The sequence below is a fragment of the Miscanthus floridulus genome, chromosome 1 (assembly GCF_019320115.1).
Source record: "Miscanthus floridulus cultivar M001 chromosome 1, ASM1932011v1, whole genome shotgun sequence".
Classification (NCBI taxonomy): domain Eukaryota; kingdom Viridiplantae; phylum Streptophyta; class Magnoliopsida; order Poales; family Poaceae; genus Miscanthus; species Miscanthus floridulus.
The window spans coordinates 19,853,787-19,924,833 of NC_089580.1; the positions used below are offsets into that span (position 1 = coordinate 19,853,787).

The 71,047-nt window shown below is 49.2% G+C and overlaps 4 protein-coding genes across 5 annotated transcripts; 2 read left to right on the plus strand and 2 right to left on the minus strand.

The window, feature by feature from the left end:
• Positions 1-2,977: 2,977 nt before the first annotated feature.
• Positions 2,978-10,655, minus strand: LOC136451441 (uncharacterized). Its single transcript, XM_066452176.1, has 14 exons — positions 10,144-10,655; positions 9,429-9,519; positions 9,236-9,320; positions 9,018-9,102; positions 6,755-6,824; positions 5,822-5,891; positions 5,528-5,573; positions 5,203-5,452; positions 4,651-4,856; positions 4,438-4,512; positions 4,079-4,148; positions 3,896-3,976; positions 3,559-3,638; positions 2,978-3,452 (listed from the first exon to the last, which is right to left on the minus strand). The coding sequence occupies exons 1-14, from the start codon at positions 10,275-10,277 to the stop codon at positions 3,374-3,376; spliced, it is 1,422 nt and encodes a 473-aa protein (XP_066308273.1). The 5' UTR covers positions 10,278-10,655; the 3' UTR covers positions 2,978-3,373.
• Positions 10,656-30,679: 20,024 nt separating this feature from the next.
• LOC136452947 (uncharacterized) lies at positions 30,680-31,384 on the minus strand. The gene has a single exon (XM_066453521.1). The coding sequence runs from the start codon at positions 31,382-31,384 to the stop codon at positions 30,680-30,682; it is 705 nt and encodes a 234-aa protein (XP_066309618.1).
• Positions 31,385-38,639: 7,255 nt separating this feature from the next.
• LOC136475109 (uncharacterized) lies at positions 38,640-41,785 on the plus strand. Of its 2 annotated transcripts, none has more exons than XM_066472667.1 (8): positions 38,640-39,180; positions 39,441-39,568; positions 39,714-39,836; positions 40,130-40,246; positions 40,344-40,526; positions 40,613-40,784; positions 40,953-41,118; positions 41,258-41,785. In XM_066472667.1, the coding sequence occupies exons 1-8, from the start codon at positions 38,856-38,858 to the stop codon at positions 41,310-41,312; spliced, it is 1,269 nt and encodes a 422-aa protein (XP_066328764.1). In that variant the 5' UTR covers positions 38,640-38,855; the 3' UTR covers positions 41,313-41,785. The 2 variants fall into 2 exon arrangements, with proteins under 2 accessions (XP_066328764.1, XP_066328769.1); XM_066472672.1 differs by having other exon boundaries at positions 39,441-39,502.
• Positions 41,786-53,453: 11,668 nt separating this feature from the next.
• On the plus strand, positions 53,454-53,894 carry LOC136452962 (uncharacterized). Its single transcript, XM_066453542.1, has one exon. The coding sequence runs from the start codon at positions 53,454-53,456 to the stop codon at positions 53,892-53,894; it is 441 nt and encodes a 146-aa protein (XP_066309639.1).
• Positions 53,895-71,047: the final 17,153 nt, after the last annotated feature.

Below are 71,047 nucleotides of genomic sequence, written 5' to 3' on the forward strand. Positions count from 1 at the left end.
ACATCCCCCTCTGCTTGAGAAGGGCCCAAGCCATCCCCACAATCGTCTGGTTGCGCCGCTCGACGACGCCGTTCTGCTACGGGCTGTACGGTGTGGAGTAGTGGCGCTGAATGCCCTTATTAGCGCAGTACGACGCGAATTCAGCCGTTGTGAATTCGCCGCCATTGTCGGTGTGCAGCACGCGCAGCTTGCGGCCGCACTCCGCCTCCGCAGCAGCCTACGCACGCCTGATGATGTCCGCGGCCTCTCTCTTGCTGCCGAGGACCATCACCCACATGTAGCGGGAGAGGTCGTCGACGAGCAACAGGAAGTAGCGCCGTCCTCCCGGTGTGGTCGGTGTCACTGGGCCACACAAGTCCCCGTGCACAAGCTCGAGCCTCTCCTTGGCTCAAAAGCTCGCCCGCTGGGGAAAGGGGAGTCGCCTCTGCTTCGTCAACACGTAGACGTCGCAGAGCTGCTCCACATGGTCGAGGCACGGCAGGCCTCGCACCATCTCCGTGGCACTGAGCCGCTTCAGAGCCTCAAAGTGAAGGTGCCCGAAGCGCTCGTGCCACTGCCATGCCTCGTCATCCCGACGAGCAGTGAGACAGAAGGGTTGTGCCACCTGCACGTTAAGGACGTAGAGTCAATTTGTGCTTCTGGTTACCTTGGCAAGAAGGCAACGACGGCGATCCCAAATCCTCATGACTCCATCCTCAACCACCACGCGCGAACCGTTCTCATCCAGCTGTCCCAAGCTGATGATAGAGTTCCTCAACGCGGAGATATAGTAGACTCCGGTGAGCAGCCTATGCTCACTAGACACGGCGATGAAGATGACGGAGCCGACGCCCTTGATCTCCACGCCGGAGGCATCCCCAAACTTGATGGACCCTCGAACGCTGGAGTCAAGCTTGGTGATGAACTCCCGTCGACCGGTCATGTGATGGGTGGCGCCGGTGTCGAGGCACCACCCGTCAGTCTTGTTGTTGCCAGAGCCGTCGCCGAGGAGAGCGTGTGCTTTTGGCTCGTCAAGGTGGAGGAGAGCCGCTGCGGCCGGTGCCGCTGGAGGTAGCTCGATGCATGCATGTGCCATGAACAGAGCCGGCTCCTTCTCCTCCGCCTGTGCGACATGGGCCTAGGCACGTCGTGGCTGTCGACAGTCCTTGGCCCAATGGCCAAGCTGGCCACAGTTGTGGCAGGTGTCGTCTCGTGCCGGCTTGTGCTTGCCGGCGGCGTCGCCCTGGGCGCCTCCACGGGCATCACCCTCGGCACGTCCTCACGCCCCGGCCTGGGCGTCTCTGCGCACCTTGCGCGGCTTGCCACGCTTGCGGTCGCCTGTCGCGGAAGAAGGCTCCCCCTTCTTCTGGTTACCTTGGCAGGCAGTCCACTGCTCCCGAGTGAGAAGAAGCTTTCCGTCAGTGGTGATAGGCCCCGAGAGAGACTGTGGCTCATCGCTATCGACGACCTTGAGGCGACCTATCGCCTCCTCGATCGACATCGTAGAGAGATCTAGTAGAGACTCGATCGAGCGAGCCATCTGCTTGTACTTCTCGGGGACGCTGCGGAAGAGCTTTTCGACAGCTCTCTCCTCGCCGTAGGTGTCATCGCCGAACTGCACCATCTTCTACAACAGAGTGTTGAGACAGAAAGCAAAGTCATCAACATCCTCACCTGGCTTGAAGGTCAGGTTCTCCCACTCCTTGCGAAGTGCCTGCAGTGTGGACTTGCGGGTGCAGCCGCTGCCGATGCGTGCTGCAGCAATGGCGTCCCAAGCCTCCTTGGCAGTCTGCTTGTTGGTAAGCGAGAACTGCATCTCAGACGGGACTACAGCGATGAGGGCATCTAGCGCTCGTCGAACCTGGTTGTAGTCGACGTCGTCGTACCGGACTGCCTCCCACATGTGCCGCACCTAGAGCTTTACCCTCATCACCGCAGCCCACTCGACGTATTTGGTCTTAGTGAGGGTAGGCCACCCACCGCCGGGGCCGACGTCCCTGACAACAGCCTAGAGCCCATGGTAACCACAGTACCGATCCGGGGAGAGAGAGCCACGCTGCCTGTGAAGGCCGCGCTCTCCATCGACCCGTCCGCCACTGTTGCCGTGCGCGCCTCCTCCAGGAGCGCCACCGCCGTGCGCGCCTCCTCCAGGAGCATCGGCGGCGCCAACGCCTGTCTGGGTTGCCGTCGCGCTCGTGGCCGTGCGCGGCTGCCCACCGCGCCGCTCACGCTCGCGCTGTCTCCCTCCCCAGCAGTTCGAGGTCCGCGTCGGCGCTGTCGTCAGCAGAAATAGAGCTGCTGATGCTGCCGCGCAGAACCTCGACCTCTGCAGCCACCGCACACGCTGCATCCGTCGCCGCCGCCGCTCTGGCTGCTACCAGCTCTGCCGCCGCCAGCTTCGACGCCCTTGCCGCCGCCGTAGCGGTCTCTACCGTCGCTCGCTCGCGTTCCTCTGCCACGGCAAGTTCAGCCTCCTGTCGACACCGTGTGCTCAAGGCGACCGAGCGCTGAGGCTATCCTATGGACATAACGCGCTACCGAAGGACTGCTGCGTGAAGAGACAGCTGCTTCAGACGAGCTACGTAGAGAAAGAGTAGTGAACAGGAGCAGCCGGAGCTACTGCTGCTCCCAGCTGAGGCTGTTGCGAGGCTAGAAAGGGAGATGGGCAGAAGATGCTCAGACTAAGGATAGTACGGCTCTGATACCACTTGTTAATCACTGAATTCTTACTTTCAATAGTAACAGAATTCTTACTCTCATCAAAAGAGAATGACGCTAGGAGTTGAAACAATTTTCTAATTTATTTATGGTCATTGTTGTCCTAGATGCTGTCCTAAAAGAGATGTTCTAGATGCTAAGATGCTGTTCTAAAACAGATGTTGTCCTAGATGCTAAGATGCTGTCCTAGCCAGTCAAAGATACTGTCCTTGATGGGCAGCAAGACGCAGCCATAATAACCATATGCTGCAGCCCCCACAAAGACCAGCCAACACAGACTTATCCCATCACCACTTTCTTCTCAAACAAGGACTACATTCAAACAAGGCAATGTTTTTTTTACAGTATGTTTCACTTTCTTCTCAACAACTGCATATCCCTGAGAAAATGCTGCTACCCAAACAAGGCTATCTGACTCATCTACCAATCACAAGAGGGAAGGGAAATACACTGACCACATACTTACAGTAGATAACTGGACCGAAATGACAAAATACTCATCAGCCACCTTTCCATGCTTTTGGTTAGACATGATATACTTGTATTTCCCCCATACATTGTAGACCTTTTCTGAAGTGCAAACCTCAATCAGCTTAAAGTTGTGATCGAGACTAAATGCACAGCATGACAGAACCCACATGTACAAATTTGTAATGTTAAGCTGAGTTAGTGAGGTTTAAACATCATATACAGGCATGCGCTCTTCAATTGGCACACGGCAGATCGGACACTTCTTGCATTTCTCCGCACAAGACCTAATACAGAAAATACATCAGAACCAATATGTAGCAATGATTTCAAGCATTGCCTAGATAACTAGGAAGGGCATATATGAAAAGAACAAGAGAGACTGAAACATACTTGCATAAAGTTCTGTGCCGGCAGGGAAGCAGCACCATGCATATCTCTCCCTCGTAGCAAATCCTACAAAGAACCTTCTCCTAAAAAACGAGAAAAAGATGACTGTCAACAGAAATGATGATGAATTAAACAAGCTACTATCTATGACCCATATAAAAGGTAATAACTATTAGTAAGTAATGTCAGTAACTCATTCCGTAACAAAATCAGGGTTACACTGCCTAAGGTCCTTATCGTTGACAGCTTGGACCTAAATGATTCCTTTTGTGTAAGGGCATATGAAGTGAATATGCTTCAGATGGAAAAATAAGAATGCAGTCACAGCAAGGGGCAATACATTTTGAAGCCTTTCGTATTCCTGTTTGGTACAATTCGTAATTTCAGATTGTTCACCCAACGCTGCCTGTAGCCTCCAAACCTGAAAGTGGGCAAGTGGGAAGCTAATGCATGTGATGATGTGAACTGAAACATATGTCTAGAGATAATAATTCTGGAATAAAAATTGATTATATCATGTAACCTCTTCTGCAAGGTCCTTTTTAGGCATTTTCCTAACCACCTCTGGTGGATAGCCACAAAATGTATTGTACCTTCCACCAAAGAGTAAATAATCAGCACAGTATGTAAGCATGCAGCAAAACAAGAGTAGCAACGGATTGAGAAAAAAAAAAGGCGTACCCAGTGCAGAGAGCTCCCGCTCTGTGCGGGGGTTTGGGGAAGGGGTGTCAGTGGCAAGCCTTACCCTCGCTTGTGCAATGTGAGGAGACCGCGACTCGAACCCGGGACCTTCCGGTCACAGGCGGTAAGACTCTACCGCTTGCACCAGGCCCGCCCCCTTCATTGAGAAAATTAACAGAATTTAAATGAACAGTAACATACCCAGTAGATTCAGTATAAAACAACCGGGCCTGTTCTTCCTTGCTCCCTTCATCAATAGACCACCAACCAAGAAGCCTGCATAACACATGGACAAAGAAGCTGCATAGTTAAAAGCCTGCATCAGGGCAAAATGCTACTCTGCTTCAAGCAGGCCAAAAACACATGCAAGAAAAACAGATACAAATTTTGCTCATATCAGATATTAGATGGTACCTTGAACCATGATGAAGAAAAGCAAAGCAATCACGAACATTTGATGAGGCTGTAAGGTAATTAGGACTAACTGGTCCATTACGCAATAGCAGAACTACCTTCTCCACTAATCTTGCTAGAGAGAAAAGGACACCAGCACCTTGCAGAATAAATAGTGGCGAGAAAAGAGCAAATATTGGGATGTGGCGAGCGCTTGCTGGTGTGCCCTGAAACAAAATAATACATGTAATGAGAGTTTGAAGCTCATCATTGATCAGTTAACAGAGAACAGCCAGTAACACTTATCAGCTAGTTGCTGTTTCCAGGGTTGGGACAGTTTGCCACAGAAAAACTAATTAAACTCGGCCAGAATTTATGACTTGTTTTCAGCTTTTCCAGCTGTTTGAATAAAACTGTATATCACAATGATTGTCAAGTTGTTTTTTGATCTATTCAAATAATGTCATGAGATGGTTTTTTAAAAAAAGAAACAAAACGTTTATTGCAATTCCATCCTTCTACAATTCATCAAACCAATGTTCCCTATTTCCACAAGACTGGGATGGAACATACCTCCAACCGCATACAAAGCAATACTTGGAAAGCCACAAGAGGTATTTTCATTACATGACCCCCAATATCAGGGAGACCACAAAGCCTCTCTTGTTCGTGATCTTCTAGTGATGGGAGGACAAGACCACTTTCCCAATCACGGTATCTAATTGCCGCCGATGATGAGCTAGCCTCCCCATGAGTGGGAGACTTATGAATCATGGGATTAAACCATCTTGTACAGACAAGAAATGCAAAGCATTCCGCAATCCTGGATAAGCAAGGTGCCGAATTAGACTAACTGAAATCTCATAACAAGGAATAATGCCACTGCAACAAATCTCACCCATAATTTATAAACAAATCCCACCATCCCAAAGCACCAACATCACCTGCCATGTGCAACAATGCGTTATTACAAAAGCATTGAAATTGTGAAAAACTTAAACCAGTTACTAGTTCAACTGATTTCACAAGCACTAAAAGAAAAGTCCCTTCTATTTTCAAATACTATAATAAAGAAGAAACAAGTTGTGTCAAGAAGAAATAATATGACAAATTCTAAGGATTCAAATTAAGGAACCTTGGGGAGGAGATCAGTTTTGTATGTAATGATTGGAAAGAAACCAAGGAAACTTACCAGACAGCTTGAGAAGGGTGAATGTTGTAGCAGCTATAAGAAACACCATTGAAATTGCAACCCAAAAATGCTGGTTACAAAAAGGTTAAACATGATAAGATAAATGTCTAATATTCTATTCTAGTTGGTTAAAAATGATGCATTCTCTAGAATCTGGATCGTCCCAGCTAATAGTAGGATCTAATACAAAAGATCAAAAGGGTGGAAACATTTAATGCTTCTAATTATGAGGGGTAGAGGTGATGTTTTATATTGATTATTCATTAAGCATTCGTATGAAATGCAAAAAAGAAAACTGTAACTGGCAAAGAAAATATCAGAGCAATACTGTTACAAACATGTCTGGAAAAAATACAAGCCCTAGACTCCTGGCAAAAGCTTGTTCTTTCAATTAGACAAAACTCAATATGTTATAACAATGAATTTATATATCTGTTCATTGTATCAGTTTGCAATAGTGCATCAGAACTAGCTCAACACAGCTTACACCTGCCCAAAAGTGCTTAAATGATACTACAGCAAGGCCATGGAAGACATCATTGTATCAGTTTGCAATAGTGCATCCAAACTAGCTCAACACAGCTTACACTGGCCAAGTGCTTAGATGATACTTTAGCAAAGTGATGGAAGACATCTGAACAGTTAGTCCAATATTCTTGTTTTATCCTAATAATCTTTCCAATAATGTCAATATATAGCATCATATATTAGTCCTCTGTATTCAACTTTGCAGTTGATTTGTGGCATATGCAATGCTCCATTCCATTACCAAAGAGTCAAATGAATTGCCAATATATTGCATAACTTAAATTTTCCTGGTTAAGTGATACTCATAGCCTAAAGTTCTTTTTTTTTTACTGAACAATGGGCTGCAATTCAAATCAACGGAGAAATTGTGCCAAAAGCAGTCAGATCCACTAGTACGAGACTTACAGGAAGTGTCTCCCAAATAGCTTCATCAGTCATGCTTTCTTCATCTCCAGGCATTAAAGCTCTACACATTCTGAACAATAAAAAAACCCATGCCAAGAAATACATACACATCAATGTCCATAGTGAATATAGTACAGTAACCCTCCAAAAGTAAAAAATAATAGTTTATTTTTCTTTGGACAATGAGATTCACAATTTGGACAGAAAAAGATAAAGAGGATTCAAACAATGATCAATATCCTGAATGTGTGCAAACACGGAGGTGTGAAGTTATACCACAATATTATGGCACAAGCAGAACAGTTTAACATACAGAAGGATATTGTGAATTGATTATTTTTGTAATGCTGTCAAAAGAACAATGGAAGACAAGCCATAAATGTAGATCCTGTGTCATAAGTTTTCCAAGCCTTACACATGTAGTTTTGCAGGCAATGGGAAGCGACAAAGGCTTCGCAGTAGAAGAAAGTGGTAGCTTAAAGATTTGCTTGGGCGTACCCAGTGCAGAGAGCTCCCGCTCTGTGCGGGGTCTGGGTCTGGGGAATGGATATAAAAATATAATTTTATACTTTAGACTGGTTAGGATATACATAAATGCTTCCACTGAAACACAAGTTATGATATAGTACTTTTAAAGATAGTTTTTACCCTGCATAGATAATTGAGAGCCTTATAATTGGTTCCAGGCTAAAACACCATGATGAAGGAACAATAAAAATAGACAATTCACTTTTTTATACCATGCTACACTGCCTGTAAACTTGCATTGGTACATGAGGGATTTGACCATTTACCAAGATAGTTTTAAGGCCAACATACACCTTTCTTTCTTAGACATAAGGGCAGTCCCAACCCAGAAACTACTTGCTAGTTTCCATAGTTACCACGTCATCAAGAAACCATCCGTGGAAACTAAACCATCCAATACTGAAACCGCTACCGTGGGCCATCTTCTATCCATCCCTAATCCGCGTCTGTCTTCCCACTCCCGTAGTCCTGTCCTTATCCAAAAGAGTACGGCAAGGGCGCGACTCGAGAGACGCGAGCCGGGCACGGGTGGCATAGGCGTCGCCAGCAGGTGGCAGCCTGGCGCGTGCAGCGACGTGGTCGGCGCTTGGAGGTGTGGGCGGGCGCAGTAGTGGGTCTCTGCGTGCTCGTGCAATCCTGCTTGCTTCTTGGTGCTCTATGCTATGATTCCTTAATCTGATATGATTGCATTGCATTGTTTGTTCCTTCGTGTCTGCTGCTTCCTCTTATGCTACATCTTGTATTTTTTGTGTTCGATGAAATGCTTCAACTGGACTGCTATCACGAGATGTGATGTGCTTCCTGCATGGTGGTTTAATTAGGGGCACGGCAACAGACGCCTCGAGCAGGTGGCGCGGACGGGCTGCACGCCGGCGAGCACGAGCGGCGTGAGTAGGTTCCTGTCCGCGAGCATGGCTGCGCGTCGGCGGCGCACATGTCCGCGGGCTGGCGAGCGGGGCAAGGAGAGCACACGCGGCAGCGGGCAAGGCGCGACGCGCAGGAGTCCGACGATGGACCGATGGAAACGATGAGGATTCCCCAACACGAAATCAGTCGTTTCCTTCCGCCTAAGCACGCGAGTCGACTCCGTTTCTCAGATGAGAAATGATTTCTACCGATTTTCATCTCCTTACCTCATTAACTCTTCTTCCACCTCAGCATTTTTTCCTACATGGCAGCATCTTTAATGCTATGGAAACTATCCCAGTTTCAGGGTTGGGACTGCCTTAATGTGGCAAATGAAAAAGCTAGCACAGCAAGCAACTGTTGGAATTATGGATGTTGGACTGCTTCTATGGGTCCATTAGATACTTATAAGACCAGGCAGGTCAATTGTCTACAGCGATTACAAGAATAGGCAAAGTGAAGTACTCCCTCCATTCCAAATTATAGGACATTTTAGATTTTCTAGATGCGTAGCTTTTGCTATGTACTTAGATATACACATACACACTAAAAACAATATTTCTAGAAAAGCCTAAACGTCTTATAATTTAGGATGGAGGGAGTACATAACAAGGTATATCATAACAGTTGAAATCATACAAAATTGAACTAAAATTTAAAAACTATTTCAACAAAAAGTGTGGCAGAAGATGTAAGAAGCCAAACTGTTCAGACAATAGTAACTCCTGGTTATGTGCAATGCATTCTCATCGTTGGGAAAAAAAAGAACTTACAGTGACACAATCTAACAATCCACAGGAAAGAAAAGGTAATCGCTCAAATTGGTTACCTAAAATTGTCAATAAGGATAATTGCTTCAAAGGCCAACAGAGGAAGGAACACAATCTTCAGATCAACAGATGGATGATTTCTAACTGGGCAAACACAAAGGAAAAGAAGTGTGAAGATTACAGAGCTAACAGAACAGAGAAACTCAACATAAACAATTCTAGGAATCTCAATGACCACTGGACAAGGTTTTGTTTACCCAATGGATTCTGACCCTACCTCTTATGCTTTCAAGATATATGCAAAGAAGCAGCTCAAACGCAATTAGTAAAGGCGCGGCAACAATCGAATGACAGGGTGCCCACTGCAAGCAAAAAGAAACATATCAGGCTAATTGGATGCAAAATGAGCAATGGTAACGCAAACAGTGAGAAGGTCAGTTTTAATAGACGAGCCAGTATGTAAATCTCACATGACGGCCATGAGGCAACGAAGGGGCAGGCATTGAAAACCTTCCACGCGCAATGATTCCATGAAAGAGCCATAGTGGAACGAATATTATCCTACATGACCAAAGTAAGCATCATCAGCAATTCATATCGGCTTCACCATCGTCGATTTATAGTAGTTGTCATAGAGTAATCTATAATTCGGTATTACCTAATTCTAGCTAGAAGATTTTATCGTTTCCTTTGGCATATCAGAACAAAGCCTAAAGGGGCAAATTTGGCATGAAATCTACTGCCTATTATCCTAGACTCCTAGTACAGTACCGAATGAGGAAATACTGGCCGGCATCAGCTCGATTATAACTGGGGTTAGTGTTAAGCATCAATTGCATACTACCAACAACTCTCAACATCCATCGGGGCCCCAGACAGGTAGCTGAACTACACGCCAGCCGAGCAGATTAATCCAGCACCAGCTACCAGCAGCCAACCCTGAATCGCACGCACCACGCAAAAAAGCGAGCATAGGAATCGGCCGATTCCAAAACTACATCCGCATCGCAGGGGGACGCTCTCCGCCCCAAATCACAACGCAACCCAACAACTCGAAGCCCCTTCCAGCTCGCTGAAACAAAACCAATTAGATCGAATCGAAGCGGAGGCGGAGGGGGAGGGACGAGAGCCGCCGGGTGGGAGGGGACCGGGAGGCGAGGCGAGGCTAGGGTTTAGAGCGCGTACCACCAGGAGTACGTGGTGCGGCCGTCGACCCTGAGCGCGAGGAAGAGAGTGAAGCAGAAGAGCGCGGCGTGCGCCGCCGCCGCCTGCGCCGTCTTCCCCGCCCCCGCCCACGTGTGGGCCCGCCGCCGCTGCATCTCTCCTGGCTCCTGCTCCCTAGGCCCCCGACGGGAAAGCCAGCCAAGTCTCCCCCTTCTCCGCCGGCACCGCCGCTTCCTTGGACTCGACGCTCGACGCTCGGCGATGGGTCGGAGGGGACTCGGAGGAATGGGGGGATAAAAGTAAGGAACAAAGGGTACAAGGGTTTCTCTCTCTAGTGTAGGAGTATTGATGGAGTCATGAAGTATGATAAGAGGGACGATTCCATTCTGTGCGCTCTCTCTCTCTCTCTGCGCTTTTCCGTAATGGAGTAGTAGTACTATAATCTAGCAGTAATCTATTGCTGAGCCGCTGTCCATGGAGATTGGAGAGCCTGCCGGAGGGGATGGATTGGATTGGGTCGGGTCAGAGGAAGGATTGGGAAGGGTCGGGTCGGGTCGGTTCGGGTCAGAGGAAGGAGAGGGACCGAGGGGGAACGGCGCGCAGGCGCACCGTACCTGGTGTTGGGAGAAGCCGACGAGCTGTTTTTTTTTCCTCCTCCGTTCCACCAACGGTAGGAGTAATTTTTTTTTAGCGCGACTTGGTGGCTCCACCCGCGGCCCCGCCTCCGTCCGCCCCCGTTTTGGCGTCGCTTGCACGGCACACCCTCCCGCCACATTCGTCCGCCCGCCCCGCGCCCCACCGTCGTCCGCCGCGCACGCCTACACCGATTCGCCGAGACGGGTCGCTCGCGGAGAATATGCAAATAATAATAGGCAAACATGAGTATGCCTCTGTCCCTAAATATAGGTTGTATTTGCTTTTCGAAAACAATTTTGACTAAATATAGATTAAAAATATTAATATTTATGGTACATAATTAGTATTATTAAAAAGATCTTTGAATTTAGTTTTTAATAAAAAAATTTAGATACAAATATTGCACATGTTTCTAAAAAAATCAAGTTAAACTTATAACACGCACACCAATAGCTACGGTTATTTAGGGACGAAGAAACTAAGTACGTTATGCAAATAATAATAAGTACGTCATTCGTAAACGCATGTTTCGCTGGTCGCTATCCTTCCGGGTGTAGTAGGCACAGCCGCGCAAGAGATAGCTAGTTGATGGTTGGTGGCCTCGTGGGTTCGACGGCTTCGGCACATCCTGGGACGACGGCAACCGGCCTTTGGAGTTTGGACATCATCGCAGGGCGATTAGCAGTGGTACGTACTGCTGTCTAGTCTACCGTGTCTGATGTCTCCCTTTCAGTTTCCATTTATGGATCGGAGAGGCGCGAGTGCAAGATCCGGAACAGTCTGGTTTCGAAGAATTTCAGCCCTTGTTTAGTTTCACCCTAACTTCTAAAAAGTTGCTACAGTACCTGTCACATTGAATGTTTGTGGTCCGTGCATAGAGCATTAAATGTAGACGAAAAGAAAAACTAATTGCACAGTTTGGTGGAAAATTGCGAGACGAACGTTTTGAGCCTAATTAGTCCATGTTTGAACACTATTTGCCAAATAAAAACGAACGTGCTACAGTAGCCCAAAATCCAAATTCCTGGAACTAAACACAGCCTCAGCAAGCTTATCCTGATGCATGTCATCCTTGAAAATTATGACACAGCCTCAGCAAGCTTATCCTGATGCATGTCATCCTTGAAAATTATGCTCTCTGGCACCAAATAGTTAGTGCTACGCGCATGTTGGCTCTTGGCTATGTCGTCGCCTCGTCACGGATTTGCTATTGCCTATTTGGTTTTTTGCAACAAAAAATTACCGTAGTTTGATTAAGGTCAAAGGTTGACTAATCTGGATAGTTGTTTGGTTGCAGCAACCCGTGGCAACATTTCTTTCCAGCAAGCTAGATCTCACACCATAACACGCTAATGATATCTAATAAACAACCTGTTTGGATTCATAATTTAATTGTCATCCAAACGTGCTAGAGTATGAGGTGGACTAATATAATCAAAACTTTGGATTACAAACATTCTATAGTCTACCTCGGACCTGTTTTTTGGTGATTGTGAGTATTTTTCACTTGAAATAAGAATAATCCACCACACTAATTCAAGAATCCAAACATTCTAATTATTATAGTTCACATAATAATAATCATATGTATAATTCAGATTGTAATAATCTAGCTATGATTCAAACAGACTCAAAGTATGGCAAGATCCATTCAAACTTGTCAACTTGTAGAAAAGATTTTGAGCGCATAATCCAGACAAGTATGGCAATTTTTTGTACAAATAGTGACAACCTTAGACCATAAACTAATAAACGGGACCTAAGTTTGTATAATATACATGCCTCAAACCAATTTTTCGGTGCCTTGACGCCTAGGGCTGTAAAAAACTCAAGGTGCTTGAGGTGTTCTCTCTCTCTCTCGACTCATCTTAGACTTGCTTTAAGATCTGCTCGTATTCTAAAACGAGCCAAGCCCAAGCTTGAACCAAGCCTCATAAGCCTTGTGGTTGTGATACTATAAGCTCAAGTACATACGCGTGTTACTGCCAATTGTCCAATTATATATTGCCGGCTACATTCTCTAAGTTATATGGCCCACAAAATGGACATAACTAAAGGCCAATTACTAGAACTTGAGGCGTCGAGCTTGTTCGAGTTCATCCCATTAGTTCGGGTAGGGTGGTGTTTGGTGGAGAACAAGTTGGGATTTAATTATTATAATCTTGTTTTCCAAGTATGCGATATTTATATCTATGTTTTTAAGGATGGAATTGTTTATTTCATTATAGGACTTGGGGCCACACATCACATATCAGATGGGATGGCTGCATCAATTTTCTTTTCTAAACTCATCCAACATTCAAGAAAATCTTTCTCTGAGAGCCGCATCATTGCTCTTTGTCGACGAAATATGGTCGGTAGTCTACCTAGGGGTATACCCAAGGTAGTAAATTATCGGCAGATAGATGCGCAAGCTACAAACAAGATGGTGACGTAAGACAGACACGAGATTTTATCCAGGTTCGGCCACTGTAAAGGCGTAATACCTACGTCATGCGTCTGATTGTATTGATGTATGTCAATGAGATATGATTTTTAGAAAGGTCCCCTGCCCGCCTTATATAATCCGGGGGGCAAGGTTACAGATCTGTAAACTATTCCTAACCAGTTACAATTGACATAGGTGGCCGGATAAGGATTCCTATTCTAACCGACCAGGATCTTGTTTGATCTCCAAATCTGCCTTGATTCCTTGCGCGGGACTCCAAACAGATTGGCTGGGCCGCGCGTCGTCTTCTAACGGGCCAGGCCCTCTGGTTTGAGCCGGCCCATGCCTAGCCGTAAGGGTATAGGGGTTAATACCCCACAGCTAGTCCCCGAGCGCCATGTATTATGCTGCGACACACCGTTCGATCTCCTTCGGCTAATGCAATCCGTCTTCATGTCATCTCCAACTGGTTGAAACATTGACCAATCGAATGTGCCAGAACTCTGGTCAGAACAGAGAGTAGTAGACCACGATTATAGCCGAAGATTCCGGTTGTCCGAAGAATGCATGGTGCTCTAAAGAAAAGAAAAAAGAAAAAGATTTCTTTCCTTATCAAGTGTGCTCACTTGTATTTCTGAAAAGAAATATAAGTAACCCTTGGACAATAGTAGTTCTAGCCAACAGTCAGAGCGTAGGGGTCGATAAAATAAACACATTCATTGCAAGGTGAAGTGTGCCCACTTAGTCTCCGAGCCTAGTAATAGGTGACGTAGGCACGTGGTGCCAGGGTCTAAAAAGAATTCCCGGTTAAATTGAGAATCCAATCATCGTACAGGCGATACGAGATGCACCGGCAGGTGCATCGTACCGATGTAGTCCCCGAGCTTGCTAGAAGGCGAGGTATGAGCCTTATAACAAGGTCTAAATAAATGCCTCTCAACTGTATGTGAGTATAAATCACATGTAGCCGAGGAGAGCGGTCTCCAAGCAATGTTCAGAGAGTGGTCGGGGCAGTCCCCGAGCACGATAGTGGTCTGGGCAGTCCCCGAGCGTGAGAGTAGTCGGAACAGTCTCCGAGCACGATGGTGGTCTGGACAGTCCCCGAGCACGATGGTGGTCTGGGCAGTCCCCGAGTACGATGGTGGTCTGGACAGTCCCCGAGCATGATGTGGTCTGGACAGTCCCCGAGCATGATGTGGTCTGGACAGTCCCCAAGCACGAGAAGTGCGGCGAAAAACCATATGCCACTTGTGCTATTATCTTTTGTATTTATGTAATTACTTGCCCTGTCAAGTCCAATCTGACATGTCTGGTCAAAAAAGTAGACGGGTATAGCACGTCATACTGCCTTCTTATCTTTTCAAGCAAACAGTTGCGTGGCACCTGTAAGTAGGTGCGTCAGCGTGGGCCCTCTCACACTGGTAACGAAGAGGCGCATACACTGATAACGAAGAGGCACATATATTGGCGTAGATCTCGAGGCTGTGAAAACAACCGTCTACGGCGCGTGCGCACGTCTCCCAAGAATTTCGGGCAGATGAAACGGCGAGGTCTCTTGGTTAAATACAATATAGAATTGGAAGTTACTTTTTACTGAACCCCATTACCATTCGTAGCTGCAGCCTTCTTTTTCCTCTTGCCAACCCTAAACCTCCGAAATCACCACCAATCAATCCTCCATAGTTTCCTCGTTCATCAGTAAGGCCAGATTCATGGCAAAAAGTAACACACAGAAGAAAGCAGGAGTCATGGCGAAGGAGTGGTGGAAATCGAGAAGCAACGAGCAGACCATTGAAGACCTCATCGCCATAGGAGTACTCCACAACAAGGAGCTCGTAGGATGGCGTACGCTGAAGGGCGAAGGGTACCCTGATCCACAACCAGGTGAGATCGTGGTGTTCGAAGACTTCTTTAAGCGGGGTTTTGGGGTTCCAGTACATCCTTTCCTTCAGGGTCTCTGTCTGTACTATGAGATTGGGATTTGCAATCTGCATCCCAACTCGATTCTCCTTGTCTCCACCTTTATTCATCTTTGCGAAGCATATGGCGGCTTCCAGCCCCATTTCGACTTCTTTTGCCATCTTTTCTGTCTGTGGAAGAAAGGAAGTGGCGGCTCGAAGATAGCCAGAGGTGTGTACCTCAACCTCCATGATGGGATGAAGGCCTAGTACCTGCACTGCCCTTGGAACACGTCGCTTGACGACTGGTATAAGAAATGGTTCTACATCCATGAAGAGCCAAACACGATCACACTATGCGACATGGGGTTCGTTCTAGAGAAGAGGACAAGCTGGTCAGAGAAGCCCGAGCACCTAGAACAGATTTCAGAAATACTTGGGATGATCCCGTGAAAGAAACTGGATGGTCCGAGCATGGTCGGGAGCTTCATCAGCCGACGGATCCAGCCCTGCTAGAGGAGGGTACATCCTGGCTACGAGTACCAAGGTAGCGCAGACCCGACGAGGACGAGAAAGGAGGTGCTTGACAAGATCGAAGTCAGGGCCAGAATTGGAGATCTATTTAACTCAGCTGATCCAAATTATGTTAGATTGAGCGACATCGAGCACGCTTTCAAGCTCGCCTGACCTCCCCCAAAGGTAACTCATCTTGCCTTATACCCGTAGTCTTATATTGTAATAGGAACTTACTGTGTTATCTCCTATTTGTTTCTCAGATTATTGGTCGGGATAGAGCAACAGTGTTTGTGTCACCACCCCTGGTGTAGATTGGTCGCAAGTTATCGACCCAACCGCCCAGACCAGCGCCGGGGTCAAAGACATCGACTGGGCCGTGCTCGGAGTTGGAGAGGAGGCAGCGGCCAAAGCTGTCGGTAAGCGGCCGGCGGCCAGCAAGCGTCGTCAGGCGATCTTTACTCTGTCGGACGATGACACAGAGGAGGGAGGGGATGCAGACATCTTTCGACTCATCCCTCGAAAGAGGAGGAGGCAACTGGAGTCGATGGAGCAAGGTGGCTCCTCCGTGCCGGTGGGACCCACATCGCCGACCACTGCAGCACGAGGGACAAGCGGCGGAGGGGTCGAGCACCAAGCTCCAGCGTCGGTGCTGGATGTAGAGGGAGACCAGGTGTCACCCGCACAGCACATGGAGCAAGCACAGCCGAAGAGACGTGCCTTCGCCACATCATTCCGCGCTTCCAACATGTAAGTATTTGTGATCTTGATGTAAGCTAGCAATTTGTATTGAATATGGTTGCCTTCTGAACTTATCTCGGATGTACTAGTTCGGCGTCCATCGAAAATCTAGACCAACTAGTCGGGAGCGGCGTGGCTCCGCCATCAATTTCAGAGAAGACTGCCCAGCAACCGGCCACCGAGGAACATGTCGGGTACCTTAGAACAGGGTACCCCGAGCGAACATCAAAGGGGTCGCTTAAGTCCCATCAAAAAACAAAGCTAGAAGGTAAGCCGTGGGCCCCTCACCTACCACGACCGAGCCCACCAGGCCCTCCGCCTTGCCTCGAGCCTCGCGCAGGAGGTCTCAGCATCCTGACGCAATCTCTGCCTCGCGCGAGGCTCTCCACGGAAGGCCTCAGCAAGGAACGCGCTCTCCACCTCGCGCGAGGCTCTCCACGGAAGGCCTCGGCAGGGGGTGCATTCTCCGTATCGTGCGTGGCCTCTCGCGGAAGGCCTCGGCAAGGAGTCCGATCTCCGTCTCGCACGAGGCCTCATTCTCCGTGTCGCCCGAGGCCGGTTCGTCCGCGGCCTGTCGCCCCCCGCCTCGGCCGACCCTCCCAACAGCGCGTCATGTCTCATTAATACTTCAACCACTCCCGTAATCTTAGCCGGACGATGGCTCGACGCCACAGAATGGCCGACGGGACCTGAGGTCGCATCAGCGCCATACCGGCTGGGACAGGGCACGGCGGGGATTACCGGCCACTATGTTCTAACGCTGTGCCCACGATCAGCGCCATACCAGCTGGGACAGGGCACGGCGGGGATTACCGGCCACTATGTTCTGACGCTATGCCCACGATCAGCGCCCATACTACACTGTGTCCCGCGATCTCCGCCTCGAAAACAACATCGCATGGACAACTTGGCCCGGGTCATCACCGCCTCTAAGCCGACGCACCAGATCAGCCGCTCACTCAGGGCCTCGGCACTGTGCACCAAGGTCTCGGCTATCTTGGGGTTCGTGCCCACCGAGACCCCCACTACAGTGCAGCCTCGGCACCGACCAAGCCTCGGCCTCGCGCACAGTCCGTCCACAGTGGCTTGCACGTCCACCGCCGTACCCACTCCGAGGCAGTCCCGGGGCTCCCACGACGCACAGGATTGGATGGGACTAGAACGCCGCCCCAGTGCTCCAAGGATGGACCACTCCGACGACCACGCCGCCATAGGAACAGGCCACAGGGCTCGGACATGCCGCCCCTATTAGCACGACGCCGCATAGTTAACACATGTACTGTCCTTGTCCTCCCTTCAACTATAAAAGGAGAGGACTTGGGCCATTTAGAAGAGGAGGAGAACACCTGGTAGCTCACACACATACACATCCCAGCCACCTAAGAGCAACGTCTCAAGCAGCCCACACGACACCTCGTCGAGACTTGGGATTAGCTCCCTCTCTCACTATGCTTGTAACCCCCTACTACTAGCACTTCGGTGCAAGGAATACAAGATCGATCTCTCAGACTGGACGTAGGGCATTGATTGCCTGAACCAGTATAAACCTTGTGTCTCTTTGCATCACCATCCGAGATTAGGGGCACACAGTTCAAATTCACTAGTTGGTAGAAGACCCCCGGTCCGAAACACTGACAGAACCCATAGCATAAGGTCCGTCGGGGCCCCAGCAAACAAGCAGTCAGACAACTGTCCCCGAGCAGGGGGTCAAGGGAATAGCCGAGCCAAGCACAAGTGCTCCGAGCACTAACCCTGCTGAGGGCAACACCTTAGCACCAAGGATAACGGAATAGACCGAGGAGCAGCGGCCGGAGGCGAGAGTACAGAGCACGTTTGTCGATGCTACAATCCGTGGGAAGGCCATAGTGATCGTAGAAGCTACTAACTCCAGACCAGCACTGATACCCAAAGAAGAGCCCAAAGAGGATGAAGTAGAGGAGGTCCTGGGCCATCCACAGGACAAGCGACAATGTGTGTATGTGTCGCGTTGGTGGAACGACCAATGGGTTGTTCATGAGAAAATCCTAGAGGTCGAAGAGACCAAGAAAGTTGAACGAGCGGTGAAACGACTGGTGATGGAGGTCCAGGTATGCTTTGCTTCACCACCTGATTTTGCTGTCTAGTCAAAGTTTCTTACTTATCTTTTTGCACACAGGACTTAATGAAGACCGCAAGGTACCGTAAGAAATGCTTCAACCAGATCGAGGGGATCACTGCAAGCAATAAAGAGCTGACGGTGGAAGTGGAACGCTTGCGCCACCAACTTGAAGCCGCCAATCATGAGAGGATGGAGCAAGAATCCCAGAACCAAAACCTAGTCATCCAGCTCAGTAACAAAGAGCAGGAAAGAACAAGTAAGTAGTCACTTTATCACAACGAGTGCATGACAAGTGTTGTTGCGTTGTTGGTAGTAACAGTTATAGTGCAGGCTTAGAAACCAAAGTGGTCCATCTCCGAGAGGAGAATAGTTGTGCAGTCGTGGAGTGTGATCGCCTAAAGGAGGACAATAGAAAACTGGCGCACGACCAGTCACAACTCCGGGACCACACGACCAAGATGAAAGAGGAACTGAAAAGTAAGTTTTCCAAACCTCTTTGCTCACTTTTGTTGCCCGCCTTACCTTGTCGTGGTATGACGTTTTAATAGCTTGTGCGGTTTCCAGTTTTAAAAATCAATGCCAAGAAGCATCTGGAGGTCGTGATAAAAGACCGTGATGGCTGGAAGGCATAGTGCCAAGAGATCACCAAGGATCGGGACACATAGAAAAACCGGTGCCAGGAGGTGGCAATGGGGCATTTTGCCGGTCCTCAACCTCATCGATCCAGCGCTTACAGAGGACATGGCAAGGACGCCACAGCTTGGACTGGTCGATAGATGTCGAAAGGCATGGGGATGGTTCCAGGAGTTTGTGAAGGAGGCGGGTGAGTACACAGGCGCACATGTGCTAAGCATGGTGCGTGCTCACTACCCCTTGATAGATCTCAAGCGCCTGGAGGCTGGATACCCGAAGGAGGTAGATCCAGACAAGGTTGAGGAGCTTCGGATGACCCAGCTGGACTTGTCGGCAAAAATAATTGGCGACATTAACCTGTGTGGAGGTGGGACAGCACCTGTACAGGGTACGACATCAACAAGTCAGCTGGAAGCATCGTCAGTTTTAAGCCAGCCGGCGAAGCCTGCGGTCTCGACCAGCCAGGCATCGGCGGGGCCATCTTCTTCAGCTCGACCAGTACAAGAGTCCCCGAGACTCGAGCATAATGTCAGGCCCAGCGAGCAGTAGGTGCCGCTTGCCCCGACCAGCCAATAGGATAGGCTATAGCTGTAGAAGAAGATGTAGTTGTGTTATTGTAAACTTAGACCTTTTCAGGCAAGCTTGTAATAACATAACTGTATATCAGCATAAGCTTGTTTGTTTTGTAGAAAACGTATTTAAGATTGGATCTCGTGTTGGTGTAACTAAGTGAGAACATGTTAGTGTTCTATTTAGTTGTACCAGTTTAGTCAACACATCATCCTGACAGGTTTGTATGGCCCTAGTTTGTCCTATGGTCGAAGTGTGAGGTGCGTAGCCTGTGCACACGTAGACATAGACAAGTCAGACCAGAGGGGACCTACCGATCACCCGTAGCGTAGAGAGCAGATCCCATGCACGCGTTGGGAGGAACCGGAGACAGGGCCTGCTCCGAAAACCCAGGAAGGAATGGTGGTCGGTTTTGACTGGTTGAGTTAGAATAACAATAGACTTTGAAGTGACACATTAGAGTGGTCGGAGAAATCATAATGGCTTTATTGAATTAAATCGAAAGTACAAGAGGAGTACATATCTTAGTAGTTAAGCATAGAAATGCCTAAGCTTGTCGATGTGCCATGAATTGGGTACGTCTGTACCGTCCAGATGAGCTAACCTGTAAGACGTTGGTCGTGTAACCTCCTTGATCATGAAGGGCCCTTCCCATGGACTTGCGAGTTTGTGGACACCAGCCTAATTTGTCTTCCACTTCAGGACTAGGTCCCCAACCATAAAGAACCACTCCTTAACATTCTTGTTGTAGTACCTACGCAAAACAGCAAGGTATTTGGCTGTACGTATGCAAGAATCGAGCCGCTTCTCTTCTACACTATTCACTTCTAGCTCTCGCACTTCATTGGCCTTGTCTTTGTCGAAGTTCTCTACCCGTACTGATCTGAAGGCTATATCTGCTAGGAGCACTGCCTCAGCGTCGTAAACCATAAAGTATGGTGATACGCCGGTATTGCGACTGGGCTGGGTTCTGAGGCCCCAGACCACGGCTGGTAACTCTTTGAGCCATCTTCCGGGAGCTTTGTCATTTTCTCTATACATCCTCTTCTTAAGTGCATCCAAGATCATACCATTTGCCCGCTCGACCTATCCATTAGCTCTAGGGTGCGCCACCGAGACGTATTTTACTACTATGCTCCTTTCATCGTAGAAGTCCCAAAAAGCGTTCCCGGTGAACTGAGTACCCAGATCAGTGATGATGCTGTTGGGTATGCCGAAGCGGTGGATGACCTGGTCGATGAACGTGACAGCCTTTTCTGAAGATGCCTATACCAGAGGCATGTACTCTATCCACTTAGAAAATTTGTCGATCAGCACAAAGACACATGTAAATTTCCTACGAGCCGGCTTGAAGGGCCCAATCATATCCAGTCCCTAGCATGCGAAGGACCAAGAGGCTGGTATTGTCTGAATCTCGTGTGCTGGTACGTGGATTCTCTTGGCGAAGAACTTACAGCCCTCACAATGGCGGACTAGCTTCTCTGCATTAGCTACGGCTGACAGCCAATAGAACCCTGCTCAGAAAGCCTTGCCAACCAGCGTTCTTGAGGCCGCGTGGTTGCCGCATGAGCTGGAGTGGATTTGGTCCAGGAGATGTTTGCCATCCTCCTAGGTTATACACTTCATCAATATTTCCTCCTTTGCGTTCTTGTGCCATAATTTGCCATCGACGAGCAGATACTGCTTACGGCGACGCATCAGGCATTCGTTTTCTGTCCGATCGGTGTAACCGCTACCATCTGTCAGGTACTTGATGAAAGATACTCTCCAGTCAGGCTTCTTAGTGGTTGGAGGTGGTTCATTGGTGTTTGACGCCAAAACCATAGCCACCAAAAGCTGGTCTTGAGGCTTGTCGACCGTGGGATCTTCCTCTTCGATGGAGGGCATGAGCAGGTCTTGGACAAATACGCCATGTGGGACTTTAGCTCAGGATGATCCTAACTTTGACAGTGCATCTGCTGCTTGATTTTTGTCCCGGACCACATGTGTGTACTCGATGCCATAGAACTTGCCTTCCAGCTTTCTGATCGATTTGCAGTATGCGTCCATCTTTTCGCTAGTCGTATCCTAGTCCTTGTTAAGTTGGTTGATGACCAGAGCCGAGTCTCCATAGACATAGAGACATTTGACACCGAGCTCGACCGCAATGCGCAGACCATGCAGGCATGCTTCATACTCGGTGGCGTTATTAGACGCCGGGAAATAAATCCTGAGGACGTATCGGAGCTGCTCCTTGGATGGTGACACGAAAAGGACTCCTGCTCTTGCGCCATCAATGTTGAGAGAGCCATCAAAGTACATCTTCCAATACTCATCGGGCCCCTAAGAGGCAGGTGTGCTTAAGTCTGTCCACTCGACGATGAAATCGACAAGTGCCTGAGACTTGATTGTAGTACGGCTTACAAATTCCAAGGAGAAAGGGCATAGCTCCATTGCCCATTTGACGATGCGCCCGTTCGCATCTTTGTTGTGAATGATGTCTCCTAGAGGGTACTCGGTCATGACCACCACACGATATTCGTCAAAGTAATATTTCAACTTTCAGGATGTTATCATTATGGCGTAGATCAGTTTCTGAATCTGTGGGTACCTGGTCTTGGATTCATTGAGTACCTCACTGATGAAATAGATTGGCCACTGTACCTTGTAGACGTGGCCGGGCTCGTCGTGCTCGACCACCATGGCAGTGGAGACCACTCGATTAGTTGCCGTAATGTAAAGCAGGAGGGTTTCATCTTCTCTGGGAGCAGTGAGGACCGGAGGTGATGTAAGGAATTGTTTCAACTGTGTGAAGGCAGCGTCTGCTTCCTCCGACCACTCAAACTTCTCAGATGCTTTGAGTAGCTTGAAAAATGGTAATCCTTTTTCACCTAATCTTGATATAAAACGACTAAGAACAGCCATGCATCCGGTAAGCTTCTGAACATCCTTTACCTTTTTGGATGGCTTCATGTCTAAGACAGCTTTGACTTTCTCTGGGTTAGGGCGTATGCCGTCGTGACTGACGATGTTGCCAAGCAGTATACCAGAAGGAACACCAAAGATGCACTTCTTTGGGTTTAATTTTCATTGGAATGTATTAAGGGCTGCAAAGGTGCGTTTCAGGTTGTCAACAAGGGTATGAGCTTCCTTGGTTTTGACAACTACATCATCAACATAAGCCTCGATGAGGTCATCTTTTATCTCATCTTTGAGGCAGGCCTGTATGGCGCATTGGTAGGTAGCCCTAGCGTTCTTGAGCCCGAACAACATGGTCATGTAGCAGTAGGCGCCGAAAGGCGTGATGAAGAATGTCTTGATCTGGTCGTCTTTTTTGAGAGCGATCTGGTGATAACCAGAGTAGCAATCGAGAAAGGAAAGCAGCTCGCAACCGACAGTTGAATCTATGACCTCGTCTATGCGAGGTAAGCCGAAGGGGTCTTTAGGGCAGTGTTTGTTGAGATCAGTGTAATCAACGCATATTCTCCATTCATTATTCTTTTTGCGTACAAGATCCGGGTTGGCTAACCACTCCGGATGATACACTTTTTTGATGAATCCGGCTGCCAAAAGTCGTGTAACTTCTACCCTAATCGCCTCCTTTTTGTCGTGAGCGAACCGTCGTAGCTTCTGCTTGATAGGTTTGGCCTTACCATTGACATTCAAGGAGTGCTCGATCAAGTTTCGAGGTACACCAGGCATGTCAGCAGGTTTCCATGCGAACACACTCACGTTGCTCCTCAAGAACCTGATGAGCGTGTCTTTCTATTTAGGATCCAGGTTGGCCCCGATAAGGGCCGTTTTGCTAGGATCACCGTCGACCAGCTGGATCACCTTGTGCTCCTTGGACTTGATGTTCTTGCGTGGAGCCTCGAGCTCTAGGATCTCCAGGTGGTCGGCTGAGGTCTTCTTGGCGTCGAGCATGGTCTCAGCCATGCGAATAGAGAGGTCGTGAGCCTCTGCTATCTTGAAGCTGTCGTCCTCGTAGGTATAAGTTGTGTATACGTTGCCCCTGAGAGTTAGAACCCATTTCTCGGTAGGCATCTTGAGCACCAAATACCTATAGTGAGGTATGGCCATGAATTTGGTGAGCGATGGTCGACCAAGGATAGCATGGTAGGTGCCGTCGAAGTTAGTGACCACAAAGTTGACGTAGTCGGTGCGGAAGTGGTCCAGGGTACCAAATTGCACAGGTAGCGTGATCTACCCGAGAGGTGTAGAGCTCTATCCGGGGAGAACACCCCAGAACTATGCCTCGTATGGCTTGAGATCCGCCTAGGTTATCTTCAGGGCTGGTAGACTGTTCTTGAACAGTATATCGATGGAACTGCTACCGTCAATCAGCACTCTGTCGAACTAAACCTTGTTGATACAAGGATCGAGGACTAGAGGAAAACGTCCTGGCTTGGGTATTGCAGCCCATTGGTCCTTTCTGCTGAAGGAGATCTCACGGTGAGACCAAGGAGGGAGCTACGGATCGGTGATGAGGTTGTCGGTGTTGGCCACGTTCAAGCAGGCGGGGGCGAGCAGCTTGCATTTTCGTTTGGTCTCGATGGACACTTTGCCTCCAATGATGGTGTGGACACGATCGGTTGGCTTGATGTACTTGTGACGGGGATCTGCGTCTTCATCGTCGTTGTCCTCGTTGCGCTGTCCCCCTGCGTCGTTAGGCTTGTCAGACATATCCGGAGCCTATTGACGCGTGTAGATAGACTTGAGAATGCAGCAATTCTCCATGGTATGGTTTGACTTAGGGTGGAGCTGGCAGAGTCCTTTCAATGCTTTGGCATAGTCTTCTTCGTAGTTGCGATGTCTGCCACCTTTCTTAATGGTGTTGACCTCACCATCGTCTTCCCGAGCACGCTTGCCCCTGTAATCGTCACGGCGATTACGCCGCTGATTACGCTGGTCACGGTGGTCGCGGGGGGTCATTGCGCTGGTTGCGGCGATCAAAATTGTCGTTCCAACCATGGTTGCCGCGGTAGTCGTCGCAATGTGGGGGGTGATCGGAGCGTGGAACCCTTGCTGCTTCTTCGACGATTATCTTTTTAGCATCGTCGGCATCTGCATATTTCTTGGCAGTGGCCAGGAGCGCTGTGACTGATTCAGGTCTCTTACGGAGGAGCTTGTCCCGTAGGGCATCATGGAAGTGGAGACCAGTGATGAAAGCCTCGATTGCCTTGTTGTCAAAGATTGATGGGACCTTGATGCGCATCTCCGAGAAACGCCGGACGTACTCGCGTAGTGGCTCATCTTTCCGGTCTTGAATCCGCTGCAGATCATATTTGTTGCTGGGTTGCTCGCAAGTAGCAATGAAGTTGTCGATGAAAGCTTGCTTGAGCTCTTGCCAAGAATCAAAGTAGTTCGCCGGCAAGCTGACCAGTCATTGGTGACCTACATGGCCGACAGCAACTGGGAAGTAGTTAGACATGACGTGCTCGTCAGCCATGGCTGATCTGCATGCGGTTTCATAGAGCATGACCCATAATTCGGGGTTCTCCTTGCCGTCGTACTTCTAAAGTTTTTCGAGCTTGAAGTTCTTGGGCCATATGACTTGGCGAAGGTGCGGAGTAAACTGCTTCAAACCCGGAGGGCCGTGGGTAGTATCATATTCCATACGGCGATAGCTTTCGTGGGATGCACGATCATTGGCTCTTTGGTTGATGCGATCGCGCATATCATGTTCTTCGAGGTAATGGCGGAGATCGTTATTGCCATCATGGCGATCTCGGTTGCCACCCTGATTAACCCTACGACCATGGTTATCACGGCGATTATCACGGTTGTCCCGGCGGTTGTCGTCCTGGAAGTCACGGCGGTTGTCATCCCGACGGCGGTTGTCGTCCCGACCACCATCATGGCCACCATTTCTGCCTTGACGGTTGTCTGATGGGTCGTTGTTGCGCGAGCCACGTTGGTTGGGTGGCTGTGAGCAACTTGAGTATTAGCGACTATGGCTTGATTCGACTGAGACGGATGGAGCCCGGGCTTGATTTACAATCTCTACGGTCTGGGCCATAGTAGCCGTCAGGTAAGCTTGTATATCATCACGAACTGCCTGTGTTTCCGGGGTGTTGGGTAGTCGTTGCATTGTTGCCATAGCAACAGCTACGTTGGCGCTTGGAGACCTGAAGACCTGCTTGTCCCCCACCCTGTCAAAGGCATTGTTAAGGTCGCATGGCTGGACCCTTATGCATCGGGCCTCCTCTTCTACCTCGGCTTCAATTTGTCGGTGATTAAACCGGTCACTATTGCGTGCTTCGCGTGCTAGCCTTTCTTGTTCTGTTTCACCGACTGCCGGTGGTTCGTCATTACTGACAACATTGATCAAGTCTCCTCGCCTTGGTGGGAAGGATGGGAATCGCGGGTATCCTAGGGCGTGGTCTGGGATACCCAGATCGTATTCAACGCCTTCATCGTCATGATGCTGGAGCTCGGTGTGAACGGAAGCATTAGATGCGATGTCGGACGAGGAGCTTGAGCCACCCTCTTGAACTATGTGGACCAATCTTTCTTGATAATCCTCAATCCAAACCATGTTGACGAAGTTGCGCAGGCCGTAGGGCTGGGCCTGGTGGTTCTCCATCGAGGCTTCGTACTCAGAGAGCCAGAGACCTGTCGCAGGGGCTGGCCGGCGATGAATGGAGCGCCCTTCAGGAGTAGATGTGACCACGAGATCCGTACCGAGTCGTGCAGGATGACTGGCCCGAGCTGGTCGGGTAGATCTGTTGTGGGTCGTAGTTACCTGCTCATTAGGTTGACTTTGAATTGAACTTACCAGAGCTAGGGTTTCGGCAAGTTTGGTGCCGACCCGATCGATGGAGTCGAGCAAGTCGGTGTTGTCGATCTGCCTCCTTTTGTAGCAAGGAAGCAAACGACGGGTTGTCGGCGTGGCTGAAGACGATGCTGGCGTGGTCGGAGCCAGATCCACCATGGTCGGAGCCATAGCCGATGCAGGTGAAGCAGTGGTCAGCGCAGATTGAACCCACACCTCCTTCGGGGTCATGGCGATGAAGTCGTCGGAGCCAGTGGTCCAGGTGATCTGGCCGATGGTGAACGTGAGGCCGTTCGGCGTAGCCATGGAACCGGGGATGATGACCATCTTGTTCGCCTGGAGAGCAGTACGCATACCCCCTACCTAGTGCGCCACTGTCGATGAAATATGGTCGGCAGTCTACCTAGGGGTATGCCCAAGGTAGTAGATTATCGGCAGATAGATGCGCAAGCTACAAACAAGATGGTGATGCAAGACAGACACGAGATTTTATCTAGGTTCGGCCACCGTAAAGGCGTAATACCTATGTCCTGTGTCTGATTGTATTGCTGTATGTCAATGAGAGATGATTTTTAGAGGGGTCCCCTGCCCGCCTTATATAATCCGGGGGCAGGGTTACAGATCTGGAAACTAATCCTAACCAGTTACAATTGCCATAGGTGGCCGGATAAGGATTCATATTCTAACCGACCAGGATCTTGCTTGATCTCCAAATCTGCCTTGATTCCTTGCACGGGACTCCGAACATATTGGCTGGGCCACGCGTCGTCTTCTAACAGGCCAGGCCCTCTGGTCTGGGCCGGCCCAGGCCTAGCCGTAAGGGTATAGGGGTTAATACCCCTACACTCTTCTCATCCTTCACTCAAATAACAGAGAGCGAAATGTATCATGGGTTCTCTAAACTTTTCCCTAATTTCTTTAGGGTCCATGCATGGCGAATAGTAAGAAATTAATCTTGATGCACCACTCTTGAAACATGCATAAACCTGTTAGAATATATGGTAAATATTGGGCTCTTGAAATGTTAAATACATTTTACCCTATACCAAGGAACCGAGCAAAATGAACTTAGCATCGCCCTGGGGTCCATGAGCTCTCAAAGTGATCAGATGGGTCTTTCACTCATTGTAAGGGCATGTTTGACTAGGCTTCGCCCAGCTCCAGATCTCACACTGTACGGTGGAAGTACTGTGGCAGAGCCATGAAGATGCAGCTACGGTGGCTCCTCTCTTCTCGTAGGCGGAGCCGGAGCCAGTTTTCTCAGCGCTACAATGACACACATGAACATACAGTGATGCACAGGAACCTGAGAGGCGGAGCCGAAGCCATCACGAGCCTCACCAAACGCGCCCTAATACTCCACTGGATGTCTAATCATAACATAATTTCACATTTCGAATGAAACATTTGAAAATTGTAAAACCCTAGGCGATCGAGAGTTCATGAACACAAATAAGAATGATAAAAAAAGTTTGAAAACTTAGGGCTTGTTTGGCATAGCTTCACCAACAACTTCATAGGCTGTTGTGAGCTGCTTTTTTTGTCAAACACCTTTTTCAAAACAGTTCATGGGATGAAACTTCTTTTTTATGCTCTCACAGATAATTGGAGAGAGATGAAGCTGAAAAAAATAGATTTTCACAGCTTTCTCCCTCGTTTCTCTCTCTGTTAGTGAAGCTGTTTTAAAACATTTTTCTAAAATAGCTTAGCTTCACCTAAAAAGTTGCTCATGAAGCTACTCTTAAAAAAACAATTCCACTTATGAAGCTGAGATGTACCAAAGAAGACATTACTTTGGAGGATTAAACAATCTCGTTTTATGACGTACCTCCAACTAAACACACCTACTGCACACAGAACTTGGCACTGCTGCCTGCGCTTGAGATATAGGCCTTATTTAGTTCTTCTCCTAAAGTTTAGTCTCTATCACATCGTATGTTTGGACATATACATAGAGTATTAAATATAGACTAAAAACAACTAATTACACAGATTGTGACTATTTTGTGAGATAAATTTTTTAAGCCTAATTAGTCTATGATTTGACAATATGGTGCTGCAGTAAACATGTGCTAGTGATGGATTAATTAAGCTTAATAAATTCGTCTCGCAAATTACTGAGAACTTGTGTAATTTATTTTATTATTACTATCCAAACATTTCTATGTAACACCCCACATGACATCCGACATGACACCCATAAACTTTAGCCATGCATTTAAACACCACGCTACTGGAGCAGCAACGAAAAGATATCGTCAATGGTTGGTGCATGGACGCATTCATATATGGTTTGCTGACAACTGTCATGTACGGGCGCACCTATAGGCGCCATCGTAACGCCAGGAGGGCTGCGGAGCGCGTGGCCAAGGCAGGTGCCACCGTTAGTGGCTAAGTTTAGAAAGATAGGACCTAGTTTCCTTTTGCATGCCTTAATTATAGGAGAGTTTGGTTGGGCCATTAGCCATATATGCCGTGTAACAGACTTGGAGAGATTTAAGCAAGAACAATTATCCTAAAGTTGCTCCTCTCTCCCAAACTCTCTCAAGCCACCGGTGAGATCTTCTCACGGTGAAGGCCTGGAGCGCGACTACGAGTTACGTAGCCACGGTCCGGCGACATTGGGCGTTGAGGCGCTTGACAACCTGGTATCGGCGTCGCGTAGATCCTCTCCCACCCGCTCCAGCCCTCCACCACCCCCTTCCACGTCCACTCCTTCCACCGGCCACTCCACCACCATGGCTGAACCCACCATCAAGGACCTCATGGAGATGATGAAGTCGTTCCATACTGAGTTGTCTTCCGTGAAGGCTGACATGGCCACCATGAAGGACAAGTCATCATCATCGTCGGACAACGGCGGCGGCGGGCGCAAGGAGCCTCCTCGTGATTTGGATCGGCCCCCACGATTCCAGAAGCTCAACTTCCCCCGCTTCGATGGCAAGACCGATCCGATGCTCTTCATCAACAAATGCGAATCCTATTTTCGCCAACAGCACACCATGCCGGAGGAGCGCATGTGGATGGCCTCCTACAATCTAGAGGATGTCGCGTAGCTGTGGTACATCTAGTTGCAGGAAGACGAGGGTACGCCGCCATGGGGACGATTCAAGGACCTCCTCAACCTTCGTTTCGGTCCACCTCTCCGCTCGGCGCCCCTGTTCGAGTTGTCGGAGTGTCGCCGCACCGGGACCATGGAGGAATACTCCAACAAGTTCTAGGCTCTGCTGCCACGCGCGGGTCAGCTCGAGGAGGGCCAGCGCGTCCAACTCTACACCGGCGGCCTTCTTCCCCCGTTGAGCCATGCCGTCCGCATCCACAATCCGGAGACGCTCGCCGGGGCCATGAGTCTCGCCCGTCAGGTCGAGCAGATGGAGTTAGCGCGGCTACCCCCACCGGCCACCCGAGGAGCCCCTCGTGCCCTGCTGCCAGTGCCGGTGCCTACGCAGCTGCTGCTCGCCCCTCCTGCACCACCAGCGGGCATGGCCCAGCCGTGACAGGATGGCCCGCCTTTGAAGCGGCTGTCCTCAGAGGAACAGGCGGAACGGCGCCGTCTTGGCCTCTGTTTCAACTGCAATGAGCCGTACTCCCGCGGCCACAATCGTGTCTGCCGCCGCATCTTCTACCTCAACGACGTCGAGTTCGCGGCCGCCGACGAGGAACCAGCGGGGGACGATCAGCAGGACGGCGCCCCTGTCTTCTCACTCAGGGCAGTGGCCGGTATGCCCATCTATGATTCCATGCAGGTGTGGGTCTCCCTGGGCGCCACCACACTCGTCGCGCTCCTGGACACCGGCTCCACACATAATTTCATCACCGAGGACGCCGCTTGCCGCACCGGCCTACCGATCTAGCCACGCCCGTGCCTCACGGCCATCGTGGCCAACGGCGAGCGCATCACTTGCCTAGGCATCATCCGCCACGCCCCGGTCATCATCGAGGGCGAGACGTTCTTCATCGACCTCTTCGTCATGCCGCTCGTGGGGTATGACCTCGTCTTGGGGACTCAATGGATGGTCACCCTTGGTCGGGTGGTGTGGGACTTCATCGCCCGCACCGTCTCCTTCCTGCACCAAGGCCGACAGGTCTCCTGGTCGAACATCGCCGACCGTCGGCCACCCCTACTCGCTGCCACCACGACACCGAACGCCCTCCTTGAGGAGCTGCTACACTCCTTCGAGGGGGTGTTTGCCGAGCAGCTCCTCAAGGAGGGCGTTCGGTGTCATGGTGGCGGCGAGTAGGGGAGGCCAACGGTCGGTGATGTCCGACCAGGAGACCTGTCGGCCTTAGTGCAGGAAGGAGACGGTGCGGGCAACGAAGTCCCACACCACCCGGCCAAGGGTGACCATCCATTGAGTCCCCAAGACGAGGTCATACCCCGCGAGCGGCATGACGAAGAGGTCGATGAAGAACGTCTCGCCCTCGATGATGACCGGGGCACGGCGGATGACGCCCAGGCAAGTGACGCGCTCGCCGTTGGCCACGGTGGCCGTGAGGCGCGGGCGCGGCTGGATCGGCAGGCCAGTGCGGTGGGCGGCATCCTTGGCGATGAAATTATGTGTGGAGCCGGTGTCCAGGAGCGCGACGAGTGTGGTGGCGCCCAGGGAGACCCGCACCTGCATGGAATCATAGATGGGCATACCGGCCACTGCCCTGAGTGAGAAGACAGGGGCGCCGTCCTGCTGATCGTCCCCCGCTGGTTCCTCGTCGGCGGCCGCGAACTCGACGCCGTTGAGGTAGAAGATGCGGTGGCAGACACGATTGTGGCCGCGGGAGTACGACTCATTGCAGTTGAAACAGAGGCCAAGACGGCGCCATTCCGCCTGTTCCTCCGGGGACAGCCGCTTCAAAGGCGGGCCATATTGTCGCGGCTGGGCCGCGCCCGCTGGTGGTGCAGGAGGGGCGAGCAACGTTTGCGTAGGCACCGGCACTGGTAGCAGGGCACGAGGGGCTCCCCGGGCGGCCGGTGGGGGTAGCCGCGCTAACTCCATCTGCTCGACCTGACGGGCGAGACTAATGGCCCTGGCGAGCGTCTCCAGATTGTGGTTGCGGACGGCATGGCTCAACGGGGGAAGAAGGCCACCTGTGTAGAGTTGGACGCGCTGGCCCTCCTCGAGCCGACCCGCGCGCGGCAGCAGAGCCTGGAACCTGTTGGAGTATTCCTCCATGGTCCCGGTACGGCACCGCGCGCGCCGAGCGAGCCGGCCAGTCGTGAATTGCCTGCACCTTGGCCGGGTCCATGGCCACACCGTGGGCGGAGATGATGTGGCCCAGGTATGCCACGGAAGGTGACCCAAAGATGCACTTGGATCGCTTGACGAAGAGGACATGGCGATGAAGTTCGGCGAGGACGGCGCGGATGTGCCTCAAGTGATCTGCCCAAGTCTTGCTGTAAATCAATATATCATCAAAAAAGACAAGGACAAACCGATGAAGAAATGGACGGAGCACGTCGTTCATGAGCGCCTGGAATGTTGCCGGAGCGTTGCATAACCCGAACGGCATCACCAGGAACTCATAGAAGCCGTCGTGGGTTTGGAACATCGTCTTGTGTACATCAGCCAGCCGCATCCGGACTTGGTGATAGCCGGAGCGGAGGTCCATCTTGGTGAAGAACTGCGCACCATGCAGCTCATCAAGGAGTTCGTCAACGACGGGGATGGGGAAAGCATCCTTGACGGTGAGGGCATTAAGAGCGCGGTAGTCCACGCAAAACCGCCAAGCCCCGTCCTGCTTCTTGACCAGCAATACCGGCGATGAGAACGCCGAATCGCTGCGGCGTACGATGCCTTGGTCCAGCATGGCGGCGCATTGCCGTTCTAGCTCGTCCTTGTGCGCCGCCGGGTAGCGGTAGGGCCGAACTACCACAGGTGTAGAGCCGGGCTTGAGGACGATGGCGTGATCTTGGTGCAGGAAGGAGACAGTGCGGGTGATGAAGTCCCACACCACCCGGCCAAGGGTGACCATCCATTGAGTCCCCAAGACGAGGTCATACCCCGCGAGCAGCATGATGAAGAGGTCGATGAAGAATGTCTCGCCCTCGATGATGACCGGGGCGCGGCGGATGACGCCCGGGCAAGTGACGCGCTCGCCGTTGGCCACAGTGGCTGTGAGGCACGGGCGCGGCTGGATCGGCAGGCCGGTGCGGCGGGCGGCGTCCTCGACAATGAAATTATGTGTGGAGCCAGTGTCCAGGAGCACGACGAGTGTGGTGGAGCCCAAGGAGACCCGCACCTGCATGGAATCACAGATGGGCATACCGGCCACTGCCCTGAGTGAGAAGACAGGGGCGCCGTCCTACTGATCGTCCCCCGCTGGTTCCTCATCGGCGGCCGCGAACTCGACGCCGTTGAGGTAGAAGATGCGGCGGCAGACACGATTGTGGCCGCGGGAGTACGGCTCATTGCAGTTGAAACAGAGGCTGAGACGGCGCCGTTCCGCCTGTTCCTCCGGGGACAGCCGCTTCAAAGGCGGGCCATCCTGTCGCGGCTGGGCCGCGCCCGCTGGTGGTGCAGGAGGGGCGAGCAGCGGCTGCGTAGGCGCCGGCGCTGGCAGCAGGGCACGAGGGGCTCCCCGGGCAGCCGGTGGGGGTAGCCATGCTAACTCCATCTGCTCGACCTGACGGGCGAGACTCATGGCCCCAGCGAGCGTCTCCGGATTGTGGATGCGGACGGCATGGCTCAACGGGGGAAGAAGGCCGCCGGTGTAGAGTTGGACGCGCTGGCCCTCCTCGAGCCGACCCGCGCGTGGCAGCAGAGCCTGGAACCTGTTGGAGTATTCCTCCACGGTCCCGGTGCGGCGACACTCCGACAACTCGAACAGGGGCGCCGAGCGGAGAGGTGGACCGAAACGAAGGTTGAGGAGGTCCTTGAACCGTCCCCATGGCGGCGTACCCTCGTCTTCCTGCAACTGGATGTACCACAGCTGCGCGACGTCCTCTAGATTGTAGGAGGCCATCCACACGCGCTCCTCTGGCATGGTGCGCTGTTGGCGAAAATAAGATTCGCATTTGTTGATGAAGAGCATCGGATCGGTCTTGCCATCGAAGCGGGGGAAGTCGAGCTTCTGGAATCGTGGGGGCTGATCCAGATCATGAGGAGGCTCCTCGCGCCCGCCGCCGCCGTTGTCCGACGACGATGATGACTTGTCCTTCATGGTGGCCATGTCGGCCTTCACGGAAGACAACTCAGCCTGGAACGACTTCATCATCTCCATGAGGTCCTTGATGGTGGGTTCAGCCATGGTGGTGGAGTGGCCGGTGGAAGGAGTGGACGTGGAAGGGGGTGGTGGAGGGCTGGAGCGGGTGGGAGAGGATCTACGCGACGCCGATACCAGGTTGTCAAGCGCCTCAACGCCCAACGTCGTCGGACCGCGGCTACGTAACTCGTAGTCGCGCTCCAGGCCTTCACCGTGAGAAGATCTCACCGGTGGCTTGAGAGAGTTTGGGAGAGAGGAGCAACTTTAGGATAATTGTTCTTGCTTAAATCTCTCCAAGTCTGTTACACGGCATATATGGCCAATGGCCCAACCAAACTCTCCTATAATTAAGGCATGCAAAAGGAAACTAGGTCCTATCTTTCTAAACTTAGCCACTGACGGTGGCACCTGCCTTGGCCGCGCGCTCCGCAGCCCTCCTGGCGTCACGATGGCGCCTATAGGTGCGCCCGTACATGACATCTTGACAACAACTTGCAGCTTTTTAGTTCCCTTAATATTTTTTTCCCAAAGAATGAATATGAAATGCAGATATTTTATGAATGAGAAGCATCTATCCAATCCTACCAAGAAGTTATAGATTGAGAAAGTGACATCAAGCCTTCATAGCAGGTTTATATCTGCTAAAGCTTCCTTAGGTTGCTTAGCAGCCCGGCATCAGTTATCCAGATTTGATAAACCAATCGTTTGCTCATATTTTAAATATATTTTATTTAAAAGTAAATTACTTGTATACGCAATGCTTGCACAGTATGGTGTCTGCCCATTTTTTTGGCGACAGATTTGGCTACAGTGCCCGTCCATATCATTGGAGGGGGGCCGTCAACATCGTTTTATATAGCTGGGATAAAAAGAAAATCTGTCGTTTCATGATTCCTTTTCAGTTTTGAACATTATTACTATAGAGAGGTTACCTGGGCCTAGCTCATCAGAAGCGTGAAGGCTTCTGTCAAGGGCTCAATCAAGGCTCAAGTCAGGCCTCCACCCAAACCTCTTGGCGTAGGATGGTATTCGTCGACGTTCTCTGAGAACTCGACCCAACCCAACCCGCTAAATCTAATGGGCTAGACATACTAGGCCGATATTAGGCCCATCTATGTCTCGACACCCCAATTCCTCGTTTACCTCTCTAGAATAGTAGAATCTATGGTCGACGTATGGCAATATTTCCTGCTGCAATTGTGTCTGTTCAGTGATTTATTACACTATAAGCCAGGCTGCCTCTCTTTCTAGTGATTTAATTTCCTAAATTTGTGCCTGCTACAAGTCTATATAAGCACATAAAACAGGTAATTGATGGCGCCATCTTTGTTTCTATCAGAGAGGGCTTATAGAAATTAAAGTCACCCAATATCATCCCGTTATCATCATCTTCAATTTGGAGGTTATTGCGCCACTGAACAAAATCATCTCTTTTAGGCCCATGACACGGGACATAAACGGTTGTGAGGTTCTAGGTTGGCCGTTATGTGCGGAGGTGATTTGCACTGTGACAGAAAACTTATTTATCAGAAGCACCTCGCCACTGAATTTAGAACTACTCCAGCCCATCAAAATTCACATTTGGGTGCAAGCTTCCTAATATAAGAATGATCAAAATGATTTCGCTTAGTTTCATGAATGCGGAAAATTGAACAAGCACTTTCCATTTTTTTTTCATTAACAGCGTTACACTTGTCAACTGAATTTATCCCTCTGATGTTCTAGTTAAGAATACTCCAATCTCTATTAAGCCTACCATTGCTACTTTCATTGCCTCCAATATTCATGACAATATGTTTTTCTGTAGAAATCAGATCTCTGCCTAAATGGAGCCAGAGAAGAACAGCCCAAACTGAGAGTTCTATGAAACTTCAGAACCGGAAAACCTTGAGGAAGCATGAGTACCAAGCTAAAATTTCAAACACAGCACAGCAGAGGGTAATGGTAACCAAATATGAAAGACAACAAGACAGGTTATGATCACACATCACATGAGTCTTAAAGAGGCAAATGTCAACGACAAGTTTAATACAACGATAAGGGTAAGGGCATTCCCTGAATAGAGCTAACTTAATCGACCACCACATCATTAGGGATTGTGATCATTTTGTGACACCGCTCTTGCTTGGGCCGGCTTCATCTTCAGGCCTTGACGCAAGGAGTAGCTCCGCTATCACCTCCGAAGAAGCGACGCGACAAGTTTCCACTGCTATCTTCTGAATTTCAACAATAGGTATTTCAGGGTAAGATACACCATTATCAGCATATTTAGAAATATCAGAGAGTCCTGGGAAAATCAACATCTTGACTAGTAGGAAGTAAAATATTACCCAGGAGATCTACTTGAGGGCATGGTTCCTTTTCCTTTGGCTTTTGTTTCTGATGGTTGTCTTCTTTACAGAGATCACAGTTGCCTTGCGCCCATAGTATACCAATAAGTCACGGACTCCTCCTTAGCTTCTAAGTAGTAACAGGGGTGAGAGCAGCTCCAAATTCTTTAGGGAAGTTAGGGAAGCCATTGCCTCCATGTGGTTGTTGCTATGACCATTGTATACAACAACGTGTTCAACTTTGGCAGGTAGGGGGGCTTAAGCCCCCATAGATGTTGCTTTGCGGTTTGAGTCTGAAAAGCATGGTGGCAAGTTTCGGATTTGAGCTTTAAACAAATTCTTTGTACTAGCTAGCAGTTCAACGCCGGCCAAGGGCTGAGACGCTAGCTCACACACCACGCTTGGTGCTTCACTAGACATGGCCGATGATGAGGCGCCACTGGCATGGCATGGCCCTTGCCACCGTGTCGTCGTCGATTAATTTCGTGGCGGAGGTAGAAGTGCGTGTCGGCAACAGCGGACTAGCTCCCCACGGTACGTTAGATCAAGGATAAAAGTTTAGAGGGGCGTATGTGAGATTCTGCACCAGCTCCCTCATTTTTTCCCAACGGGGGAACCTTCTCCATTTCCATTAGACCAACGAAAATACAACCGTTCAACATTACAAGACAAGACAGTTTTTAGAAGATAGAACCTATCAACGGCAAAAGGAACCATCCTGGGCTCAAGAGCTAACCAGAAACCGGCCTAGATGTTCAACCAGATAATACTAACAGTAAACGTTGGAGCAGCACCACGCTCCCATCAAACCGAACCTACTAGTTAAAACTAAAGGGACTTAAACTATTACATCACGACACACCAAAAAGTCTAACAGTAGCCCAACCCACAGTGAAACCTTTTGCTTCCATCAAACCACAATCTCATCCCATCTCGAACACATTAAGCTTGCTTCGGGTCTTCTTCGTGCTCACGACTCAGTGTCTTGAAGCAGCAACCTGTTAACTTGTCTTGCAGTTTGGGCAGCCAAGATTTCCTTGGCCACTCGCAGCATTGCGTTTGCCCCCTCCACCAGCTCTCTCATTTGCCAATTGCCACCATCACTTCTGTTGTTCTATTAAGCATCGCACACGCTGAGCCGCAGCCTCTTTTTATGTTGGCAATGCTGCGATGGCTAAAGATCGAGATCTCCATCGCTCTTGGACTAGGACTGCCGGAATCCCGGAAAGAACAACAGGGAGAATGGGACCGCTGTGCTAGCGCGTCCGGAGATCTTTTCCAAAGGCTGCACTGAGCCGGTGATAGCCCAGACGATAGGGCGTGTTTGGGAGAGCTTTTCTGAGTCTCGCTTATAAGCTGAGCAGGTTTATTTGATAAGTCATGATCTGGAGAATCTGCTGTCTGAATAAACTGGATGTTTGGCTGTCCTGATTATTTCTGGTAGATTATGATGTAAATTGACCAATCTACCCCTAGGCGGAGTCAGAGACCTCGTCCTCCTCGTCTGGATGGGCCTCCAACTCAGTGCCCCCCCACAGCGACGGCAGGCTCTGGCGACACCTCCATTTCTCCGTCCTTCACCTCCATTTCGCCGCCCTCCACCTCCACCTCCATCTCCTGCACCCCTGCCGCCCGCGCGGACGACACCTCCACTTCAGCGCCCCGCATCGCTGTCTCCGCGGACAAGGCCTGCTCCGCCTCTGCATCCACTAACTCCTCGTCTTCCACCTCGCTGGCTCCCTCCTCCTCTTCCTCTTCCTCCTCCTGCTCCTCGCCTTCCGGCACGGCGTGAGCAGGCGACACCCCTCCAGGCTCCACCATCATCTTCCCCCCGGCACAGAACCGGCGGTGCTTCAAGGGGTGGCGCAGGCCGAGGGGCTTGTCGTGGATGGAGATCCAGCGGAGGGGGCGGGGAGAGCCGTTGACGCCCTGGATGGAGATCCGGTGGAGGGGGAGGAGAGGGCCGCCGGCGCCCTTCCTTCAGATCCGGCGGAGGGGAGGGGAGGCGAGCCAGAGAAGAGGAGGTGAGGACCGGGCCGGAGGGGAATGGAGGAGGGGCGGCGGAGAGGAGGCGGCGGCAGTGAGGGAGCGCTCAGGAAGGCGTCGGTCACGGGCAAGGGAAACGGGTCTGGAGGGAGGGGCAAGGAGAGAAAACACGCTCGCGATTTGGGAAAGCGGGGTCGAGCTTGCGATTTGTGAAGCGTTGTGGGCGACCGTCAGTCGCGGAAGCGTGTTCGTTGGTAGGCCCGTATCGCAAGGCGTTTGTGCGGACTTATCGGCTTATGTGGCTCAGAAGCTGAGCAAAGGCTCTCCCAAACAGGGACACGGTTCGCACGGCGTGTGCAGTTAGTTATGCGTGGCGACCAAATAATAGTGCTATTGCCTATTAGCACGAGAATATCGTGGCTTGAAGACAAACGGTCCTAATCGCAACACAGCATCTGACAGCTCGACAAACGGGGAGCTCCGGCACATCAAAGGCGAGGATCACATGCGCCGTACTCGGTAGCTCCCCGACGATTGCTCTGTTCCGCGGCCACGGGCCACGGTGACTCGCCGGCCCGGCCTCATCTGACCCCCGCAGACCTGTCAACGAGGCCGCAAAACTCCAGGATCTCCCCCAGCACCGGACGCCCCCACCGGCCCACCACCACAAAAACCCACCGCGCGCCCCCGCGCCACGCCTCCACAGAAAATAAAATCGCCTGCTTTCTTTCGCCCGCTCGTCGCCAGAGACAAGCTCTTCCCCATCACCACAAACGCCAACGGGTTCCACATTCCGACGAGCCAAGGTCGTCTTCTTCCTACGAGTTTCATTCCATCCTATCACCTTTTTACTACTCCAGTCAGAGAACACCATACCAGTGGCCGCTACACCTGCTCTGCTCACTCCATTGCACTAGCAGCAGGAGCGCAGGACTCGAGCGGTCTTGGCATGGCTTCTTCCCTCGCGCCCGCGTCGTGGGCGCTGCCGCTGCAGACGGGTGGGGCTGGGGCGGCAGCGGCGGGCCCTTCCTGCCGCGCGATGCTCGCCGTCGCAGAGCCCCGCTGGTCCTCGTCGCCACGCCTGGCAAGGGTCCTCGTGGCGCCCCGGTGCGCGGCGCTCGACGGGCCCGGCGGCGCCAGCGGCGAGGCGGAGGCCAAGATCGAGGAAGAGAGGAAGAAGCCGGCGCGCGGGCGACCGGTGTGGAGGCGGGTCCTGTTCGCCTCGAAGAAGACACGAAGCATCATCATCCTCAACGCCCTCACGGTCATCTATGGTCTCCGGATACTTTCTTTGTTCTTACTAATCTCACTCCCTCTCTCTCCCGGCCGCTCCGTTCAACCGCTCGATCTCAAACTCTACTCTGCATGCTTCTGTCATTGTTAAGAATAGCAGTGTATCGCTCTGTAGTACAGCTCCAAATACTCTTCATGCTCACATTTCTTTCTCCGACCACTGTGATTAGTTTGTCACAACAATTTAACAGTAAAATTGAGCCTTTTGTACTCATTTTTTATCCATTTTTTTTTCTGCCAGCAAGTGATATTCCGGTTTTGAAAGAGGTCGAAGCCCTGACAGAGCCTGCGGTCTTCAACATGGTGCGGTTCGTTGTTGCAGCCATCCCCTTCGTACCATTGGCGGTCCGTGCCTTTGGGGACCTCCGTGTACGCTATGCAGGACTGGAGCTGGGAGTCTGGATTAGCTTAGCTTACCTTGCTCAAGCGATTGGATTGCTCTCATCTGAATTTTGGTGGTTTTGCTGAAATGGCTTGAACTGGCAAATGCTAAATATCTACTATTACTGTGCAGGTCATAGTTGTGCCTCTAATTGATGGCCTTCTTGGTGCCTCGATCCCCAAACTCACTTGGTTCGGAGCCATCATGTCTCTATTCGGAATTGGCCTGCTGGAATGTGGCGGCTCTCCTCCCTGCGTAAGTAACAACTTCTTCTTCTGTATTGACTGTTACTAGTAGTTTTTTGGCTGTTGTGATAATCTCTCTCAGGATCTTACAGAATGGTAAAACATCTCTGGCTCTTTCATTGAGTCTTTGATCTTGCATTGACGATGATCAACCGAATTTCAAACATATAAACTTCTGTTAAGTCCTCAAATTTGATAGATTTCATTATTTCAAGTCTTTGGATATATTCATGAATTGCTTGCTTTGTGCCTTAAAAAATAATATGATATTGATTTCTTGAACTGCTTTTATTGTGTTCAAAGGTTGGTGATATTTTGAACTTCTTCAGCGCCGTATTTTTTGGGATCCATATGCTTAGAACAGAACAAATATCAAGGAGTACGGACAAGAAGAAGTTTCTGGCTCTTCTTAGCTTCGAGGTTGCGTGAAGATATTCTCATATCCTTTATACTGCTATATATCTTACCCATTGTGATGTGTTGTGAAGCTGTGAACACAAAATCTTCTGATAACCAGGTCCTTGTGGTCGCTTTCTCCTCTGTTCTCTGGTGTATGTTCCAAGATGGCTATGTTGATACTAGTGAATCCAGCTTTGACTCTTGGACTTTCGGTATGCTTTGGGATACGGCAGCTTCATTTCCTTGGATACCAGCATTGTACACTGGAGTTCTTTCTACGGTGTTATGCATGTGGGCAGAGGTCAGTCTACTTCTTTGAGTGTTCTAGTAGTTTTACGGGCGCCCTAGTTTTAGGGCTCTTCTCGTTTAATGCTTGCTTGTTTTAAGCATGTGGAGTACGTACACGTCCTCGTGCAGATGGTAGCGATGGGCGATGTTTCAGCAACTGAAACTACAATTGTCTACGGCTTGGAGCCAGTTTGGGGAGCTGCTTTTGCTTGGTTCCTCCTTGGCGAAAGATGGGATAACACTGCATGGATTGGAGCTGCTCTTGTATTATGTAAGCTTGTGTTCCTTTCCTTAGTTCTTTTGCCACTGCATGTTTGCATTTGCACAGCCTTGATCAAGTTGTTCGTATGCTACCTGTTCTTAAAAATTGATCATAGTGAACAGAAAACCTGAATTAAGTATTTCTTGGAGCTAACAGGATGCACTTACTTTTCATCAGGTGGCAGTTTGACTGTTCAGCTATTTGGGTCAGCTCCTGTTAAATCCAAGAAAGTTAAAAAACACAGCAGTAATGCTTTAGAAACGCCAGTGAAACAACAAGACTACTTATCGTTATCTCCTATACCAGTTGATTCCGGGAAGTTCATAGGAAGGCAATTAGAAAGGTAATAACTTTAATGAGTTTATTTGTTGACTGTCTTACTTCTGCATTTGCCTGGTCTCTAGTCTTCATGTCTCCATTTATACATTACTGCTGTGTTTTTCCATTTACTTTGGTTAAATTATTTATTTTCTACAATATAGGAGGAACAAAACATTATATCCCAACTTCAAGGCAAGAAAGGAAATCCTGCGATGATAGGCTCAGATACCAAATTATTGTCCGGATGAATCATTTCTTGGCTCGTCACTATGGGGATGCTGCGCAATTGCTCTGCACGTTTTGTTTTTGTTTTGTTTTGTTTTTTATTTTTTTGCCCACAATATCTTGGAGCTCGTATTTGGATTTCTATTTTGTCTCAGATGACCGTGCTAGAAAACCTCATGCATATTAGGAAGAAATGAGGCATTGCTAGTGCAACTCGGGGAGGTCTAGACACATCTACTGGGTAGCAATTGCGTTAAGTGAGATAACTTAGTATGTTTTGGGCACTGTTAACTCTATACATTTCATGTAAATATAATATATGTACACAGCTAAATGATTCTAGACTGAGCGTACCTTTGTATAATACTGAAATAACAAATACCATGCATGGTATTAAAAAAACGCGAGCCGCGGAGGAGTGAGTGGTATTATTTGACTCACGGTCATAGATTCAAGAATCAGGACATACTGTGTTCCGTTGAGATTGTTTTTGTGGCTGTGAATTTTTTGGTCGAAGGGCATAAGCTTGTATTCTGCTCCTGTATTATGTAAGCCTATGCTTCTTTGTTTAGTCATTTGTCTTTGCAGGTTGCAGTTGCACTTTCATTCATATTCAAATAGGCCACATTAATCTAGTTGTCGGTATTATTCATCTTGTCTAATGTTGCTTAAAAACTGACCATACTGAACAAATGACCAAGATGAATTGTTCTTGAAGCCAATTAAGTACTCCTGCCATCTCAAAAATATAAGCCGCGGTCTGATTTGGCGGTCTCCAAAAATAGCCTTTGACACATAATTAATCATATTCTGAACAGTAGCATCACGTGTTTTCGTCAGAGAAGCCGATGCTCTTTTGAGAGTGACAAAGAGGGCTCAAGAGCATCTCAACAGTTTCCCAATACCTCCCCTATTTTCATAAAACTATTATATTAGGGACAGCTATGCTTTTTTCTTGCTCCAGCAGTTTGCCAATACCTTTTTCTTTTTTTGGTGGTCACCAATATTTTTCTCATCTCTCCTCAAATAAAGGAGGAGATACAACTCCGCTAATACCATGTGGACCATCCTAACTACCACTTTTCAGCCATATTTTTTCTTACACTCCTGTGGGACCCACCTTCCATATAGGTATTGGGGAAGATATATTGGGATACTGCTGTAGCAACTTTCTCAATATTGACGAAAGATAATATTAGGCTACTCCAATACATATGTATTGAGAAATAATTATTGAGGAACTGCTGGAGATGCTGTGAGGACGCCTGATTTGAGAGTGCTAGATTCTTTCGTTCCGCTTTCCATCCAGCATGTTCCGGTCCGTGGGGGCCCTTTTCCGTCTACGAGGCTTATCTCGATATGAGGCCGGGCCACATTTTTATGCTTGGTTACAGAGCGGGCTGGGTGAGGCGTATTTACGCCAACTGGGCCGAGTTATACAAGACTGTCGTATCGTCCTTGACTGGACTGGACTAGAATAAGTGTCTTTAGTAAGGTCCAACCTACTTACCTTTGTGGGCTTCGATCTTTGTCGGAGTGAACAAGTCGCAACCATGCACATGCGATTAGGTGTAACGTAGCTTTGCTTCTTTTATCACAAGTGGCAGGCTACAAATTTAGGTTCGAATCTCGGCAACAGACTTCCTACATATCTGGCTGCAACTTGTGTGCGTAGCTCTTGTTTATAGCATAGTAGGAGTACGTAGTTTACTGGTACTTGGAACATGCTGTTTGTAATGTATGTAAGCAAAACTCCCAGCAAAACACGGCGCATATGCATATGAACGCCGGGTGGTCCTCTCTGCCCGCCTGTTCTCTCGGAAAGGCGATTTGGGTCCGGGCCGGGGCAAGTTGCTCGAAAATGCCAGAAATTTCCAGGGCTCCAACTTCAAGGCGCGCATGTGACGACTTCTTTTTTATAATACTCCGTGGCCGTGGGTCTCTTGCTTCTCGGACTCTATTCGGCAGAAGTTACGGCTCGTGTGGTTTCTAGGACTAATTTGATGTAAGAGAAAAATACTGTTTTATGACTAAAAAAGTAGGACTGATTCTGACTTATAAGCTCAAGCAAACGGAGCCTTGGTTCGGTTGCGAGCTAGTAATAATCCCTATCATGGCACAACTCAGACGATAATCCAGCTCGTGCCAAGTATTTGGGCAAAACAAAAGCAAGCAAGCGCAAGTATGCAACCACACCAGACATACGGGCACACTTACGGAATCGGGGAGAGAGAAAAGAAAAGGATTAACCTCGCAATCAAATCGAACTCCACATACGTACGTTCATCTGAGACGGATGAATGAATAGCCGCGTTTTATTTTCCCAATATACGGGCTGGCTCGGATCGTTTCCGCAGTAGTTGAGATCATGCACCCCCAAAAAGTTCATACATAAATTACTTCATGCATGCATTGCGAGACATAGACTCTCCCAAGTTGCATAATATATACTCCTATATAACAGATAAACAAAGAGATTAGGCCATCACCTAGGCGACCAGACCAGTGATGAAGGAAAAAGAAGCCCAATTAAACAAGTGCTGATTCGTTGCAGTCCAGCTCAGCCACGGGCGTATTATAAGCCCCCAAGGCCCATCGACCGGCCTGATTATGCCACGAACGGGGACCCGGAACGGCGATTTTCTCTGGTGCGAGCTCAGGGAGTCAGGGCAGCGTGGGCGTACGGTGCGCAGAAAGCGACGTGCCGCTTTTTCAATTGGCCGTTAGGCCGGCCGGCGGGGCCCCGGCCCCCGCAACGGCAGCGCCCGGCCCCCGTTCGTTCGTTTTCCTTCCCCATCCCGGGCCGCCGCTGGTGGCTGGCCCCATTGGCACGTTCTCCCCGCCCGTCCGCGTCACGCGGCTGGCTGTCCATCGAGTCCTCGATTCCGTTCCACAGGCTGGGACCTGGGAGTGGGAGGCTTCCCCGTGCAGGCGCGGCATTTTTTTGTTTCCGCCGCGTCATCGCGCGGGCGGAGAACAGCATCCTGGCGCGCCTTCTTTTGCCGCGACGGGGGGACGGACGGCGATCGACAACGACGTGCGCACGGAGGCCGGAGGAGAGAAAAAATCGTGCGCGCGGCGGGGAACGCGATCGACCCGCGGGGACTGGTGGAGTGAGTGGTGGGTGAAGAATTTCGGCGCGTGAGCTTGACGGGTGCCTTGAACTTGTGCCGCGTAGCTATGGCACCCGCTGCTTTTTTTCCCCATCTCACAGAAGTTGTTCTGCTTCCATGCCACTTCGGAGCGGTCTGACTGGCACGTTTAAGCTCAACCGCGCTGGCCGATTTTTTTCTATTTCCTTTCAAATAATGTTCGTGCCTAGACATGATCCGAGCCTAAATGCGCCATAGGTGGACGCAGGCGTTGGTTAGTCCTGTGCTGTACAGGACAGAAGAAGGTTAGTGCTACCAAACATCAGATGAAGCTCCATGCTGGCTTGGCAGCCGCAGGCAGGGTTTGCATGCATGTGCGATGTGTCGTACCATAGGCCAGTAGGCCACCATGAATCCATGATTGAGGTCTTTCGTTCCTCGCGGTTTTTGCAAGATTAATCTCATCTATACAGTACTACGTACCAAGCGTCTATGGAGGCCAATTATGGAAGCGCTGCTATAGCCATTTCCGTATGCAACACTGTTGACCAATTGCAGGGTACGTACGCCTCTTCCTCCTCTGGGAATGGCCAGTTGCCCGGTCTTCAGCTCTTCGCTGTTGACGCGCTCACCATCCCCCGCTGCGGCGGCTTCGTTAGCGCTGCTACTGTTTTTTTTGTATTTATCGTTTTATTTTGTACCTTTTTTCAATTGGTTTTATATAGTGGCTGTAATTTATAGGCTTGTGATAAATGTCGCACATCGAAAGTAATGCTACCTCCGTTTTAAAACACATAGAGTTTAAACATCCTATAACAACAACATAAAAATACGGCGGAAGTAGCATAAGTTTGCTTGAGTATTAAACGAGCTTATAACCGAAGGAAAGAAAACGGATAACGATCGGTGTACATTAGTTCTTTCCCCTTTTGCTTTGACAAAAACACGTGCTTGTTTCTTGATTATACTCCTATATGGCTATAGTAGCAAGTAGTAATATATGCGTAATTAGTCCATGGAAGCTCAAAGCGTACGTACTACTGTTGACGCAGCCAATCACCAGTTCGCCACCCGACAATTCCCCGCAACAAAGCAGCAGAGACAAGCAGGTTGACAGCAAAGTTTATTTCGACGTCCAGTTGCCATAAACAAAGCAGGGTTTAGCATCAAGGAGCCGGCGCGCCGGCGGGTCTCAGCTAGCTGGAGCGTGTGGTGGGCTGCTGACTGAGTGCACGGCGACGGTCAACTTAAACGCCTGATGCAGAAGAAGTCCCGGCCCGCTCATATGACAGGCACAAGAACTCCCTTAACAACCATGAAACGGTGGTTTCAGAAACCTGGCCCCGGGCCCCTGGTTCTTCTCTTCCCACACACACATGGCACACATGCTATCATATATATACGTGTGCCGCTGTATTTATAAATTTCCTTTTCGTTTCTTTTGGGTATTCATAGCTGTCTTATCGAGATCCCGTTTGCTGTTCATGGAAGATACTTTGCGAGATTTCTTCTGCGAGTGATTACGCCAGCCACTTGATGATGCATAACGATTAATGAATTTGGATGGGTCGTGCGATCGATCCCCTGACAAAATACAATCGGTTTAAGGAATGACTTTAAAGCTTTTTAATACAAAGCTATTTTACTTCGTCCAACCAATATATGGCTGCCACCTCATCCATTATCTTCTTTGGCCAGCTAACAAAATCTGAAGCGAGCGAATCGGCCACCCAACAAAGCTGCTACGTGTAGCCAGCCAGTGCCAAAATCACTTTGGCTTGCCAAATTTTGGCTTTCTATAAGAAAATGGCCCATATTTCTAGTAGCTAACCAAGCATTTGGAGTCTGTTGTGATAGCTCATGTTCATGTATATGTCTATGCTTAATTGGTGGAGCCAGCATATAATAGTAACCAGTACTCCATCTAAAACAATTGCCATGTCATGTATATTATCTTTGCATACATGTATGGAAATAGTATCGCAACTTACTCCGTTTTCCACTGGATAGGCACACACGCCAGAATTCAGTTGCTACGTCTGCACTCTGGAGAAGAACCTCTATCCCAAGATAGGACAGGAAGAAAATGAAAGGAAGCAAACGGATATAAAAAATAAGCGTACTTTTTCAGTTTATTTTTCTCTCACAATAAATCAGCCAACAATACTTTCAGCCATGACGTGGGGTACGACCCCGGATACCCACGACAGACCACATGGGCTACGCCCCCAGGGGCGGTCCAGCCCATAAGATGAAGCCTTGCGGGGCACGACACTGCTCGGCGTCTCCCGCAAGACACCAGGAAGGTATCCTGAAGATAATACGAGATCTGTTAGGATACGTATGATTACATGATTCCTATAATCTGTTATTACTTTTCGGTTATCTCTCAGATCTAACCGACTTGTAACCCTGCCCCTCAGACTATATAAGGTGGGCAGGGATCCCTCCAAACATACGTAATATCATACGACAGCCAATACAATCCAACAGAACACAGGAGTATGATATTACGTCATACTGACGGCTTGAACATGTCTAACTCGTGTGTCTCTGTTACCTTCTTGTTCTTGATCACACGCCTCTTTTCCGATCAATCTACATTCGTGGAATACCTCTCAGAGGACTGACGACGATATTCTGTTGACACATGGCTTATCAGCCAAACAAACGTGACAAAGATACTCCCTGGTACCAAAATGGTGGCAATAGTAGCTGCGTCTGCAGAAGAACCTCTCCCCAAGATTAGGAACAAAATGAAAGGAAGCAGACGGATATCATCGAAAATAAGGTGGCAAGCTGATCGGAATAGTAGTAGTGCAGAAATGGCCGGATAGGCAAAGAAACGATGCTCCAAAAAATATGCTTTTAAGATGATTGCAGTTGTGGAGCTCTCGTGTATAGGAAAACCAAACAGCCCTGCTACTATTTCTGTGATGTGATCTGAGAGGAGGCCGGGGCCATGGCCAAATTAGTGTGTTCGGTTAGTACGGTCTCGAATTGTTTTAGCTTGATCTCTCTCGTAGAATACTATTTAATCATCCAAAATCATTCGAGCTACAGTGCACATATCTACTAGCCGAACACCCCCAATCCTTTTGGGACGCCTTTCAGCACCGAATAGCCATTTTTGAGCTCGGCGTTAGGGAAAAAATTTGGAGCTGACAATGCCACTAGCAGAGTTGCTAGTGACGATTATGCTGATGCTTATGCTGATTTATTGAAAGAGGAAAACACTGTTTGTTTGCTGAAAAGTACTGCCGAAGTAGTTCATGCCAACTGGGCCGATGAACATTGCAACGGTTGGGGCGCTAAGCTTCCAGGCAAGTATGGTTTTTTTCCAGTCCATCCTGACCATTTAGCATCAGATGAGTTTCAGTTAGGTTTAAACAATACGTATGCTGGATGCTATTTCAGCAGCCTTTCACACATCAGATGATATTTTCAAAGTAATAAACTGGCAGGATATGCCCATTATTAATCAATAAATAAAAGGGGACGTATTACATCAGTAAAGTGAGTTTCTGAATTCTATCTGACAGTGCAATAACATTTTGGTGGTAGAAAACACGCTGAAGCCTGAAGCTTCTTCTTCTTTTTCTTATCCCTGGATGTGAACAGAGCTTTTTGAGCGATTGATATGTCACCAGCCAGCTAAGCTTTGAAGAGCATCATATGTAGTGTAGCGTGGGCACTGGACAGAGCTATATATAGTGACGGAAATATATAGTCTCTGGACAACGGCGATGTGAGGCTTTCAGAGATCGATCAAACGTAGTAGTAGCCTGTTCCCAGCCGGCTCTCCTAGGTGTGGTCAGCAAGCGATGCATGTGTGTGGTCCGTGGAAGCGCTGCTAGAGACGGCCACAGCCTACCGATAGCAACCTTGAGCGCAGCAGCAGCAGCAGGAAAAGTTCGTAATAAAATTGTGGGACGTGCTCTAAATCCTAAGTGTCATGGAAGCTGATTTAGCGACCTAGCACCGGTAGAACGATCCCGGTGTCCTAACGGCAGCCTAAAGGATCAAATACTAGCCGCCGCCGCCGCCGTCTAGGGGGTGGGGGGTGGTTTAGGTACGCATGAGATTACGCTAGCTGTGTGTGTGTGTGTGTGTATATATATATATATATATATATTATGTTGACTAGCTATGTTAATTTGTTTTCCATTTGGGTATCAAAGGCTTATTAACTTGGAGGAACCCTCTGATCGATCGAACTATCCCACACACACAAGTGTGGATGCCCCCATGCCTTCAGGCCTTGTTAAGACACATGCATTCGAATCCACCTCAATTCATGTGTTGGAGTGGATTGAGGAAGCCCTCAGAGTTTCCAGTTTTCATGTGTGATATTATACGGTCTAAATGTGTTATTTGGATTTGGAATTAGCTTATCGGAAAAACTGAAAGTGCAAGTTCTTTACTCGCCCTTAGCACACACACTTTCCAAACACGATCTCAATGTCATTTCACATTGTATCGCATCTTGCAATAAGAACGAATCACATTTGTATGCTCAGTTATGCTTGAATACTTACAACCATGTCTTCATATATCTTCCATATTGGCAATGTCGTTGTGATGGTGTCACTACTCGGTTCCAAAACAACAGTCAGTTGCACTTGCACCCTAATCAGCAACTTCCCTATGAGCATGGCTAAAGGTCGTCCGCGCACTCAAGATCATGTGGGTCTTGTCCTTTTGACTACCCTGGTGAGTGTTCTGATCTCTTTAGGAATCAGCCGGTCACAAGATGATGATCAGGACAACAATCTCAGGCACAATTTTGAAGGAATCTGGAGGAATCTGAATGAATCTGTGAGAGAAAAACACTGTTCCGGATGAAAAAAGAAGCGGATCAAGCCGGGTTTAAGGATCAAGCCCGTTCGCGTGTCCTTAAACCCGGCTTGATCCGCTTCTTTTTTCATCCGGAACAGTGTTTTCCTCTCACAGATTCATCCAGATTCCTCCAAAAATTCCTCTGAAAGAATCTGGATGAATCTGTGAGAGGAAAACACTGTTCCAGATGAAAAAAAACATTTGTTGTGTGAGAACCATTTAGCTTGTTCTAAAGGGACTCCACCATTATCTATGCCTGGGTTCCAAAGATCCAAAAGTATGCCACCGAGGATTCAGTCACTCAAACCTCCTACGTAAGCAAGGCTGCAATACAAGAGAGAAAATATTCTCTACATCAAATGCGTCGTAAAAATCTGAAATCTACATCACACCTTGAGTCTAAGTTCAATGATAAACAATCAGAAGTAATAATCAGATTAAATGGAAGAGAAAGTAAGGAGGATTACTTCAGGAAAGAGGGTCCATGAAAAATCTAGATTCGCTTCATGCATGTGGATTTTTGACGAATATATACCACAAGTATCTTCATCAGTGAGAAACAACTTGACATTTAATACTATCATTCATGGATAGTGTAAAAATTAAAGTTATGATATATTTATGAGTAAATATTTTTACGCTTTGCAATGACAAAAAAATTATCATGATTATTGTCGAGGATCAATACTATGATACCCGAAGAGTAGGAGCTAATGGTCATCAACATTGATTCATCCAAGCAGTCAATAGCACGAATACAGCTCCAACCGACCCTTAGGTGCGCGGGCTCCGCCTCGCCTGACCTTTGGGGGCGGGCTCCTCCTCGCCCGACCTCTGAGTCGGGGGCTCCGCCTCGTCCGGCCTCTGAGTCAGGGGCTCCATCTTGCCCGACCCCTCAAACGAGGCTCCTGACGGAAGCCCGTGCCGCCGTCAAGCACTATAGGCCAGAAAGTACAACCCATGGTCAAATTTCTGACATCGTGCAGGGAGCGGGCACATCTCAACATGACATGTGCTCGCGACATGTCACTCTTGAGAACTCATATCACCAACAGCGACGGACGCGTGGTCACTATGATGCCTACTCTCTGTACGGCCGCTGACCAGCACGATGGTTCGCCGTGTCGCCCGCCAGGACGGAATGAGACGTCGCGACCCGCTGACAACGTCGGGGCGTGGCATCAGCGGCGAACAGGCACCCGCGCGTGGAGCCATCCCTATCACCATCTGCAGTGTCGGTGGGACCCGCAGAAAGGAGCAGAAAGGACAGCGGTCCTAGAAGCCTTCCTCTCCTTGGCTCTTCTCCCTCTTTCTCTTTGTGTAACTTGCTCTTCCCCTTCGTCTATAAAAGAAGAAGCAGGACGCCCTAGGAGGGGAACGGCGGTTCACCACTCTACACGGCTGTAGACATTAAAACACATGCTCTAACACACCTTAGGAGCACACGAACACCAGAGATTTGGGATCATTTCCCTCTCTCGTCCGTTTGTAACCCCTATCATAAACTTTTAGTGCTAGTAACACGAGCAGCAGCGACGAACTGGATGTAGGGACATTCTGCCCAAACCAGTATAAACCTCGTGTCCTCTAAGCACACCATCCAAGCCAGACGCGCAATACTAGAAATTTACTAGTTGGTAACTCGAAACCCCGATAGTTGGTGCGCTAGGTAAGGGCGTTTTGCGCATCTCGACGTTCAAATCAGGTCTCGGATGGCTAGTCATGGCGTTAGCTAGGTCCCGGGCGCGCACGTGCGCTTTGGGAACCTGGACTTCATCATTATGATAGAGGGCGTCCAACCTCTCCACTTCACCGATCTCGACGCGATCGCCGAGGCGCTTGAGGAGCTGCAGCTGCACGCACCAGAGGCCCACACCCCCGGGAGCGACCAACTCCTCGGCTCTGATTATAAGAGGCTAGAGCGCCAGCTCGACGCCTTCTTGGGATCCCAACCATCCCGGGAGGACCTGCGCCACCACACCTTCTCGTTCGCCAACATCATGACGTAGCTTGTCGGAGGAGAGCTGCTCTTCTCAAAATACCTCATCTAGAGCGCCCCGACAACGCTCATGTCTAGTCTCTGCAATGCCACAGAGACCGTTGGCCACCTTGTGGCGCAATGCATGTCTCCATCCCCCGCGAACGATGAGTTCGTGGGGATGACCAAATATGTCGCGGAATCTTTGCACGACCTTCTCGCGGGAGAATCGGGGTCGCCCTCCGACTCTGACTCCAGCAGGGGGAGCCATCGCCTTTCACGTGAATGTTTCATGGTAGGAACCCCCGAGGGATACGTCGAAAGCATCCATGAGGGAGAGGCTACCCCAACGAACGACCTCGATGACGAGGTCGAGGGGGATGCAGGGGCCCCACCTCGCCTGCGGGTAGAGCAGCTGAAGGCCCAGCACCAAGAGATCGAGGAAGCACGACTCTAGCTTGAGTAGGAACACGTGGAGCTCGAGTGAGAGATCGAGCGCCATGGAGACGGTGGGCGTGCGCATGCCGTGGCCCGCAACATGAACCAAAGGATCATCGAGGACTATGAAGCCCTCCCACACTTCACCCGGGCAAGCCAGAACATCGCTGCTATGGTGGCCTTGCTTTGGGGGCTTACGTGACCCACGACGCCTGAGGATCATCGGGCCCATAGTGAGATTCATACGCTTCTCGAGCATGCGATAGCGCAGTAGGTCGAGAGCTCACTATCCCGATGATGCGAGCTCTACGCTAGCCGACACGTGCCCTCAGAGCGACCCGACAAGGATGTATCAATCCAGTAGACGTAGCAAGGCAACAGGTCGCGCACCATGGTCCTGGTGCATGAGCGTCTCGGTCTCCACCATGGCACATGCAACACCCTCGACGCCCGTAGGCGTACCTACAGTGATGCGAGGGAGGAGTCTAGCCGCAGCTGCCACCCTTGTCGTGGCGGATGCTACGACAGCGGTGAGGACCAAAGCCCAAGCCCTGACTTATCGGGACCTTAGGTCTTTGGCCGACACATCCTCAACGTCATCTTCCCACCGTGGTACCAACCGCCGATCAACATCCTAAAATACTCTGGGGAAATGAACCCCGAACTGTGGCTCGAGGATTATTGGCTTGCTTGCCAAGCTGGTGGAGCGGATAATGATGATTTCATTATCCGCAACCTTCCATTGTTCCTGGCCGATTTGGCACGAACGTGGTTGGAACACCTTCCGCCCAACCGAATCCAAAGTTGGGCAGACCTAAAAGAGATCTTTGTGGGAAACTTCTAGGGCACATACGCATGTCCTAGGAACCCATGGGATCTCAAAAACTGCCGATAGAAATCTAGGGAAACTCTTTGTGGGTACATCCGATGCTTCTCCCGGTAATGCAATGAGCTACCCAACATCGCTGACATCGACGTCATAGGAGCTTTCCTATCAGGACCACCTGTGAGTCCCTGGTTCACATGCTAGGACATAAGGGCCCACAAACCACCAAGGAGCTCCTTGACATCGCCACTAGCCATGCCTCGGGTGAGGAGGCGGTCGGGGCGATTTTCGATCGCCTCAAAGGCAAGGCTAAGTGGGACGAGTACGTCGGCGAAGGCGTCTCCAACCATCCCAGTAAAAAGAAGAACAAGCAGTGGTGCGAGGGCTAGCTCATGGCCACTACCGACCGCAAGGGGGTCGGAAGCCCACCGAGGGTACCCCGGACCACTTCGAGAAGCTACTCGAAGGGCCATGCCCGAACCATGCCTTCCCCGTCAAGCACCTATACAAAGACTATGTCCCCATGAAGCGGTTCTTGTCTGGAGGCTCCAATAAGGGGGAGCAATGAAAGGAGCCCAAGTCGACCACAGACAACACCGAGGGAAAGGATAGTAGATTTTTAGCGTTGGATGGCTGCCTCATGATCTTTGGAGGGTCAGCGGCCTATGACTCCAAGCGCCGCTAGAAGCTTGTGCACCGTGAGGTCTATATGGCTGAGCCAGCCATGCCTACCTTTCTCTGATGGTCGGAGTTCGCCATAACCTTTGATCTAACCGACCACCCGAAAAGCGTCCTACAGCCAGGAAGATATCCGCTCGTGGTTGACCCGATCATTGGCACGAAGTGGCTCACCAAGGTGCTGATAGATGGAGGCAGCGACCTCAACATCATATATGCTAAGACGCTCGATGCCATGGGCATCGACCGAGCACGCATCTGGCCGACCAGGAAAGCAGGCCATGCCACTTGGGCACATCGATCTTCCCATCACCTTCGAGGATTCGACCAATTACAGGACAGAGACCCTTACCTTTGAGGTGGTCAGGTTCCATGAAACCTACCACGCCATCCTGGGACGTCCATGCTACATGAAGTTCATGGCCGTCCCCAACTACACCTATCTGAAGTTAAAGATGTTGGGTCCGTGCGGGGTCATCACTGTTGGCACCTCCTTCCAGTGTGCCTATGAGTGCGAGGTCGAGTGTTGCGAACACGCTGCGGCAATTGTCACCTCTAGAGGGCTTGTGACCATCAGGGAGGAGGTCATCAAAGAAGCACCCGACCCCAAGCAGTCGATCGGGTCTTTTGACCCTATAGAAGGCGCCAAGGATGTCCCCATAGACCCCCGCAGCTCCAAGGGCAAGGTGGTGTGCATTGGCACCATGCTTTCCTCTAAATAGGAAAGCGCATTCATTGACTTCCTCCATGCCAACAGAGACATCTTTGCGTGGAGACCTTCAGACATGCCAGGCATTCCGAGAGAAGTCACCGAGCATGCCTTGAAAATCAGGCCAGGCTCCAAGCCGATGAAGCAGCGCCTGCGTCGCTTCGACGAGGAGAAACACAGGGCTATCAGTGATGAGATTGCGAAGCTTTTGGCGGCCGGGTTCATCAAGGAAGTATATCACCCTAAGTGGTTAGCCAATCCCGTTCTTGAACAAAAAAGAGTGGGAAATGGAGAATGTGTGTTGACTACACGAGTCTCAACAAGGCATGTCCAAAGGATTCGTTTCCTTTGCCACGCATAGACCAAGTAGTCGACTCGACCTCAGGGTGTGAAACCCTTTTCTTCCTTGATGCGTACTCCGGGCACCATGAAATCATGATAAAAGAGTCCGACCAACTCGCTACATCTTTCAACACCCCATTCGGATCATTCTGCTATGTCACAATGCCGTTCGGTCTGAAAAACATGGGGGCCACGTACCAACGCTGCATGCTCAAGTGTTTCGGGGATCTCATTGGGTGGACCATTGAGGCCTATGTGGATGACATCATGGTCAAATCCAAATAGCCTGACCAGGTCATAGCTGACCTAGAGCAGACCTTCGCGAAACTTCGAGCAAACGGCATTAAGCTCAACCCCAAGAAGTGCATTTTTGGGGTCCCAAGGGGTATGCTGCTGGGTTTTATCGTCTTCGAGCATGGCATCGAAGCCAATCCGGAGAAGATCTCGGCCATCACAAGTTTGGTCCTGATTCAGAATATAAAGCGGGTACAACAAGTTATGGGGTGCCTCGTCGCACTCAGCCACTTTACCTCATGCCTCGACGAATGAGGTCTCCCCCTCTATTGTCTTCTAAAGAAGGTCGACCATTTCGTTTGGACGCCCGAGGCCCAGGAGGCGCTTGACAAGGTCAAGCAGCTGCTGATAAAGGCCTCAATCTTGGCCCCCCTAACCAATGGGGAACCACTTCTACTCTATATTGCGTCCACCACACAAGTGGTCAGCGCTGCCCTGGTGATAGAGCAAGAAGATGAGGGACATGTCCTCAAAGTGCAGCGTCTCGTGTACTTCATTAGTAAGGTCTTGTCTGATTCCAAGTCCCACTACCCTCAAATCCAGAAGCTCTTGTACGCCGTCCTCATCGCCAAGAGGACGTTGCATCACTACGTTGAGCCACATCCCGTGACGGTCGTGACGTCCTTCCCTCTCGGTGAGGTCATCCAAAATAGGGATGCCACGAGAAGAATCACCAAGTGGGCACTCGAGCTGATGGGTCAAGGCATTTCATATGCCCCCTAGACGGCTATCAAGTCCCAAGTGCTGGCTGATTTCATTGTAGAATGGACCAAGATCCAAATGTCGCCAGTAGCCATTGACCAAGAGTACTGGACGATGTACTTCGACGGATCGCTGATGAAGAAAGGCGCCGGCATGGGGCTGGTCTTTGTTTTGCCCCTTGGGGTACACATGAGGTACATGGTTCACATCCATTTCCCCTCCTCCAACAATGCGGCCAAATATGAGGCACTCATCAATGGCCTATGCATCGCCATCGAGTTGGGTATCCGACAGCTTGACAGCCGAGGCGACTCTCAGCTGGTCATCGAGCAAGTCATGAAGGAATCAAGCTGCCACAATGCCAAGATGGCCGTGTATTGCTGAGAAGTCTGCCAGCTAGAGGACAAGTTTGATGGTCTCGAGCTCAATCACATTCCGAGGCGTCTCAACGAGGTGGTCGACGTGATGTCAAAAATGGCGTCTGGTCGAGAGCCGGTGCTGACGGACATCTTTGCTAGCGATCAGTACAAGCCCTCGGTCTACTACAAGGAGCCAGAATAGACCAGTGACACCCCCTTATGCTAGGCTCGGGGGCTAACCAGCCGTCGGCTCCATCCGACCCCAAAGTCATGTAGCTTGATGAGGATCCAGCGACAGAGCCTAACCCTGTGGCTGACTGGAGGATGCCTTACCTCGACTACCTCCTCTGTGAGGCACTACCGATGGAGAAAATGGAGGCTCAGTGGCTCGTGCGTCGCGCCAAGGCCTTTGTCCTTATTGAGGGTGAGCTTTATAGGTGAAGCCACATCGAGATGTTGTAGCACTGCATCTCCATCGAACAAGGAAAGCAGTTCCTGAGTGATATCCATGATGTGGTCTGCGGGCACCATGTCGCGCCTAGGACCCTGGTTGAAAACGTGTTATGACAAGGCTTCTATTGGCCGACCGCAATAGCCGTTGCTGAATAGATTGTGCACACCTATGAAAGGTGTCAATACTACGCTCAGCAGACCCACCTACTGGCCCAAGCACTTCAAACGATCCCCATCATGTGGCCGTTTGTGGTCTAGGGGCTTGATCTGGTCGGACCTCTCAAGAGGGTGACTGGGGGCTATACGCACTTGCTTATTGCTGTAGACAAGTTTACAAAGTGGATAGAGGCTCGATCGATCTCCGCAATAAAGTTTGAGCAGGCCATGCTGTTCTTCCTTGACATTGTCCATCGCTATGGAGTCTCGAACTCCATTATCACGGACAATGGCACACAGTTCACTAGAAAGAAGTTCCTCCGATTCTGCGATGAATACCACATCCGCGTCGATTGGGCCACCGTGGCACACCCCCGCACGAACGGGTAGGTCGAGCGCGTGAACGACATGGTCCTACAAGGTCTCAAGCCTAGGATCTTCAACCGGTTGAACTAGTTTGGTGGATGATGGGTCAAGGAATGTCCCATGGTGCTCTGGAGTCTAAGGATGACCCCAGTCGGGCCACCGGCTACATGCCATTCTTCATGGCCTATGGTTTCGAGGCTATCCTCCCGATCAACCTCGACTATGGAGCGCCAAGGGTCAGGGCGTACGACGAATAGGGAGCCAAGATGTCCCTCGAGGATGCTATGGACCAGCTAGATGAAGCACGCGACATTGCCCTCCTCCGCTTGGCCAAGCACCAGCAAGCTTTATGCTAGTACCACAACCATCGAGTGTGGGGTTAGGCATTTAACGTCGAGGACCTAGTGCTCCACCTTGTCCAGAGCAACAAGAACCACCACAAGCTCTCTCCGCCATGAGAGGGACCATATGTCATCGTGGAGGTGCTCTGACCAGGCACCTACAAGCTCAGGACCATCAACGGTGAAGTCATCATCAATGCCTAGAACTTCAAATAGCTACATCGCTTTTACCCTTAATTTACGCATGCTTTCTGTTATCAGTTTCGTTATCAACTCCTCGATCTTTAGTGACACCCAACCCCAGCAACGACAGGGGGTCAGGCCTCACTCAGGGGCCGATAAGAGCGTATCTATCAAGTAGACATTCTCTATGCCTGACTCTTTCTCATGTTAAGACCTAGAAGCAAAGGTTGCAGAAACAAACGCTGAGTAAAACTGGTCGAACTACAAGAAACCTATGCCCTAGTGGCTATAGTGTTTTTGCTCATCAGCGTGATCAGAGTTTTTTCCGCACCCTGAGCTTCTTAAGCCTTAACTACGGAAAGAATCAGAACATATTTAAGAGTATATCCACCTGACAAATATTCTCTGTGGCCGATCCTCTCTCGTGTTAAGATCTAGAAGCAAGGGTTGCGGAAATGAACGCTGAGTAAAACTGGCCAGACCGCAAGAAACCTACACCCTAGTGGCTATGACGTTTTTGCTCACCAGCGTGATCAGAGTTTGTTCACCCGCACCCTAAACTTTACAGCCTTAACGATAGAAAGGGTCAGAACGCATTAACCTTTTTATACAAAAGGGGGAGAAGGACTAAAAATCTATTTGGCCATAGTGAAATCTAAGAGCTTATTCACTTGTTATGAGTTCGCTGCCTGGCTTATCTGCCTAACTAATTTCTTGGGGGGTGATCTCATCCTCTATCTCTGCAGGTAAGTCTTGTGCCAGTGAGTCACCCAGGTCAATCGAATGGCTCGGGCTACTGCTGAGAAATAGGTAAGGAGCAGTAGGATGTCCCATGCAGGTTATGCTGACTCCATCATGAATGACGGACCTGGATTCCACTCGGACATATCTAATAAGAGCTCCCCAAACCCATCACTCGAGCCATCAAGGCAAGTCCTATGCTGGTAGGTCACCCAAGTCGATCGGACGGGTCGGGCCTCTATTGAGAGACAGGTAAGGGGCAGTAGGATGCCTCATGCGGGTTATGCCGACTCCATCACGAATGATGGACCCGGATTCCACTCGGACATATCCGATAAGAGCTCCCCAAACCCGTCACTCGAGCCATCGAGGTAACTTTACCAACCCCCCACTTTACTTTTCTAGTGCATGATCATTCATTCATCCATTCTCATACATTCAAGCATTGCATTGCAATTATTGCATCACAATGCTTTGTGTTGTGTCACAAAGCAGTAGTCGTCTCATTTGATATGAGCGATGACCGATCGGGATTCGATGGCCTACCCACGAAGGGCTCGAGGCCGCCTCGCGTCAAACAGAGCCAGGGGAGAAAACACCGATGAGCCTCAGTGGCCTTCGCCCGACCCGCTCAGAAGCAGACAGTGTCATCTCGATCTTCTTGTTCGATCCTAACCTCGAGCCATGCCCACAGAATCTCCATCGAGGAAAGGCCAGCGGGCCACCTGAATCGGTCTCTGGAATGACTCGGGCATCTGCCAGGAGGTGGGTTATGGAGCAGTGGAATGCCACATGAGGGATATGCTAACCCTATTATGAATGACAGACCTGGATCCCCTCGGACATGCCCATTAGTGAGCTCATCGAGCGCAACACTAGAGCCATCGAGGCAAGTGACGTTAGCTCAACCCCTCCGATTACGAAAACCACGGACAGGGTGACGATCACAAAGACGAGCCAACCCTCGACCGGACCCCTGCTATATGGAGGGGCTTGAGGAAAGTTGGACTCACTAGGAGACTGAATGCATGGTCATAGAACAATGGCTCAGATCTTAGGGAGGGGGTACATATGAAAACTAAGAATAATGTTTCTAAAACAAGAGACGTTTTCTCCTACTAGTTTTCCCTATTGTCCCCTTGATCTTTAGTGAAACCAAACCCCAGTAATGGCATGGGGTCGGGTCTCACTTGGGGGTGGATAAAGATATATACACCCTTTCTAAAACAGTCACTGTGCCAGACCCTTTCTCACGATTAAAAACCTAGAGGCAAGGTTTGTGGAAACAAAGTGAAACTGATCGGACTGCAAGAAACCTACACCCTAGCGGCTACGATAGTATGACGCTCTTACCAGCGTGACCAAAGTTTGTCACCCACACCTCGAGCTCTACAGCCTTAACAACAAGAAGGGTCAAAAAGCATTAACCCTTTTTACACATAAAAAGGAGAAAGAACAAATTTGCTCAACCAAAACGAACGAACAGACTTGTTCAAATGAAACAAAAGGGATGGAACTTGTCCTCTTATTACAAAAATGACCACCCAACCTATTTAACTAAATAGCCCCTCTGAGGGAGAACTATTCCTTTTATCCTATCCACCAGGTCCTACATAAGGGGAGCCACCGCCGTTTCCATCTCCTCTATCTCGTGGACTTCATAACCGGGCACGTAGTCATGGCTCATTGCCACTAGATCAATGTGGTCCTCATAATGAGAATGAGCAATTGTGAAGGACTGATTGACCCTGGTGCGAAGGGCATTCCACTCGAGCTGGAGCACCTGAGCTATGATCTCGACAACACGAGCCATGAGCGAGCTAGTCCCCTCTGACCACACCACCTCAAGGTCATCGTCGACCACTCCGAGGGTGGCTCTTAGGATACCAAGCTCGTCACTCTCTACTTGAAGATTTCTCCTCACCTTGGTGAGATCCACAGTCAGCTCAGCAAAAATGCCCTTGGCCTCTAGCTTCTGGGTCATCTCCCTTTCGAGCTCGGCCTGGAGGGAGCTGACCTTCTACTGCACGTCGTCGTGCTCTTGGCAAGCCTAGTCACGCTCTCAGAAAGCCTAGGCGCACTCCTCGTGAGCCATGCCATGTTCCGAGCAGAGCCTCTCCATGGTTTGGATTAGCTCATCCCGCTCCTTGCACAGCCGAGCGACCGCCATGGCATCCAAGCTCTCCCTTTTCTCTAGGGCCATGAGCTTCTCCTCGCCCCTAGCTTCAGATCCCTTTCTTTCTCAACCTCGCCTAGAAGATCAAGGATCTGCTGGCGGGTTTCGGCGTCCTTCTAGAGCAACTCATACCACTCCTTCCTGACCCTGGTGGCTTCTTCATCATCCTTCCGCGACCTCACCGATAGGGCCTCGAACGCCTTCTCGGCCTCATCAGCATCTTGATGGGCCTCGGCCACCCATGATGAAGATTGGCTGCCTCTTCGGTGAGGGGAGTCAACTCAACCACCCTCTGCTAGACGGCAATGAGCTAAGCTATCACCTCCCCATGTAGCCATGCCTCCTCGACGAGGCGGTCCTAGGCTTCCTTCTGTTGACAAAGGAACCAAGATTTCCCCCAGCTATGACCTATAAGGGACTGTAGGGAGATGATGGTCAGGATATAAAAAGTATTTAGAGGAAGAAAAGGGCAAGAAGCAGGACCAAGCAATACCTGGCTAGAGGGAACAACAACATCATACAATGCGCCCGTGGCATGGTCTAGGGCCTCAAGCACGGACGTGATCCCTACGTCGAGGCTCTCCCGCTCCATGCTCTCTATGGCGTCATCAAGGGTAAAAAACATCAACACCAGATCCTATGGATCCATCACCTAGAGCAGGAGCTTGCCTTATGAGGGTGAGCCACTGCCCACCGACGTCAGGGTCAGGGATGACACCTTGCTGGCCTGAAGCGCTGTCGAACCCTCTTGCCGTGACGTCCCCACCGAGACGCCCCCTCCGGTGACGGATGGGGTCAGTGGTGCAGATGTGAACCTCTCTCCCAGCACCACGACTCTCGGGGACCCATCTTTGCTGGCACATCGGGCGTGACGATAGAGCCACACGCCTCTTTTGGCTCCTAGGGAAGGCCGATGGTATGTCCCGCCTTCGCCGGCTCCCTAGATGTACCCTTCTGTCCATGGAACAGGAAGGGTCCCGACGCCTGCAAGGACGAACCGGTGCCTGTCAGCGCATCCTCGTTCTCTAGGTTGTCCCACTCCATATCATCGGTTACCATTTCTTCTTCCTCCATCACCTCATCGTCGTCACCATTATCATCGTCATCATTGTTGTCAGTGTCCTCCCCTCATTCCTGCGCCACACAAAAGTTTATCACCTTAAGTTCCAATCCTACTCTAGCATGGCAATTCTAGGAATGTAAAGACAAGAATTGAATTGCTCAAATGTAAATACTCAAAGTAAAGAGAGGAGAAGGAACATGGTGATGTTTTGTTGAGGTATCGGAGAGTCACCACTCCCCAATAGTTCTCGTTGGAGCACCCGCGCAAGGGTGTAGCTCCCCCTTGATCTGTGCAAGGATCAAGTGCTCTCAACGGGCTGATTCTTCGATACTCCGTCACGGTGAATCGCCCACAACCGCTCACAACTTGAGTTGGGTCATCTACAAGCTCCGACAGATGATCACCAAACTACCGATCACCACCAAGTGAAAGCTCTAGTTTGGTTTTGGTGAATTGATGAAACCCTAAGTGCTAGCCTCAAGTGATCATGAGATAGGTAGCACATTCCAAGTGGTGAAGCAAATGAAGATCATGACATGATGATGGTGATGCCATGGTGATGATCAAGTGCTTGGACTTGAAAAGAAGAAAGAGAAAAATAAAAGGCTCAAGGCAAAGGTATAAATGGTAGGAGCTATTTTGTTTTGGTGATCGAGACACTTAGTGAGTGTGTTCACATTTAGGATCGATAGCACTATTAAAGAGGGGTGAAACTCGTATTGAAATGCGATTATCAAAGTGCCACTAGATGCTCTAACTCATTGCATATGCATTTAAGATCTAGTGGAGTGCTAACACCCTTGAAAATGTTTGTGACAATATGCTAACACATGTGCACAAGGTGATACACTTGGTGGATGGCACATTTGAGCAAGGGTTAGGATCTTCACCGACGAAGTGTCCGCCTATAGAGTGTGGATAGTCCGACGCTGCCATCGGCACCCTATATAGAAAAGATAGGGTCTCATAGAGTGGACCGAACGCTGGCCTCATCTGGACCGGCGCGTCTGGTCAGTAGAAGCAGTAAAGACACTGGCGTCGGTCTTCGACCGAACGCTGGGTCACTTCATGACCGGACGCTGGCGGGGTGAGTCCAGTCCCACTGACATGGCAGCACATAGAGGAGACATTGAGTGACCGGACGCTAGGTGAGTCTGGTCGGGCATGACTGGACGTGTCTGGTCATGATTTTTCACCTCTGGAACCTTACTAGAAACGACTGGACGCTGGTGTTGGTGCGTCCGGTCACTTTGAGCAGCGTGTCCGGTCACTACTTAAATGTACTGATGACCATTGAGATCAGGCGATCAACGTTTGAAGTCAGTGACACGTGGCAAGCACCAGGCGACCGGATGCTGGGGTCCTACGTCCGGTCCATTTGACCGGAGCGTCCGGTCACCCTGAGCAGTGCCCAGTGAAGGGGTACAACGACTCTATTTTGTGGGGGCTTCTATTTAAGCCCCATGGCCAGCTCTAGCTCACTCTCTTGGCCATTTGCATTGACATAGCAACCTTATGAGCTTAGCCAAAAGCCTCCCATTCATCTCCATCATAGATACAATATCTTTGTGAGATTGGGAGAGAATCCAAGTGCATTGCTTGAGTGTTTGCATCTAGAGGCACTTGGTGTTCGTGTTTCACTGTGGGGTTTGCTTATTACTCTTGGTGGTTGCCACCACCTAGACAGCTTGGAGCAACGAGGATCATCGAGCGGAGGTTGGTGATTGTCTCCAACTCCAATCGTGGTGATTGTGAGGGGTTCTGGACCTTTCCCCGGTGGAGAGCCAAAAGGTACTCTAGTAAATTGCTCATGGCTTGTGTGATCCTCATCTTGTGTTGGTTGTGTGGCACCCTATTGAGGGTTTGGCGTGTGATGCCAATTAGCGCGTGAACCTCTAAGTCAGTGAATCGCCACAACGAGGACTAGCTTGCTGACAAGTAAGTGAACCTCGGTAAAAAATCCTTGTGTCATCATTTGATTCCGAGGTGACTGGTCTGCATTGATATTGATTGTTGTGATTGATTGGTTCACTCCTCGACACTATGGTATAACTATCTTGCTCTCTCTCTTTACATTACCACAAACTAGTTATCAAGCTCTTTAGTATAGCTAGTTGTGAGAGCTTGTTAGTTTGATTAGTGTGGCTCTTTAGTTAGTATTTAAGAGCACACTAACTTAGTGTAGTGACATGGCCATTGTGTCGATAGAAACTAGAATTGTGATAGGTGGCTTGCATTTTAGTAGGCTAGCGCAACACTTGCTTTGCCTCATAATTGTCTAACCGGTTTGTTAAGTGTTGTTGTAGAAATTTTTAATAGGCTATTCACCCCCCTCTAGCCATTAGGACCTTTCACCAAGCCATCTAGGTGATGGCGATCACAAAGAGTAACAAGCAAAAACTCACTTGACCACAACAAGACTAATGAGAAGGGTGGATGCACACTTGCTACTCTCCTTGCACTAATGAGGCCTTAATCTTGGATTCTCAAATCTCAATCACCTCACTAGGCTCTTGCTCTCCAAAACACTCTTAAGGATGTTTCTCAGCTGATCAAATGGGCAAGAGACCTCCCTTGGATGAATAGATGAAGTATTTATATCCCATCATTATAAATGAGCCGTTAGGAGGTAGCGTCAGCGTTCTGCGGGGTGATCGGATGCTCCGGTTAAGGTGACCAGACGCTTTGGTCAGTTCTCCCCGCCATAGAGCCGTTTAGTTGGACCGGACTCTGACCTACGTCCGGTCAGCACTAACTGGACATGTCCAATCATGAAAACTGCTCTCTAGACCCTTACTATTGTTGATCGGACACTGGAGCCTAGAGTCTGGTCGCTTTGCTGTTCAGCGTCCGATCAGCAACTGGAACCTGACCAGCGTCCGGTCATCACTGACCGGACGCGTCCGATCAGGATTCTCCCTCTTTGGAACCTTATTGGAGTTGACCGAACTCTAGCACCCAGCATCCAGTCACATTTCACTCAGTGTCCAGTCGCCACCAAACGACTTCTCCTTGATCAAATGAACTGACCGGACTCTACCGCTAGCGTCCGGTTACAACCGGTTCAGCGTCCGGTCAACATTTGACCCTCCATTCACTTCCAACTTAAAATCATATGTGAATGAAGTTTGCTCCAAGTGATCTTAGGGCTACTTCAGAGCTACCTAGTGCTAGGTTTGACAAGTATGCACCACACCTAACCTAGTAGACTCACCTAGGTCAAGCTACTAGTTCATACCCCCCTTAATAGTATGGCCAAAGGAAAAACAAAGTCCTAAACAACTCTAAGTGTCTCTTCAACACCAAACAACATTTAGAACTAGTCCATCCTTAACCTTGTTGTCCATCCTTTGAAAACTGAAACGATTTCCATCGTAGGGGCATGACAACCATGATTGCCCAATCAATTGCCATTACCATAACCTAACTTAATTGCCTCTGCAAAACACATGTTAGTCATAGTAATCACGTATTGTCATTAATCACCAAAATTCAACTAGGGGCCTAGATGCTTTCAATCTCCCCCTTTTTGGTGATTGATAACAATACAACCTCAAGTATGTAAAAGAGACGAGGTTTTCAACATGCTTGGTTCATATAAGCTTTTAACAATAAAAACAATAGAGTTATACAAGCTTATATGACCCAAGCCAACATGATGTACTCAATAGATATGAAATAAGCATGAGTATAAGAAATAAAGCTCATTTGAATCGGAGTAAAACGCGGAAGCAAACCAAATGAGCATAATGAAGTGACATGACACACATGTCACATATCACATAAATATCACACATATCACATAAATATCACAATCACACTTATGTAGTTCAATGCTTGAAAGTAAACATGAATGCATAGTAATGTATCACACATATAAAAAGACAAATAGTAATAAATAAGCTCCCCCTAGATCTAATCATACTCGATCCCTCTCCCCCTTTGGCGTCTAGCACCAAAACCTAAGGGTTGGTTGGCCGAGCTAGAGCAGACGAGTCGGGCGCTGAGGTGCGGTGATCGATCTAAAACTAGGTAGCATCATCATCTAATCTAGAGCTCTGAGCAGTCTGACCCTCTGTCGCTGGAAGTGAACCTGAAGCAATCTAGGTCTATTGTAGGACTGGTACGGCCTATGACTCTATAGGTAGCATTGAAATAGGCGGCTCTGATAATGCAACAGAAGAAGAGAGCATCTCTGTAGTCCCAATGACTGGAGCAACGGTGGTAGGTATAGGGATATGTAACTCTGGCAGTGTAGGCTGCCCTATAAGCTCGTTGAATGTAGCACCAAGGCTCCTAGAAACTGGAGTGTCAGTCACAAGCACTGAGGAACTCTGAGCTAGTGTGAAGCCCGTAACAATAGGTGTGAAGTGCGAGGCTGTCACTGGTGAAGCAAACCACTAGGACACCTACTCTATAGGTGAAGCAAACTATGTAGCTGGTTGTCCCTGACTCTAAAGCCCACTGAGCTATAAATCTAGAGTCACTATAGTGGTGATAGGCTAGCCAAGCTGAGGTGTAAGCTGTGGCGGTGTAGACCCAATAGCTGAACCCCCGAACAGTCATGTTGATGCTTGGACGCCTCCAGAGACGGCCCTGTCTCCGGCTCCTCCCTACACGTGCACGAGCTGGCCTGGAAAAAGAGGAAACGGCGATGGCCGCTCCCCACAAACTGGGCAGCATATCACTAGATGGCGACTAGACCACTCGTCCGCGGAGAGCCGTGGTGATGGAGTGGTCTAATGATGACAAAAATACAGTTCCCCCTCCCCCGAGCGTGGAAACAACTTCACGCAGCACACACGTGGAGGAGCAACCAAGGGGAAGCGATGAAGTCCCCGAGCAGCAGGCAACAAAAATTCCTGCGGAGCAAGCAACGGGAGTCCCCGAGCATCAGGTGGAGTTAAACCCGGTGGTACAGGTAGAGCAAACACCGAAACAACAGGCGGAGCAGAGGCCGACTACAGAGGAGGACAGACCTCCACCCGAGAGTGTGGGGGTCAACCCCACGGTGAAAGCTCTAGTTTGATTTTGGTTAATTGATGAAACCTTAAGTGCTAACCCAGTTTATCAAGATGATTATGAGATAGGTAGCACTACTCTAAGTGATGAAGCAACGGTGAAGATCATGGCAATGGTGATGGCATGGTGATGGTCAAATGCTTAAACTTGGAAAAGAAGAAAGAGAAAAACAAAAGGCTCAAGGCAAAGGTATAAAATGTAGGAGCCATTTTGTTTTAGTGATCAAGACACTTAGTGAGTGTGATCACATTTAGGATAGATAGCCGTACTATTAAGAGGAGTGAAACTCATATCGAAATGCAGTTATCAAAGTGCCACTAGATGCTCTAATTCATTGCATATGCATTTAGGATCTAGTGAAGTAGTAACACCCTTGAAAATGTTTGTGAAAATATGCTAACACATGTGCACAAGGTGATACACTTGGTGGATAGCACATTTGAGCAAAGGGTGAAGAAGACAGAGGTGATGCCAGCGTCGATCAAGTGATCGGACGCTGACTGCCTGCGCCCGGTCGCGCTGACCTGGCGGTACAGTAGCTAGGATATACCACCAGACACTGGGCTATGTCCAGTCGAGGTGGACCGGATGCATCCGGTCGAGGAAAAATGGATTTTGACCCTTACTGTACTCGACCGGACGCTGAGGCTCTAGGGTCCGGTCAGTAATACTAGAGCATCCAGTCGACACTTAGCCATTGTGATCTGATGGTTCAGTTTTAACTCAGAGTGACACGTGGCATAGATCAGTGGACCGGACACTGAGTCCAGGGTCTGGTCAGTATGACCGGAGCATTCGGTCAGAGCGCGTTTTGCCCAGTGAAGGGGTATAACGGCTCTATTCCATGGGGGCTTCTATTTAAGCCTCATGGCCAGTTGTAGCTCACTCTCTTGCACATTTTTATTGATATAGCAACCTTGTGAGCTTAGCCAAAGTCCTCCCACTCATCTCCATCATTGATTCATTATCTTTGTGAGACTAGGAGAGAATCCAAGTGCATTGCTTGAGTGATTGCATCTAGAGACACTTGGTATTCGTGTTGCGCTATAGATTTCGCTTGTTACTCTTGGTGGTTGCCACCACCTAGACAGCTCGGTGTAGCGGTAGAGGATCGGCACGAGTTGGTGATTGTTCGTGGCCATCTTCGGTGATTGTGAGGGGAGTTGTACCTTCCCCGGTGGAGTGCCGAAAGGTTACTCTAGTAAATTGCTCGTGTCATTGAGTTACCTCACTTGTGGGTCGGTTCTTGTGGTGTCCAATCATGTGGATGAGGTTTGTGAAACACCTCTTAGCCGCCAAACCACCAAGTGTTGGTCGACACAACGGGGACTAGCGTGTTGGCAAGCACGTGAACCTCAAGAGAAAAATCAGTTGTCTCTTGTCATTTGCATTCTCCCGGTGATTGGCTTAATCTTCATCTTGTGATTGGTTCATCCCCTACACGGCGGTATAATCACCCTACTCACTTATTTATATTCTTGCAAACTAGTTGATACAAGCTCTTTAGTGTAATTAGAATTGAGAGCTTGCTTTATGATTTACATTCATCTAGTTGAGAGCTCTTAGTGAGTAGCTACATAGCTAGTTTGGGTGCCTAAGTAATCATTGCAACTAGAATTGTTGGATAGGTGGCTTGCAACCCTTGTAGAGCTAGAGCAAGTTTGCATTACGCTATTTGTCAAACTAATCAAATTGCTCTAGTTGATTTGTAGATTTTTAAATAGGCTATTCACCCCCCCCTCTAGCCATATTAGGACCTTTCAAGTGGTATTAGAGCAGTGGTCACTGTTTGATTGAAGGCTTAACAACCTCGGTGTCAAATTATGGCTCAAGTTGTGTTCAACCATGTGGGGGGCAAACCACCGTTCTTTGATGGCACATGCTATGATTATTGGAAGAGAAAGATGAGGATGTATCTTGGTTCAATCAATGATCAAGTATGGGAAGTGACCGAGAATGATTATGCTATCATCGATCCCAACAATCCCACCAACCAAGACAAGACTAACAAGCAATGCAACACAATGGCTCTCAACACCATATACAATGCCATTGATTCCAAGGTGTTTGAGCAAATCAAGAATTGTGAAAGAGCTAATGAGGTGTGGACAATATTGGAGGAAACTTATGAGGGCACACCTGAGGTGAAGAGTGCCAAGTTGTATATTCTCAAGGACAAGTTGACAAGCTTCAAGATGAAAGATGATGAGAGCATTATGGAGATGTTCCATCGGTTACAAGTAATTGTCAATGACTTGAAGGCTTTGGGAGAAAAGATCAAGAATGATGATGTCTCTCACCGGTTCTTAATGTGCCTACCTCCAAGGTTTGAAATGTTGAGATTGCTCATCATTAGAGGAGGATTGAAGGAGATCACCCCTAACCAAGTACTAGGTGATGTCATGACACAAGAGACATACCGTGTGGAAAGGGAGAGGGATGACAAGGAAGACAAGAAGAAGAAAAGCATAGCATTCAAGGCTAGCTCCTCATCATACAAGAACAAGGGCAAGTCCAAGAAAGAATCAAGTGATGATGATGATCTTAGTGATATTGATGATGAAGCTATGGCTCTCTTTGTTCGCAAGATGGGCAAGTTTATGAAGAAGAAGGGCTATGGTGCAAGAAAGAGAAGAGATCACACTAAGAGCAAAGAATATGTGAGAATATGCTATAATTGCAAGAGCCCCGATCATGTTGTAGCAAATTATCCTTACAATAGTGACAATGATGAGGATGAGAAGAAGAAGCACAACAAGGATAAGAAAGAAAAGAAGGAGAAGAAGGAAAAGAAGATGACCTTCCAAAAGAAGAAGAAAGGTGAAGGCTATGTGGTCACATGGGATAGTGATGGCTCTTTAGATGATGATAGCTCTAGTGATGATGACAAGAAACATCTCAAGAGAGCATTAGCAAGCATCGCCATCAACAAGAAGCTATCCATCTTCGACACTCCATCGACATGCCTCATGGCAAAGCCTACCAAGGTAAAATATGATGAGAGTGATGATGAATGTGAAAGTGATTCTTGTAGGGATGATGATAATGATGAGGAGGAGTACACCAAGGAGGAGCTCTTGGACATGTGTGAGCAAGTGCACGCTTGCAATGAGATGAAGAGAAAGGAGTGCAAAGAATTGCATAAGAAGCTAAAATCTCTTCAGCAATCCTTTGATGAGCTCAATGCCACTCATAAGAGGCTAATGGAAGCCCATGAGAAGCTTGGCAAAACTCACTCTAAGCTTGAAAAGGCTTACTCCTCTCTCATTGAGCAAGTCAAGAAGGAGGAAGCCAAGAAGGGGCAAGTGATAGTAACATGTGATGTGGGACTAACATGTGATCTTATTGATGAATCTTTTCATGAACCCATTATTGTTGCTCCTACTAACACTTCTTGTAGCACAATCATTACTACTCCACCTATGAATGATACATCACTAATGGTGGAAAATGAGAACCTCAAGAAGGAGGTAAATGAGCTCACTCGTGCCTTAGGCAATGCCTATGGTGGAGAAGCCCACTTGCTAAAGTGTTTGGGTAGCCAAAGATTTTCTCTCAACAAAGAGGGACTAGGCTATACACCCAAGAAAGGCAAGGCGACCTTTGTCACTCCCAAAGCTAGCTTTGTGAAGGGCAATGGTCGGTTTTGCAATAGATGCAAGCAAGTTGGGCATATAGAGCAAAATTGCAAGACTAACAAGAACAAGCTACCTAATGTATCCTCAATCAAATTTGATTCTTGTTACATGCTTTATAAGGGTGCCAATGGTATGAAGGCTAAGTTCATTGGTGCACCAATTGTGGGCCCAAAGAAGAAGGCCATTTGGATACCAAAGACCTTGATGACTAACCTACAAGGACCCAAGCAAGTTTGGGTACCTAAAAAGAATTGATCTTCTTTTGTAGATAAATTATAAAGCTGGAGGAAGGCATTGGGTGCTTGATAGTGGGTGCACACAACACATGACCGGCGATCCAAGAATGTTCAATTCAATCAATGAAAACAAGAGCAATGGGTTTGATAGTAGCACATTTGGTGACAATGGCAAAGGCAAGGTCAAAGGGTTTGGTAAGATTGCAATATCCAATGATTTAAGCATTTCCAATGTGCTATTAGTAGAGAGCTTGAACTTCAACCTATTGTCGGTAGCTCAATTATGTGATCTTGGTTTCAAGTGCGTATTTGGTGTGGATGATGTAGAGATCATTAGTGTAGATGGCTCTAACTTGATATTCAAAGGATTTAGATATGAGAATCTATACTTAGTTGATTTCAATACTAGAGAAGCTCAATTGACAACATGTTTGATCACTAAGTCTAGCATGGGTTGGTTATGGCATAAAAGGCTTGGTCATGTTGGAATGAAACAATTAAACAAGTTAATCAAGCATGACTTAGTTAGAGGCTTGAAAGATGTCACTTTTGAGAAGGATAAGCTATGTAGTGCATGTCAAGCCGGAAAGCAAGTTGGTAATACACATCCTAAGAAGAGCATGTTGAGCACATCTAAGGCATTTGAGTTAATGCACATGGACTTGTTTAGACCAACCGCATACACTAGCATTGGTGGAAACAAATATGGATTTGTGATTGTGGATGATTTCAATAGATACACATGTGTGTTCTTTCTTGTTGATAAGAGTGACGTGTTTGCAACATTCAAATTATTTGTCAAGGGTATTCACAATGAGTTTAAAATAACCATCAAGAAAGTTAGAAGTGACAATGGTAGTGAATTCAAGAACACTAGAATTGATGAGCTATGTGATGAATTTGGAATTAGACATCAATTCTCGGCCAAGTATACTCCTCAATCAAATGGGCTAGTTGAAAGAAAAATAGAACCTTGATTGATATGGCAAGATCAATGTTGAGTGAGTACAATGTGAGTCATTCATTTTGGGCCAAAACAATCAACACGGCTTGCTACTATAGCAACCGACTCTATTGTCACCCCATGATGGAAA

Bases quoted from the DNA above. Each gene is read 5' to 3' on its own strand.
- LOC136452947 (XM_066453521.1), bottom strand. From the start codon at position 31,384: ATGGAGTTAGCGCGGCTACCCCCACCGGCCGCCCGGGGAGCCCCTCGT.
- LOC136475109 (XM_066472667.1), top strand. From the start codon at position 38,856: ATGGCTTCTTCCCTCGCGCCCGCGTCGTGGGCGCTGCCGCTGCAGACG. The intron at 40,247-40,343 runs GTTGCGTGAAGA...TCTGATAACCAG, and splicing joins TGGCTCTTCTTAGCTTCGAG to GTCCTTGTGGTCGCTTTCTC. The intron at 40,785-40,952 runs GTAAGCTTGTGT...ACTTTTCATCAG, and splicing joins TGGAGCTGCTCTTGTATTAT to GTGGCAGTTTGACTGTTCAG.
- LOC136452962 (XM_066453542.1), top strand. From the start codon at position 53,454: ATGCCACTTGGGCACATCGATCTTCCCATCACCTTCGAGGATTCGACC.
- LOC136451441 (XM_066452176.1), bottom strand. From the start codon at position 10,277: ATGCAGCGGCGGCGGGCCCACACGTGGGCGGGGGCGGGGAAGACGGCG. The intron at 9,520-10,143 runs GTACGCGCTCTA...TTGGTCATGTAG, and splicing joins CGCACCACGTACTCCTGGTG to GATAATATTCGTTCCACTAT. The intron at 4,513-4,650 runs GTACCATCTAAT...TGTGTTATGCAG, and splicing joins TTTCTTCATCATGGTTCAAG to GCTTCTTGGTTGGTGGTCTA.